Raw genomic sequence first — 72,089 nt, 5'->3', positions numbered from 1 at the left:
ATCTTCTATGTTTGCACAGTGAAGTATAAACAAGCTGCATATCCCATAGGGATATACAGTACTCCAGGTGTGCAACTGGCGGCCCGGGGGCCACATGCGGCCCCCACCTTCACTTAATGTGGCCCTCAGGTTAATATCAGAATACTGATATAATATTGGTTCCAGCTGTTTACAATTCCACAACATGCAAACATGACCTGCTTTAATTAGGCTACTTCAGTCTAAATTAGTAGCTCAATGCTCAACACACTATAATTAAAGGCATTTGAAATGACATAAGTGTACATTTTCAGGATTCCAATTCTAATATAGCAAAAATAGCCGATCAACAAGCTCAAAATGCGTCGCGTCAAAGTTGCCCACCCCTGCTCCAGATACTCTCCAAGAATGAAAGAAAAAACGGAAAACTATAAATTATTTAACATTTAAAATAATCTAGGATTAAGATCAAACAATAAAGAATTAATAGGCAATAGGCTTTTGCTAATATAACCGTGACATTACATATACTGTATATACAGTAGCCTACATGCAGCAGCATATTTCTGACGGAGTTGACGGAGACGTGGGACACACATTTGATATGAGATATTTAATAGAAAATATAAATTAAAATTAACTGTGTATATTGTTTGCTATGTTGTTGACAATCTACTTTAATTTAGTATGTATATTTATGTGATTGTGACAGTATTAGACACTTTTTTGGCAGTTTGAAATTGTGACCACTTGCTGGGGACAGGCTAAATACAGGCCTTTTTGAGTACAGTGCTTTTAACTAATTCAGATGGCATATGAAAATAATTATAATGAAATTAATGGCATAAGAATACACAACTGTATTACATTTAACTTTGCAAGTGCTTTTATTTTTATGAATTAATTTATTTTTTAACATAAATAAGGCTCTTATGGCATGTGGGACATGTTTTTTTACACTTCTGTCCCTCATCTCAAGAATGAGTGATATTGATATAAATAAATAAAAAGACAGGTCAACAGGTTCATACGAACTACTTGTACCGGAACTGACCCTTGCACCTAGCCTCATTGGAGCAGATGTGCATTAACTTTTTTGCCTACAATAGACACGACTACGCCCAGAACATACCCGACTACATCGTACACATGCACATGATCTCAAGAGTGGTGATGTTGTCATCAGTACCAACCCTGTTCCTTTCACATCCATTGGACCTGATCACACTCAAGAAATAAAACACGGTCTGTCACTGATTATTTAAGGTTATGGGGAAAATTAGTCAGGTAGCATTTGCATCTTGTGAATTTGCATATTTAATCTGTTGCATGCGCAGAAGCCCTTGGTGCAAGAACCCAGCAATAGTAGTAGTTTGTGAGTAGTTTGTGAATAGTTATGAATTTGCTTTTATAATTGGTTGCTATAGCGCCACCTATAGGCCGATCACGGCAGTCTTCTAGGGCACATCATACACTCCTGGAACGAATTTGGGGTAAATCAACCTGGCAGATTTGGAGAAATGTAGACAGAAATACAGACGGACACAACATTTTGCTACTGTACATATTGCCATGTATTGCCATGGTGATAAAATATTGTTAGGGCGGAAATAAAAAATGTAAACCGTTTTTTTTTTGTGTCCTCTAGGGTCCATAGAACAGAAACGTGACATGCATTAAGAAAGGTCAATGCTACCACTTCTACTTGAATAAAACGGAATAAAATGCCCAATGATTCAAGGTTTCTCAAAAGCTAGCTTTTCACCTGTATGAGGCTGGAAAATAGCAATTATGGGAGTCACAGGGCCCGGGGTCAAACTGTCTACTTTCCAATATAACATGGTAAAATATGTGACTCTACTGGCTCGCAGACTGATGCTGTTGAATTGGAAACAAGCACAGGTTCCAACTCACACTTCACTTATGAGAGATGTTATGCACTATACTTACAATTGGAAAAGATTAAGTTTGAATTGAGAGGGAGTGAAGATAGATTCTACCAGACATGGCAACCCTTCATTGAATATTTCAATAGGTAAACGCTAACCCCTCCTACACAATAGATAGCACAATAGAAAATATATTATTTTTTCTTATTTAAAAAAAGAATGTCTGTAACTTACTTAATTTACAACATGTTGGAAGTTTGAGCAAGAGTGTCTGTCCTGTAACTGTTGTCTGTTTTGTTTGTCTGTTCACACTTGTCATTGTTTAACTGTTTTTAGTTTTTTCATGTTTATCACACTTATGTCTTTTTTATTATACTGTATGTGGAACATTTACATTGCCTGTTATTTTTTTCATTTTTATTTAACTGAATTACTTATTATCATTGTCTAATATTCTGAAATTGTCATACAAAAAATGCCTAATAAAAACAGTATTAAAAAGAATAATAATAATAATAATCAGTATTAATCTGTTCAAGGAAAACATTACAATTGGAAAACCTCTTTTGTTCAGTAGGCTTTAGGCTACATTTAAATTCTGCTACATGCACTGAGAAAGATAATAATTTTAGAATAGGTGACAGAATGTACACAGATACACTGTCCTTGATGTTGACAATGGTTGAGCTGTGCGCACGATGCTGCTTACGCAAACCACAGTCCTTTTAGCCGTACCCTAATAGTTGGCTAGGATGGTGAAGACATAAACTGAGTGCTTTTCATGGACCTTGGAGCAAAACAGAACCGGCATGAGTCATCACTATGGCAATAGACAAAGGGGAAAAAACCCTACCATGTGCAGGACAATTTATCTATCTGTTGAATAGAAAATATGTTTTAGAGGAAGGCTTCTGTATGAACATTGAATCATGAAAATAAATAGCTAAATAATTGAATAGCTGAGATTATTTATTAATTATTGAAATTACTTGATTTATTACTTTTGAGTGAATTTGGCCGTTTACTTAAATCATTTTTATATTCTCGTTGGAAAACTTGCTTGAAAAGACAACAACAAAAAGAAATATTGATATTAAACACATAACAATTTAGATGAATTATCAAATATAACATGCCGTAATAAACAACAAGTCGGACTTCACAAACTACGTAGGACATTATGTGAATCTTGCGGTCTACATAAATGGTGTGGCACCAATGTAGATCTCAGATTTCATGTGCTGTGAAAAGCATGAGGCCTTTGTCATACACATTCTGTTTTATGTTGTAACTTTAACATAGTAACTAACTCTCACATCTAACTCCATTTCAAAGTACTGTAATAACATGGTTTAAATATGGCAATAGAAGTATAGCCCTTAAGTGGTTCACGTCTGAAACGATACAAGCATGTGTGTACACTATGGGCGGCCTCAGGTTCTGTCAGAAGAGCTCCAAGGATAAAAGGTTAGGAGCCACTGCTAAATGTAAAGTACGTGTCAGCATGTGGACAATAGTGGTGGAAAGTAACTAAGTACACCTACTCACGTACTGTACTTAAGTAACATTGAGGTATTTTTTTACTTTACTTTAGTATTTGAAATTTTCAATAGACTTGCTTCTACTCTACAACATCTCAGATGCAAATATTATACTTTTCTCCATTACATTAATTTGAAAACTTTAGTTACTAGTTACAGTACTTCGTATATTTTCAGCCCTGTACTTTGGATATTTGAAAATAGACGATCTCCAAATTACAACATGCAGATCGTCTATGGAGGGATTTGTATATTTTATAAATTTGAAAAACATGTGAAATGGGACATCCTGCATAATGAGTACTTTTACTTTTGACCGTCCACCCATAGACTGACCAACAGTGGACTGGTGACCGTCCACCCATAGACTGAGTGGACTGGTGACCGTCCACCCATAGACTGACCCACAGTGGACTAGTGACTGTCCACCCATAGACTGACCCACAGTGGACTAGTGACCATCCACCCATAGACTGACCCACAGTGGACTAGTGACCGTCCACCCATAGACTGACCCACAGTGGACTAGTGACCATCCACCCATAGACTGACCCACAGTGGACTGGTGACCATCCACCCATAGACTGACCCACAGTGGACTAGTGACCGTCCACCCATAGACTGACCCACAGTGGACTAGTGACCGTCCACCCATAGACTGACCCACAGTGGACTAGTGACCGTCCACCCATAGACTGACCCACAGTGGACTAGTGACCGTCCACCCATAGACTGACCCACAGTGGACTAGTGACCGTCCACCCATAGACTGACCCACAGTGGACTAGTGACCGTCCACCCATAGACTGACCCACAGTGGACTAGTGACCGTCCACCCATAGACTGACCCACAGTGGACTGGTGACCGTCCACCCATAGACTGACCCACAGTGGACTGGTGACCGTCCACCCATAGACTGACCCACAGTGGACTAGTGACCGTCCACCCATAGACTGACCCACAGTGGACTGGTGACCGTCCACCCATAGACTGACCCACAGTGGACTGGTGACCGTCCACCCATAGACTGACCCACAGTGGACTGGTGACCGTCCACCCATAGACTGACCCACAGTAGACTGGTAACTGTCCACCCTTAAACTGGGAGGTTCAATCCCCGGCTGAGTTATACTAACGACTATAAAGATTACACAGATTACACAGATAACACACAGAATCAAGGGGTGGATTGTGGGTAAGACCCTCTGACACATTGTCATGTCCAGGGGGTGTACTTCTTGTACACCAACAGCAGATAGGCTACTGTACGGCTCCTGACTAGAGGTGTAACAATACATTTTAGGCCCTTTCACCAACCCCGCCTCGGGTATGGCCTGTTAATCGAATTAATTCCCAAATACTACTTACTCAATGTAATTTGCTGAGGTCACAGATCTCACACACACACACACACACACACACACACACACACACACAGTAATCCTTCAAGTCTTTTAAAGTGAAAATCAGTGAAATCAAGTTCTTCAGTTTTAAAACTGATTGTAGACAGTTCCACATGTGAGGTGCGTGCGTATGAAAAGATGTCTTACCCAGTTCCGAGTACCCAGTTGTCAACTTGTCAGGATAAGGGCGTGATGGAGTAGCTATAGGCTCTGACAGGGAGAAAGAAAGAGGGATGAGTTTCACCATGTGCAACCATAAGGAAATGACTGACATTGCGATACTGTAAGCCTGGTTGCGATTAAAAATATATAAACAAAGCCACATTTTTTTGTTACCCTGCTAAATCTTTATTAGCTTTTAGTACAACTAAATAAAACACTGTTTTATTGCAAATTCATTTAAAATCTGAAGTGAGCAATGACATACAACATGCATCATATTCCCAAATGCTGCCCAAAAGAACCCACTTGCTTGTGCTCTGCTTTGTCGGCTGCAGGCTTATAGGGGAATCAAGTTGGTGAAATCACACAGCACCTTACACTTGACCTCAAGGCCAACACGGCAACTCTATAGAGCACTACACACAAAGGCCCAAGTCCAAATAATGTACAAGGCCCCTCACCTCTATAGCAGCCCCACACAGAGGGAGTCCAAGCATAGCTGGGATACTCATTTAGCTACGATGGGGAAGATGGTTTGACAAAAACAAAGAAATATAACTGTGGTCAAACCAGCTAACCAGCTCCGCACTTATCCCTATACTGGAGCCCAAACCATGCTCTTGCGGTAGCCGGCCAGCTGATTTGTGCTATATACTCAAACTATACAAACACTATCAAGAAAAAGGAACAGCGGTCAAAACTAGGCCGCTCACTCCACATGATCCTACAAACGAATGCAGTTAACTTATAACATCCAAATCCAAATACAGTATTAATAAAAGTAAAGATGAAACAAACTACATTACCATGTAAGGTTGCATGCAGTGTCTTGGTTCACAACTGCCACACTTTCTCAAACTGCTTCTGTAGACTGACTGTCAGTACATAAACATGTGGAATGTTACACAGAATTCACATCACATGCTGAAATGTATAAAGCTCTTTTCCTTCACATTTCCATGATGTACATAGAATTATATACTCACATTCCATATCCAGTTTACATACAATTCCCCGAAGAGACAACACCCCTCGCATCTCTCAAACACATGAACGGTACACCTGATGATATAACAAACATTTTCCATTTTCCTTGTATAACAGCAAAAGTAAAACACATTGTAAAAACAATAAAACACCAAACAGACTTACCACTTGTCAAGTTGGCATTCAAACAAACCTCTCACAACACAGTAACCGGTAAGGTGTTGACGTGTTGTGAGGACCCACAGATTGGCAATCTCCTGCCTGCCTGTTCAAAAAGGCCTTAAATACCTGTGTCACTTATGACATAATTTATCGATCTGCTTCCCTCTAGGGGCTACATTTTATTTTGCCCTTGACTTGAATGCCACATGACGTCGGTCTCTCTCACACACACACACACACACACACACACACACACACACACACACACACACACACACACACACACACAGCGCATGCACACAAAAATGGAAGAAATTACATTTTTCTCACCTTTATTATTTGTACTCTATACTAAAGTACAGTCACAAAACAATACATCAAACACAACATTATAAATCAGGGTAAATTACAAAGGAACGTTATACAGAACAACCATCAGTAAAATAAATCAATTGAAGCAGGAGCAATCACGGTGAAAGATATTCTGGAGCATTCCTTTAAAGTTCATTCCATGAAGTTGGGCCATTGACAGAAAAAGCTGTCTTGCCCAACTCTGTCTGGGTCTGAGGAACCTTGAGCCTTAAGAAATCACATCTCACCAAAAACAACACATCAATACTTGACTTTAGAAAGAAATAGTTGCTAAAAAGAGTTTAGACTATAGAGAAACTGAAGCTAAAATAAGTAGAAATCATTATTTGGCAGATTGCCAAAAGCATTTATACATAGTCTTTTATACAGATAATCGGTGCCCTCCTGGCATGAATACTTAATAATGTTCCTGTCTGTCCACTCAGGCATACACAGTCTATAAATCCATAAACTGAAATGAAATGTCTCTCTAACCTATATATCTAAACCTTATTCCGACCCTAAACTTGACCTGACACGCACGCACGCACGCACGCACACACACAGAGAGAGAGAGAGAGAGAGAGAGAGAGAGAGAGAGAGAGAACATTACTAAGTCCTTCCTCCCAGATAGAGCAGTTTTCCTCCCTGGCATGCTGCCTGGAGGAGGTCTACTCTATGCTATATTACAGCTCCATTATTCATTCATTATAAGAGGGACATTAATCACCAGTACTGTAGGTACTTGCGTCCTACAGGGATTCGTTTTTAAAAAATGAAAAGATGGGAGACTTTCTTGTCCTGGCCTATCACACACAGTACAATCCTGTTATTTAAAGCTTTTACATTCTCAGTAAAATGTACACATTTTGCAGTGTAGTCCATGAGTTTCAGCAAATATTTGGTGCCCAAGGTAAAGGTGTGTCAAAGTGGGTACATAAGATCAACAACAATTCTCACAATGCTTAATGTTTTATGTAAAGCACTTTGGGGTTTAATTGTATTTTTTATTTAAAAATATATATTTAAAAAATATATATTGTTTGCATGATGTGAGCACTCTCTTTTGAGAGGCAGATCTATTGCAGTGTATCCAGTGTTAACCTTGTGTCACCAAGCTTTCCACCTCAGGCCAGTGGACCTGTTCCAAAGAATAAGCAGAAAGAGAGAGCAGAATGCATGCAATCTATGCAATCTAAATTAACAGTTAAGCACCGCAATTGGTTAACTTGTAAATGTAATTCATTATACATAGTAACCTTCCCACAATAATGTTCCTACATTTTCAAAAATAGTGGAAATAGCAGATCTATAAGGAATTTCCACCATATGTGTCATACATTATTTGTATTATATGATACTGGTCATTGGCACTAATTTCTTTGTATATTGAAGTTATTTGTCTTATCTGCCCAATGCATTTTTTGTTTAGTTCATTTTAATATCCAATGCCGAAAACACAATTAAATCCTTAATCTCAATTATTTGTATGACCATTAATCATCAAGTAAAATGTTATGATAGTGAAGGAAATTTAATTCAGTAAGGATCTGTACGTGACTCTTGAACCTTCTTGGCTGGCCTCTTGTGTAATCACAAGAGAGCAGATAATATGGACACTGCCCAAATGTGACACTCATATCATGAACAAGGCCAAGTGGTTATTAAAAAGGTGGAATTCTCTCTAGCAGGCAATAGATGCACGCACACGAACGTCGCACAAACACACATACGCACACAACTCCTGAAATGTTCAGGCAGTAAAGTGAAGCAGTGAGGTAATGAGCTGCTTTAACCATAATCATTCAAGGACCCATCGACTGATTTGGCTGTGAGATTTTCAAGGAGCTACACATGCCCCAGAATTATATTAGCTGTAGATGGGCTTTTTTATGTGGATTAAGGTAAATGTCCTCTAATCAAATACACATAAAATGTATCTATAAATTTGCATAATTTAGCTGTGATCAAATCCACATAAAATGTAACCACGGGGTGCACTTAGCCATTACCACAAATGGCGCTCTAGAATCGGTATCATTTGTGTATGAGCAGTCCAAGACCAATTTTAATTCAATGAGAAAGAGTCCCTCCTCTCTCACAGTGAGCAAGAGTCCTTCCTCTCTCACAATCTGGAACAAGACTAAATGGCAGGGCACATGTTTTTTAAAGATCACAATCAGCTTTGTCACATACAGGTTTACAGGTGTGTGCAGAAGCAGATTAAATAGATTTTTTCCGTACAACATCCATCATTCGTAGTTTTCAACAAAAGGAAGATTAGAAATAGAAAGAAAAGCAATTAAGGAAAACAAGGACAGAACAGCTCAAATAATCAAATGTGCTCCTGATATGAGTATACTATAGGGTCAAACAATATACAGTATATAAAAACAAAATATTGTTTTATATACATACCTGTTACTATAATAGTAACAGGTATGTACATTAAGTTAAATAAATAAGAGCAGGTGCTGATACAGTATGGTGCAGCAATCAGTGTTCCTACACATTTGGAATTACAAAATTCCATACTTTTTCCATACTCTAACTTCGGGCCCGTGTGTCCCCCATGGGGCCGATGCTCCCACCCTCCCGTGGCCGCCAGGTGGCGCTCTTCCCGGTGCAGGGGTCTCAGGGCAGGCCCCTGGTCCCTGCCCTGTCTGTGATTCCAGCTTTATAAAACGCGGGAAAAAATACCATTTTCCCTTCATGTGCAAAGGCCTTCATACGGTGACCACCGAAAATTACAACGTGACTTCACGCGAGTGATAAGCGACTCACCACTCACACATCTCTCTGTCACACAATGTTGATGACATCAGGGATCTCCATATAACTTTATAAGGGACTTAATAATATTGATGAATTCAGGGTCACATGATGTCAATCATGTCACGTGCCCGATCAACCAACACACTGACGAGAAATACACAATTCCATAGTTAACTGCGACCTTCGGTCGTTGTTATCCAATGCAGGACATCGGTCCCCCTCTCGACGTGTCCTCTAGACAACATTCTCCCTCCTAACTCCCATGCTGTGGGTGTGGAATGTCATCACGACTGCAGACTCCACCGCAGTATGAAAAGTCACCTCTTCAGACTACCTCATCGCCTAGTACTACTCGTCTCATTCCTTCACTTCTTGTTGCATTTGTTTTTGATAAATGCTAATATACTATGCAGATGCATGTCGATCACATGCAATTAAGTCAAGTATATATTCATATACACTGTTTGCTTGTCCACCAATGCTAAGAATGTAATTTAGATGTAGCATGTAGTTTAGACTGAGCCAGCAATTCCTAGAAAGGCAGCATCAGCAACATTGCACATTTGCTTGCTTAAGCAAGCAAATGTGCAATGCAAACCTCCCTGTTTAAATAGGCACTCTATGAGTGAAGCATTTTATATGATTGGTTGAGGATAGAAGCATGGAATTGAGGCCGACCAAGTGTTGGTCGCAACTCGCAAGACTGGGATCTGTTGTGCATTTTTTGATAATATCTCAAATTTAGAGAATCCTCTCTTGGACCAGGGGGGTCACCTGAACACGGATATTAGTAGGTGGGATACCAGGCTTTTGGCAGTGTTGAAAGCTTGGTGACACAAGGCTAGTTGGCAGCACAGTTTCCTGACTGCATGCACATTTGCACAACACTCTTGTCAACTCTAAAAGGTATGTACAGTATGCAATTTGGCAGGCAGAGGTTTATGGCTAATAGCCCTAGAATGTCTGTGATCATACATACTGTACATTTCATGAATTCCCATATAGCCATAGATCCAGTGTTGGGCAGTAGCTAGCTACAAGTAGCGAAGCTACATAGCTTACTACATTTATCAGTAGCTTGATGGTAGCTTCACTCATTTTGAACCAAGTAGCATTTTTTGTAGTGTAGCTATTTTTAGACCCAAGTAGTGACGTAGCTTTCAACAAAAGCTACAAAGTTACAAATTTACTGTTAAATAAAGTTTTGTGGGGGGAAAAAATCCCTGGAAAGAAATCCATGATTGGTTGGTTTAGATAAGAAGAGTCTGACACAAACAAACAGGCCACCCGCATTCTCTAGTCCAGGTGTTCCCAAACTTTTTTGGACCAGGTACCCCTTTTGGGGTAGATATTTTTCCAGGTACCCCCTCATCCTCGCAACACGGATAACAATATATTTACAACCACAAGCAGTGTTTCCTGCAGGAAAAAGCTTTGGCATGGTGCTGGGCACAGGCCGCAATTTTGATTAATTAATTAATTAATTAGATTAATACATTAAGATTCATTTGTATTATTGCTCTTGTATTGCTATTGGAGACACTGGGGGGACACTGGGGGACACTGGGCAGGCACTGAGGAGGCACTGGGTAGACACTGGGGAGGCACTCAGGGGCACACTGGGGAGGCACTGGAAAGGCACTCGGGGGGCACACTGGGGAGGCATTGGGGAGGCACTCGGGGGGACACTGGGGAGGCACTCGGGGGGACACTGTCTAAATGTATACGTCTAAATGTAGACGTCTAAATGTGTACGTCTAAATGTAGACGTCTAAATGTGTACGTCTTCTCTTATGGGGGTCCCTGGCATATCTTTTCAAATGGGGGTCCACAGGCTATGTAGTGTCAATTTGGGGGTCCTTGACATGAAAAAGTTTGGGAACCACTGCTTTAAACACTTTAGCACTTTATGAACATGAACAAAATAGATGGGTCCCCCCTGGAACTCCCTCAGGTACCCCTGGGGGTCCCCGGACCCCACTTTGGGAAACTCTAGTCTAAATCCCTGTCTCTCAGCTGGTGCTCAAATGGCTAGGCTGTGGCAATAATAATAATTTTAAAAAAGAACAAAAAATAACTAAAATCGTTCATTTTTTGGAACCATGAACTTTAGTTCAAAATGTTGAATTATTAACTGAATTAGTTCCTTTAAAAAAAAAATAACTGTGAACTGAACTATAGTTAATAAAAAAAATAACTTTCCCAACACTGAACACATGAATCAGCCACACCGCAAGGTACATTAATACAAGTAAATGTGAAAAAGTTGACACCAAAAGCCAGACAGAGGGCTTGTTTCCAGTTTGTTTTTTAATAAACAACCAAACTCAGCATTTTTGCCTGCCTATTAGGCTATTTGTTCGGTGGAAACTTGATCATGAAGTTGATAAAAAATATTTAAAAAAAGTGTCCATGTAGCTAGCTACTTTTGCCATGTAGCTTATAGTGTAGCTTGCTATAATTATCTGGGGATAGCTTTGTTGTAGTTGAGCTAAATTTAATAGAGAGTAACTGGTAGTGTAGCTTACTACATTTTCCAAGTAGCTTGCCCATCACTGCATAGATCGGTTAGCAGTGTGATTGCAATGCATAAATCTGCCCCGTGCTGCGTAGCCGCATTTTGCAACACTAGATTTTTTTATAATGAGATGAATCTAAAGTTGCAATACCCTCCATTGACATCCCATTGATCCAAATTGCATTTCCGAACTGTTTGTATTAAACAACGTTAAACTCACCAACATTACAAATTTCTCTTTGGTTCAATGGGTTGTAAATGGAGGGTATTGCAACTCTAGAGCCATCCCATTATGAAAAATGGGCCAGTCGCCTGGAGAGAATGCCGTCCGTGTGAAGCTCATGGAAAAGTGGAGATATTTGACTAAACACACCGGATCAGAGGGGACCGATCTGTTGCTGTGTATTTGGGAATACATTAAATGTATATAGTACAGTACCAACAAACCAGATTTAGGGAAAAGATTATATTCCTCACCCAACCTTCAAGTCAGGTGGCCACAGCAGGGTTCCCCTTTGTCAAAAAGCTCTGAAGGGATTCAGAGCTAAACCCTCAGAAATGTTCCTTAACCAAACTTTTCTTCTTCCGGATCTCAAGTGTCTCTGTGGTTTATCAATTTCTGATTATGGTTTAAAAAAGTCCCTTTCACAAACCACCACCAGACTGTTTTTTATACCTAAAATGGAACCCCATGCCGCCTCACTTACTGTACTTTTAAAGATGTTCCTGGTACCTCACTGGTACCTCACTGGTACCTCACTTCCTGGAACAGCTCCACCTATGATCAAACATTGTCAACAGAAAATGAATGACCATGGTTTAAAGGGATAGTTCAGATTTTTTTAACTTAATTAAGTTGTATGAAATACTTGCCATTAATATAGTGGTTGCAACTGTATTCATTGATTGCCCGAGTCCCGTGGTGGGAGTTCTGCTCTGGTTTTGGTGAATATTAAGTAGTTCCGGTCATTTTGTGGGGGGCACTGGGGGCCACGCAGTAAATGTAAATGAATCCACAAAACTAACGTCATTTGTATTGTTGACCTATTTCTAAAATATTAGTGCAACTTTTGTTCTTTTTTTTACCCCTCTATCACACAGAACTATGTTTTTTGTGTCCATATCACTACGTCCAAAAAATAGTCCCATGTGATAGAGGGCTAATATTTTAGAAATAGGTCAACAATACAAATTACGTTCGTTTTGTGGATTCATTTACTTTTACTGCGTGGCCCCAGTGCCCCACACAAAATGACCGGAACTACTTAATATTGACCAAAACCAGAGCAGAACTCCCACCACGGGACTCGGGCAATCAATTAATACAGTTGCAACCACTATATTAATGGCAAGTATTTCATACAACTTAAGTTAAATCTGAACTATCCCTTTAACTACACAAAACAAAACATATTTTCTGTATACTACATTCTGGGATTAAATATTCAACCATATTTAACCAATATATTCCATTGTTATCACCCAATATGTTGTTTCATTTTCGTTCTGATACTGCCAGGAAAGGAAATACATTTCTTCACACATTTATGTGGCAGTGTTACACATTCACTGTTTAGAAGGTGTAAGAAAGGGCTCACCTAGAGTTCCAGCTGTATGCTGTTATGAATCAGTCTAGGTCGGGGACATCGCTGGCATCAGTCATCTTCCTGACAAAGCAGCAAACTTGAATTTTCTATTTAAGGACTTTTTTCTTTTGACCTTGCTCAAGAGCTCTTCAACAAAGATTGGAACCATTTAGAAATCTTCACTAAAGGGAGATTGAAGCGGGAAACAAGATGTATGTAGACTATAAACATACATCTTGTTGTGTGTGTGTGCGTGCGTGTGTGTGTGTGTGTGTGTGTGAGAAAGAGCTTTCATGCCTGACTCGGCAGAACCATTCTCTGTGGCATATCTCATATCAATGGCTCTCATGGTGAAGACAGATGGCATGGACTATACCCCACCCAGTAAGAGCCCTTCCAACACACTCTAAATCTCTTCCAGTTTGTGCATCGTGACACACACATGCACGCACCCGTGCGCGCGTGCACACACACACACACACACACACACACACACACACAGGAACTTCCTTGGTACCATGCACTGATTAATCTCTGTCCAGTGATGACTCATAGATCACTTCCTCTCCAAGTGTGTGTGTGTGTGTGTGTGTGTGGACAGCAGTATACATGATGTAGGTGTAGTCTTAAAAGCCACAGCAGCTGTTGCCGACTTCTAATCACGCCTCATGCAGCGCCTATGATGTCCCGTACATTTAAAACAGAGGCGCTATTTTACATTTTTAATTAACACTATCCCATAACAGTCATCAACATCCATGGACCCAAATTGGAACTTTGCAACAGTTGAATGGGTTCTGGGTCCTCCAATTTAACTAAATGCCTTTGTCTTCTTCTTCATTATTATTATCTGTTTTTTTTTACTCTATATTATAGTCTATAATATAGAGTATATCTTTACAGGGATTTACAAGGAGGAATAGCCTTGATTTAATTAAAAGTCAACTGCCAACATGTTTTGACCATGCCTATTCCTCCTTTTACCTTTAAATGCCCGGATTGTCTGGTTTTTTTATTGTCTTGATCCTGTTTGAACCGTGTGAGCACCTTTTATATCCTATATATTGTTCTACTATAGTCACCTTTTTATCTCCTGTGAGCACCTTGCTGTTTCTGATATTAAGCTATCTAAAATTGACTCGAAACTGGATAAGAATGTCACACTTTTTCACAAAGGCCTTCTTCAGGCATGCCTGAAGAAGGCAGAAAGTCAGAAACTTTGCTGACTCTTATTTAAATAAACTTCTTGAACCAGCAAGTGGCTGTGTGCATGTCTCTCCTCCTCCATACGTTTGCTGCTCTGCTAGGACCTACATGCACCTGCTGAAAATTAAACCGGGTGTGTGGAAGTAATCTCTCTAATACACAATGGCTTTGGAAATCGGCTTTGTATTTGTGAATTTGTGAGAAATAAATCTGAGAATACTACAAAAACAATTAAATCAATGCCCATCGTTCAAGTCACATCCTCTTAAATTGTTATAAGTGTTTACAAAAAGTGGCAATGATCTGCAACTAGGTCTTATGAGAATAGTAAGAAAGACAAATAAGGTACTCAAGATGAAACAATTAAAAACATGATGCTCAATGTGATAGTTAAGTCCATGTCATGTGCACTGCAGAGGCCAATTCCTGACAACTTAGTAGTTGCCTAATGTGATATTCCGAAAACATTCTTAAACCAAAGACCTGGGGCCGATTCTACAAATGCCTTCTAAATCAGTTCTCTCACAAAAATAGCAGATGTACAAGCTCGCAGCACGGCACGAAGTGATGCGCTGTGAGCTTGTAGATCTCCATTTTTGAATAGCCAACACTATCTAATATGACACGGATGCTTTCCTGTTTCTAATGGATTAAATTGAAAATACCGGGAAATGAATATCAATTAGACTGGAGCAGGTTTTTTTTTTATTGGCAATAAGGCTATCAAGTTAGAATTATAAAAAGATAAATCAAAACAATTAGCCTTGCAAGACAAATCGAGCCCAGCCTAAGTCTTCTTCCATGGTAGCCTTCATGTCCTTATTCTTCCTGCTGATGTCTGTCAAGGCTTGCTTTTGACTGGTAAGAAAAACTATTTCCTTTCTACACCGCCACCATTTCTTTGTTTGTTTTGCCATGTTTGTGGCGCATGAGCCAGAGGAAATGAACAGGAAATGCCATCGAGGTACAAAACAGTTAAATGACCCAATGTGCGTCGTGTCCTTAAACCTTTCAGGAAAAAAACAACCCCGTAAAAAATACTTGACTTGAAGAAAGAAAAACACGCACAAGTAACCCAAGCCTAGGCATCGTCCGGTTTGTCTGACGGCGGCCCACACGGCTGCAGCATCTTCTCCATCAGGTTAAAGCGGACACGTGCCTTGCTCTCGTTCTCAGAGATGGAGAAGTAGTTGAGCAGGTCAAAATGTCCCATGTAGGAGCAGTAGGAGTCTCTGTGTTGGTTCACCAGCCATTCCCACTTGCTGGTGTCGGCATGGCCTGTTCCAATGTACTTGGACTGCAGATGCTCCAGTTGACTGTGGATGTTGTATCGGTCAGTCATTCTCACTTCGGGCAGGGATTCCTAGATTTCTGATCATAGAATAAGAAATAGGTCAGTGTCCGGTTATAATTCTATATTTAGGTTAATAGACATGCTATTAGCTATGCACATTTTAATGTTTTCTTATTGCTATGTTTTTTTTTATATGAATTGATATATTCTTGTTGTGAAATGCACAGAGACCCCTTGGGGTGATTTTAATCATTTTACTATAAATAAACTGACCATGGGCAATGCTCTGAATGAATTAATGAGTACCTAGTCCTGGTGACTTTATTTCCATTGGTCCTATGTTTCCATTGACTTGTGAATCAATCATTACTTTTAAACGTTTTAAACGTTTAAACGCTGGCTGGTGAATTGTTTTCATGTTTGTATTAAAGACATCGGAGATGTGATAGATGTAGTAATACAATCTAGGAGGGAGAAGGTGTCTCGCAATAAACTGTTTCTCAAGCAGTTGCCATGCTAATTAGCCTAGCCTAGGTAGCCTGCTGTTAGCCCAGGCTAACAGTAAGTACCCTCTTAACGTTAGTTAACATAATTGCCCGATATATTCCTCCTCTGGTTGTAGGTTTCAAAAGCTATGCACATCAATTTCCACGAAGGCTTCAAATATAATAGTAAATAACCTACGATTAGAAGTCACGATATGCCTTCTCCTTCACCAGAGACTGCAGATTGTAGAAGACAGTCCTTCAAGCACAACGATGATAAAATATTAGCCTCAACTTCCGGTAAGCGTCACCGACATCATGCGCCGGAGGAAACAATCGAAACGGATAAGAGTTCCCTCCCCTCTCTCTCTCTCTCTCTCTCTCTCTCTCTCTCTCTCTCTCTCTCTCTCTCTCTCTCTCTATTATTATTAAACAGCATTATAGTGAGTATTAGTGACTGACTGGGTCTGGCATTTTGATGATGAAGAACAAAAGGGAGACATTGAAAAAAAAATAGATAGAAAGAACATATATTAGCAGAGATGTTAATTTGTATTATAATCTCCTTTCTGTGATAACTGGTTCACCATTTTGAGTTGTCTTTTTGTTTTATCTTGCTTTGTTGTTTGTATTTGTTTGGTTTCAGTTATTATATTGTTGAATCAGATTGTGATACTGCAACTGTATTGAAATTTAAAAAAAAAAGAAACCTTGAAGTAATATAATTCACACAGCACCTTAATAAGATTATTCTACAGTCTTTTTTCAATGACAGATGTAGCCACTACGACCACTGCTGCTCTCTGATAAAAAAGCACGGCTGAATTATTTGTTTTGATTATCATGGTTATAGCATGACTAGAAAGCTGTTTCAACCAATCGGATTGCTTCCTCGAAACTAGCTGTATAATCTGCATTCTGCATCACCTCACAGGCCTTGACCTCAGTAAATGTTAAATGGTAAATGGTAAATGGTACATTTATATAGCGCCTTTATCCAAGGCGCTTTACATAGATTGTGCATTACACAGTGGAAACCCTCCTTCTGGGACTAATAAGTAATTTGTTCTCAAACTATTTCTTTGTCAAGGACCCCACATTAATATGCATTTAGCCGCAAACCTCCATCTGAAAATATTTGGTGCCAATACAAGATTTGTATTGTTAAAATGATAAAAAAAATATTCACATTTTGTACACGATTGTTTTGAAAATAACAGATCACAATCATGATGTGGCACGTTGGGAGCTCGTAGATCTATATCCAAATAGCTGATGTACGAGTACGATATGGTTAAAGTGGTTAAAGAGATTTTGATGCTATATTCACAAATGTAGCTGGGGACTCCTTGGAACCCCGTCAAGTAAAACGGACTCCCGGGACCCCACTTTGAGAACCACTGACATCCAATATTCCGTAGGGATCGTGCTATGGGTTCCTTTTGACAGCTCTGTGTGCTGGATGGAATTTGAGATGCTGCACAAAGGAGAAGATGCACCTCATATACCCACAGCACTTGATCTCAACTCAGCCTCATCTCATGGTTGCAAATATATCACAGAATGTTGGAAGGAGATATCCGTATTAATTAAAAAACACCTGGTTCAAGTGCTAGATGCATATTTCTTCAGTGGCTCGAGTGTGAGGGATTACAGAGGTGTACCTCAAAAGATAAACTATATTGCGTTACGCCCACCTTGAATGTCTTTCAACTTTCTTCGGATAGTCAGAACTCAAGAACATCTCAGAGGTGAAAGAACAAGGAATGAATGTACTACTAGACTTTAGTGCGTTGGGATATGTGTATCCATTCCGACCGTGTAGTAAAACACCAGCTGAGGCAGGTGGGTAATGAAGGTGAATACTGCCTGGCTGTATTTCTGCTGTGCCAAACAGCCCTGCTGAGCGATAGACCCGATAGTCTTATTAGAAATAAACAGATAGTCAGAATCGCTTGCTGTGATTTAAACTTATGGCTATTTGATATGGAGTGTTCCTTGATCCCCAGGCAGATAGAAACCAGCTGGTGTAGCTGCTACAACCTTTGGAGCTGCAGTAACGCCAGCTGAAGGGTTGGCCTCACTTGGCTGACAATCTGGCTGACTGGCTCATTGATTAGCTGAGGAAATGATTAACCGGCTGGCTGGTTGGTTGACAAACTGATTTACCAACTAACTTCCTCAAGGGATTTCATGTTAAAGGTACCGAATGTCCTGCAAGACAGCCTGTCGGTTTTTCTGTCTGTGTGAACACTGTGCAAGACCTATCAGCATTCAGCTGTCATGTGCTGCCTGCCTGGCTTTGCCATCACGGTTCAAGTGTTTTTCTCTGAATAAGGCAGCATTATGTCCTTCGCAGCACTTTGTCCCACACCGGCAAATAATATCCTGAGTTTAGACGAGGGGAAAGAGGCCAGCTACTCATCAGGTGTGAAATAGCCATGGCAACTCTGCCATGACATAGATAGATTAGAGACACTGGGGCATGACAGCTCAAAGGCCCTTCCCGGAATTTGGAATGGTTCAGAATTCTAGTTGTGTTTCATGAATGACTAGTGATTATGCAAGACAGACACCACTTCAGGGTGATTAAATCACCCTGAAGTGGTTTATTTTTGCAACAATGACCTGCTCCCCATTGATTTGTCCCGCTTATTGTATGCCTAAATAAACAAACAAATGCATAACAAAACAGATTTCATAATTTCATTGCTTACGGTAATGAAAGTATAGTCCTATTTATGCCAGGTGTGTGTGTCCAGTGCAATCCGTTGCTTCGGGAAAAAACTATATATAGGTATTGACCAATCATAATCGAGCATTCAACCAAGCTGGTTATTAAATGTCAAGATCATTAACCACATTTTCATTACTGTATGCTATATTATCCTATTACACCTAAGATCAGCCAAGATCTCTTGAGGCTTTGGTATAGATACTTAAATCCATTTGATTTCAGCTCAGCTACATTAAATGGAGTTGGTACAACATATGTTCAGGAGAAAGACCACGCTTTCAAGATAAGATTGTTGGTTTCCTCTGCCACCCATTCCATGCTATAATTCCATTCCTTCGCCTGCCTCAGGTATGTTGAGCTCAATCAACTTCTCCACAGCTACAGTTAACTCCTCCATTTACCTGCCACGGTTACTGATCACAGCTCCACCCTCGCCGCTCACCGAGGCCTCGCTGCCATGGCAACTGTCAACCGTCAAGCTCTCCGCCCCGTCAGCCTACCCCCCCCCAGGGCTTCGCCCTTCATCCTCCCCCGGGCCCTCACTCCCTCCAGCTCTCCTCCATAGCGCCACTTCATCCCACCTCTCATCCTCACTCCCCCCACCCCACCTACCCCTCCTCACTCATTCATCCTCACTCCCCCCACCCCACCTACCCCTCCTCACTCATTCATCCTCACTCCCCCCACCCCACCTACCCCTCCTCACTCATTCATCCAGGCCCCTCGGATCCTCCCACTCATCCTCACTCCCCCCCCCTCCTTCATCCTCATCCCCTTCCCCTCATATACCATACATGTAGTGTAATGCCATATTATGAGATATGCATGTCAATGTTCCACTTAACATGCTAACCATGTTAAACGATGTTCGATTGAATGCGTGGTCTGTACTAGTGAACGACAGAAAATGTATGAGGGGAAGGCATGCAACGAAAAAAAACATCAGCTAACAGACATTCACATCAATATAAAATGATAGGCTATATAATTGCGAACGTAGGCCGTCAGTCAGTTCACGTCTCCATATATGGTTGTCAGTCCATTACGCCTCGTGACATCACGCGCCTCCATATATGGTTGTCAGTCCATTACGCCTCGTGACATCACGTCTCGTAGCACGTCACACCACCATATATAGCCGTTAGTCCATCAAGCCTCGTGGCACACTCCATATATGGCCGTCTCCATGAAGATCACAACACTGACCTCATCAAACCCTGGATAGCAATACATGGACAACACTGGATCATATCTGCATGGAGCAACTCTACATCTGACCTCAAACCTCAAACCTTTAGATCTCCATATATGGAGCCGGCGGAAACTAGAGTTCTCAACAGGCCGAAAATAAAGGCTCATCCCTACCTGGGCCCTCATCTGTTTCAGCAAAAAACACTTCTGTGATGGAATGAGTGAATGAATTAAATCAGCACATTAGGCAAGGGCAGACCAGAAAGCAGATAATTGGAGGAAGACATTCAGTGCCATATCAGATTGAAATTGTCATTTTATTCCATTAACGTTGGATTGATAACATTGCTAAACTTTATGAAAGATATGCCATGCATACAGTAACAATGATCTGAAATGGACAATCTTCTGTACGGTGCAAATTATAAGACATAAGCCCATACACACTACAGTAATGTCCTCAATGTTCATTTATCCATTTGAAACTCATGTAACACTGAGGATTTTTACTGTGATTCAAACTCTCCATCCATTGACAATCTTCAACTTAAGAGCCCTCAGGTGTCTTGCAGTGACCGGCCATTCATTACATTCATGGTAACTGCTATACTCTCACAAGAACGATATTGTGCAGTGTTCACAGCAAAGTCCTTGCTCCATTATTACACTCTTAACAGTGTAATAATTACAGTAACACTGGTAATGGAGTTACATTAACCAATATGGTTCAATTGTTACATTTGGGGTTAAAGCTGCAATGTACTTATTTTAATGAAAAAAAATACCTATATGTATTTTTTAGTTTTAATACAATATACAGTAACCACTGTAGCACATCTGTAGTGGTTGACGATGGTCTCCCTGCTCAGCCATTGAGAAATATAGACGTGTGGTACTTTATATCGGATAGCAGACCTACTAGTTGGCAGGTAGTAATCTCTAAAGCTCAGATGTACAATATCATCCTAACTGACAAATATACAAAGCAGGATGAAGATTTATAGGTACAGATTGCTGCATTACAATTACACTGAGGACATTACTGTGTGCGTTAATAACTAAAAAGCTATATATACAAAAAGCTATTAAGTATTGTATCGCATACTGACGTTTGAGTAAGTTAGTTCATACTTAACAAGTGTAACCCATGCATTCCGAGTTTTTACGTGCTGCCAGGTGATCAAACAGCTGTGGAAATATGGCCATCACACATAACATAGTGGCTTAACCTAACCCATTAAAACAGGGAAAGCATCTGTGTAATTTTAGATTTTAGCATTGGCTATTCAAAAATATGCAGATATGCAAACTCGTATGAGATCTACAAACTTGTACACCTGCTACTTAATGGGACAAAGTAATCTCTATTGTTTCAGAAAGCAGCTGGATGGATTGGTATTAAAAACAGACAGTATAATCTCCACGCACGCGCGCACACACACACACACACACACACACACACACACACACACACACACACACACACACACACACACACACACACACACACACACACACACACACACACACACACACACACACACACACACACACACACACACACACACACACACACACACACACACACACACACACACACCATGTTGAAACAGATGATGCAAATCTTGCTGATTCATATTTTCTTTTTACAAGAATTAGGCTCAAGTTGTTACACATAGATCCTTCGACTTGACAAGGCATAATCAGTATAACAAATGGCACAATTAGGAGCTGGGTAATATATCTTTTCCACCGAGCAAGACACTGTGAATAATAATAGTTTAAAAAAACAGCAAAATACGTCTTCACAATACTATACACAAAATATGAATACAATCATTTCAATAATTTCACATCTTGTTAATGTAAAGAAAATACTAATACACAGAATATCGAGCAAAGCTACAATCAAGGCCAACTGGTAATTACAGCATACGGCACAATACTTAAGCAAGAGTGATATAAAGACAGATATAAAATACATATACAATCCCGAGTTACTTGTTAAATGTTTTGCGAGGATATGGGAATGCACTTGCAGTATACCTTGCTGTGTGGTTAGTTTAGCTGTATTTAAAAAGTCTCACATTCTTTTTTTTTACCTGTCCTGAATCTTGAACATGTGAAACTCAGATATAACCAACCCAATGTATTGTATGTAAAAACGAGGGCAAGAGATGCGTTTTCCCAATAGAATGATATGGATTCAGGTTAAAGATCAGTAGAGTTGCGCATTAACCCAGTTAGATCTGGAACACCTAAACCTATACCTCTGTGAATTAGCTGTTATATATAAAGTAGCAACATAGGTTCATAGGTTCGGTAGTTGTAATGCGCCCCCAGTTATTACACTAGCCCGAAGCGCAGCCTAAAGAAGGAGAAAAGATAAAGGGGGGAAAAAACAAGACAAAGAAGATTATAGACTTTTGAAATGCATGAATAAAAAAAAAGTTTTCCAGAAAAGGATTTATAAGGCATATTTAGAATGGGCAGTCTCTGTGTGTGCGCCATATAAACAGGCTGATGTCTTCCTTGCTTGTCTTGTTGTTTTGTGGTTTAACGCAAGGATGCAGTGCAGAAAGCTGGATTTCCTTCAGTACATTCACAGGTTTGTCAGCCTCAAGCGAAAGAGAAGATATTGTACTGTAATGCATGATTAGTTGAATACATGCCAAGCAACAGTCAGGCAGCCATAAAGGAGACAGGAATTGAGAGCAGGAGACAGTGGATGAGCGATGTAAAGACAGAGATAGAGCAAAGCATAGACCAACAATTAACCTTTCTAAATTGGCCAAAGAAAAAATGATGTCCAGTAGCCTATAGCTTGATCAGCGAAACAAAGCATTATCACCCCTGAGGGCGCCAAGGGTTTGATTCCTCAAATGCTGGAAATGGATGAGCACTACATGAATTATGCTGACATAATTCATGGTTTTGGATTAAACTGTCTACCAGGTGTGCAAGGGCCACACAATGTCAGGGCATTCATTGTGTGTATATATATATAGGTGGATCTGATTGAATCCTCTTCATACAATGGTCTGGTGTCTGACAAAGCACTCGCCATAAATTCAATGGTTCTTCTTCTTCTTGCGTGCGTACGTGTGTGCGCAGGTGCATGCGTGTGTGTGCGTGCGTGTGTCCGTCCGTCCGTGCGTGTGTGTGAGTGTATGCGCGCGCGTGCGCAACTGCGCATGTGTGTTTGGAAACTATGCAGATGCAGTTATGTGTGGATCTATAAAGCAGAGCAGACAGACAGATAGACAGAAAGATATACATATTCTGAAGCTTCTGTAGACTTCTGTTATGCATGTCACCCCATACCTCAGCATAAGCTTGAATCCTGGCTCATTCTGTGCAATTACATCTCCCTTCATTCACTTTCCTCTCTCTTGATCCTGAAGCGTGTACAAAAGAAATGTACGTAGGTGGTGGAATTGTAGAAACAGTTAGTTTGAACCATAGCTTCCCCAAGAGCCCCAGTCAGCCCAGGGCCGTTGGGATCCTGGTAACGTTTCACTGCTATTTGCGTGGCAGCTCTGACATCTTGAAAACGAGTTCTGCAATAGAAGGTCACAGTTGTCCAGCTGTCCATTGATAGGTTAGCCGTGGCCTAAAGTAATGCAAGCTATGTTTAATGTGTAGAATGCTGCGTTTGCAACAATGCAAATACCTTTTGCAGTGACAGTAAAGGCACAGCATTGAGAATGTTGCCTTATAGCCACCCATAGGGCATTACATCACATTTTAGCAATGATTTACTAGTCTATTCTGACATTATGCTGCAGTTTGCTGATCGTGATCTTAGGGCTATCACGGTAACTTGGTGTTTGTGTGTGTGTGTGTGTGTGTGTGTGTGTGTGTGTGTGTGTGTGTGTGTGTGTGCATGCGCGCACGTATCCACGCACAAATGTCAGAGTCCTGTGGTGACCTGCGTGACCTCCGAGTTGAGGTCATCGTTGGCAACACTGGCACTGCAGCCAGAGTCCACTGAAGACCCCTCCACGGCTAGTCATACCTACAGAGAGAGAGAGAGACAGAGAAAGAGAGACTTACAGTGCTGCATTGAAAATACGCATGAGCTCATTCTAATAAAGCTTCTTGGGGTTTTTGTGATTGTTGGTGTGTCTCTGCAGTGCACAGTCGCTAGAGCGAGACAGTAACTTGTATTGCATTGCACTGTGACTCGGGATTTTCAAACTGTAATCGAAATGAATGAAGTGAAATGAAGTAAAGATTTTCTTCAGTGCATTGGTTATAAAGTGACTGAAGCACCAACAGGGTGGGTGCAATAGTAGGGCAATTGGTATGCACTACCATTGTGTCAGCCTGTAGCACGCTGAGTGCCACTGTGGGTTGTTGCCGTCACAATTGATGAGACGGTTTTGTATTAAAGCTACGCACGCACGCGCGTTGGACTAATGCGTGCCCCCGCTCTCTTTCTTCAGTTTTCAGAGAAAGAAAGAAGACGGGCTGCTTTCTTCACCATCCTCTCTGTCAGGTGAGGTCCTCAGTGATGTGCACCCCCAGGAATTTGAACTCTCGGTCCCTCTCTACTGCAGCGCCCCCCGATCCGGATGGGAGAGTGATCTCTAAGGCCTCCTGTATAGTCGAAGATCAGCTCTTTACTTTTGTCAACGTTGAGAGCCAGATTGTTCTGGCACCATTGTGCCAAGTTCTCCACTTCTCTCCTGTAGTTTTGTCATTGTTCGTGACTTGGTTTGAGTTGAACAAAGCCACACAGTGGTGGGTGTACAGGGAATAGAGAAGGGGGCTCAGATATCATTCTTTAGGATTGTGAGGGAGGGCATGCAGGCAGAACTTGGGATGCAAAGCGATAGAGGGCTATCTGTCGCATTGATAAAGATGCGCCCAGACATAGGCCTTCACAATGCATGTGAAGCAGAAATAGAGAGTGAGAGAGCAAAGAGCAAGAGGAGGAATGTAGATGACTGTAGCGACTGAGAGAAGGGATATGAGGTCATGAATACCTGTTGGTTCGTCCTGTCCCCCGTGTGGGTGCTATTATGTTCCAGCTGCGGCAAGTTGCGCCCTTGCCCTCCGCGAGATGAGTTCTGCAGCTCCACCACCGAGGGGGTGGGCGTGCAGAACTCACGGAAACAACGCTTGAAGTTCTCGTCCAAGAAGGCGTAGAGGACAGGGTTCAGACTACTGTGGATGACAAAAAAAATGACATTTTAACCACTGAAAACCTAAATACTTAGTTGCCTGAGGTCCCCCAGGGGTCTCTATTTGGTCCCCAATTTTCCCCCTAAACACCAAATCCCTCTGCGGCAAATAGCAGAGACATGCTCACAATGTGTAACAACACGATGCATTAGATAATGGTCATTATGACATGCCCAGTATAGGGATGCTATAGGGTTCATATATGGTTAACAGGATTCTATTCACCTCAGATATTGCCAATGGACAATTTCACATTTTTATCTCTAAAAGGCTGAAAGCCAATTAAGGCCAGATATTATTATTATCAACCCTGCGTGTTTGGCTGTGTGCGTGTGTCCGTCAGCAGCAACATTTGCAAACTACTACACCTTACATTAGATCATATTTCATGTTGTACCCGCTGCCTGCAGGCCAAGGAATTCCCAAATATTATTTTCACACCAGTCTCCGACAACTATGTTATTTAAATTAATCTCAGACTCACCGGCTATGACTGTGAGATACGTGTCTGTCAGGCTGGGGTGCAAATATTATATCGAGTGCAAGCTCGACATTCTAGTGAAACAGCATGCATATTGCATAACGCAACACCACTGTTTTACAATTAATCAGAGAGAGAGAGAGAGAGAGAGAGAGAGAGACATGCAAAGAACTATACCTATCTCGGCCTAAACATCAGCAGCACAGGTAACTTCAAACAAGCTGTAAATGACCTGAGGGACAAGGCAAGAAGAGCATTCTATGCCATCAAAAGAACATCCCAATACAAATCTGGCTAAAGATACTAGACTCTGTTATAGAACCCATTTCCCTCTATGGTTGCAAAGGGGCCCACTTGCCGATCAAGAACCGGAAAAACACAAAATTGAAACTCTGCATGCATAATTCTGCAAATCCATTCTCCGCATCCAACGGAAAACACCAAATAACGCATGCAGAGCAGAATTAGGACGATACCCACTAATTATCAAAACCCAAAAGAGAGCATTGAAATTCTATAAACACCTAAAGGAAAGTGAACCACAAAAAGCAAAAAAGGCCCTCACACACAGTGAATCCCTGGAAAGATGTCCCCTCAGCCAGCTAGTTCTGGGACTAACACAAGCACAACCACCAGACAGAAAACAAACGGGACTACACCAAATCATAAGAAAACAAAAAGAAAGCTATCTCACACACTGGAAAATATCTACTCAAAACCAGGGCAATGCTATTTAGCTCTAAACAGAGAATACACAGTAGCAGAATACTTGACCACAGTAACTGACCCAAAACTAAGAAAAACATTAACTTGATATAGATTCAGTGAACACAGTCTTGCGATTGAGAAAGGCCGCCCGCCATAGGCAGACTGGCTCCCAAAAGAAGACAGACTGTGCACCCACTGCACACAAAACGAGGTTGAGACTGAGCTACACTTCCTACCAAGACATCAGAGACATATACTTTCCACGGATTACAATCACCCAAGGAGAGTTTGAAAACATGACTAATGACAAAAAACTCCCATATCTGAGAGAGTGAGGGTGAAACAGAGAGAGGGGGAGGGAGAGAGAGAGAGAGAAAGAGAGAGAGAGAGAGAGAGAGAGAGAGAGAGTTCTACTGTCTGCAGACTGCAGCAGTCAGCACATGTAAAATATAATATTAAATCTGTCACATTAGCTCGGGTCACAGATGCTTAATATCGGCACTGCTCTCTAATGGAGGTTTTTCTATAAATCACCCTATCAATTACCCTGCACCATCATGGTATACATATATTGCAGAAATGTGCAGGAGTAGGCAAACATGCATATTGAATTGCACAACTTATTTATCAAAGAACAGAATAAAAACAGAAACATAATAGTGTTAAGATTAGATCCAGTTCTATTTGCTGTGGCAAAGAGACAGGGGAGAGGTCAGGGAGAAGGCAGAGATGATGTTTATCAGTGAGGGGGAAAATAATATTTATGAGATGAAGTTCCGTGCTCATGTCATCTCTCTATCTTTTATTCATAAACACAATTTGGGGTTTATGACACTGAGTGAGATATAAAATTCACTCGTTTGGAATTAATTTCCACACGGTCTTGTTCCAGACCTCTGCTGTCAGCCACTTCCATCCTGGAATCATCGTGCTCATTAACGCTATTAACATTATTTACCAAGAAGCATAGTGAAGACCGCAGTGCTGGTCACAGCAGGCAGTGGTGGACAGTAACGGAGTATATTTACTTGAGTACTGTACTTAAAGCTGCTATAAGCAGACAGTCATCAATGAGTAAAAGACTACCAACATTTATTTTGTCTCTGTAACACATCTAGGGGCCACAATCTGCATTCAAAGATGTTCCTAGAAACTTTGTCATGAGGTGGTGGGGGTGGTGGTGGTGGGGGTGCTGATATGCAGATTATTTAATATTTGAGTCATTATAATGTGCTGATGTTAGATAAAACCAGGCTTGTTTCCATTCCATGCCAGCGTGGAAAATCAACAATGGTGGATATTGTAAACAAAGTGGAAATGCAAATTTGGAACTGAAGACTGATAAAGAGGAGGAATTATACAAAGTAGGGTGACATTGATGCCATCACGATGAGGACAAAATCAGTTGAGCTGTTCCTGAGAGCAAGGAATCAGCATCTAGTGTAATTATATATAATAAAAGGTTGCAATCGGCACAGATAAACTTCCTCTGATTACATTGTGTGAGTGTAACATCCAGGAAATTGTCTCAATCGGCTTTGTGGATTGATTGAAACACTCAACTCATCAGATCAGATCAGTCTTTCAGTCATAGATGACTGATGTCATTGATTGGCCTCCGAGACTCGTCCGAGTACTCTGACAACAGGGACTATTCTAGAATCAGTCTGCCTGTTTGTGGCCCAATTTTAGACAAAAACTAAAACAACATCCACATTTTTAGTATGGTGATAACAATAATTAATCTATGTCCGGAGGAAACCACCTAACCATTTTTGAGGTTTTGGATTTTTTTTTCTTCATAAATCAGTGCTATAGACCAATTATTTGTTTACAAACATTGAGACTGGTCGCACGGGTGACTGTTTCATGTAATCAATTCCCAACAGATCTCCAAACCTGTTGTTTTGGGGAGCGCTGGTTTCAGTTCATTCAACCTCCTCTTGTGTGTTGGCTAGTGAGGTGCACCCTAGGAGACATTTATACTTCATTGCGCAACAGTATTGCGCACAGAGCACAGCTGATATACAAGCTCACATCGCATCGCGGATGCGACTGTTGTGAGTGTAGAGGTCTGTGTGCGCAACATCATCGCGGGACAAAGCATAAATTATACTTAATGGGCTGCAGGTGCGTGTGCAGCCATGCACAAACAGGCTCTGCTGACGTGATCATGAGCGCACCTCCCGTTCTTATGACAGTGAATGTACCGGTAGGTGTGGTTTTGTGGACAACTGTTTTGAATTGCTATTATTGTTCACACACAACAGAAACCAATGGATTATATATTTCAAGACTGAGAGATCACAATAAAAATCTGAAAAACAGCATCTGAAAGTTTGATGGGGCATTTTTAGACGTGAGTGCAGTTAGAACTTTTCCATTGCATCTTATGAGAGGGGTTATTAAAACATTTTGAACCAATGAAAAGTATTAAAAAGCTCTTCGACAAAAACCTCCTAACTCCACTTGAGCTGGATGTTTTTCATATCCTGAAAAATGAACGTTTTGGAGTTAGGTGGTTTTCTTCTAGACAGCAGAGATATATTACATTACAACTGTAAGAGCTCAAATCATTGTATGAACTGTGGATTATCTCTGACCACAAATCCTTTTACGACGTGGCTCTGCAAGAGCCTAGCTGTCATATGTGTGTAAGTAGAAAGTAAAATATATTTGTAGAGCACATTTCACAGACATTGATAGATAGTCAAAATGCTTCACATCACAAGCATATCAATAAAATAATCAAAAACTGAATAAAACAAGAGTCAAAGAACAGACTCAGAATAAAGGACATGTCTCAGCTGTCTCAGCAAATGCCCGCAGGGCTCAGGCTGTTAGAAGAGCTGCTATGATAGACTGGCTGACCAGGGATCAGATTATGGATTATGATCAGGTAAAGTAAGAGCAGAGAGAGCACGCACAAAGCGCATCAAACCTCAATGGAATCACAGTGCACCATGAAGTGGCATGTGTGATCATGGATTACTTATTAATCGAGGTGAAAACATGCCATTTTTATAGGCTGCTACAGATGATGACAAACCTACAATTCTGTTCTACAACAGTATAGGCATACTGTGGTAGAACAGAAAAGAAAAGGGGAGGTAAGTGTAAATTCCCATTGAAAGGAGGTGTCATTCCCTGCCGTTGTTTTTCCTTTTTCTCCGCTGTACATAATGTATTATTGTGTAAATTATTTATGCTACGTTGATGAATTGAATACATAGGATCACACTGGAAACAAGTATTCAATCAACAGATCTTTATGTTCAGCCTCGTTTCACCTCATTAACAACACCCAATCAGAATCAACATAGTTTGGAACTGAAGGTTCATAAAACATGATTAACAGTCTGTCTGCATGCAGGAGAAGCAGTCAATTCTATTGATTGAGTCAATGTTGTGTGGATGCAGTTGAAAGCTTTATTACATATACTTCAAGGTAATGTCCTCAACACTGTATGTGCATGATTATTAAAAAAAATGACAAACTGCAAAAGATGACAATGACAATGAATAAAAGCAAAACATCATGACGGGCCAATTATATTGTCAATATCACAGCTAAGGGGCTTTGCTTGAATACATGCCGTTCTGTGCTTGGATGTGTGCATATGGAGTCACGCACGCATGCACGCACGTGTGCGCACGCACGAACACACACACGCACACACAAACATGTTACGATTTGACTGTGTGTACAGATTTCATTATCATTATCATTTGGTTTCCGCATACTGAACGAACCTGTTGGTGTATCCCAGGGCAATGCAGAAGTGCCAGGTGATGGTCTGCAGCTGCGAGTTGGGAATGGTGACCAGGGCCTTGATGATGACGAAGATGTGAATTGGTGTCCAGCAGACGATGAAGACCGCCACCACCACCAGCACCATGCGGGTGATGCGACGCAGGTTCCTGTCCTTCTCCTGTAATGGCAGAGGTGTGATGAAAATGTACGTGTGTGTGTGTGTGTGTGTGTGTGTGTGTGTGTGTGTGTGTGTGTGTGTGTGTGTGTGTGTGTGTGTGTGTGTGTGTGCATGCGTGAGTGCGTGAGTGCGTGCGTGAGTGCGTGAGTGCGTGTGTGCGGTTAATAGTTATTGAATTGAATTGAAATAGATTAATTGTAGATGTCTTGTTTTGTTAGTTTTTTCCATTGTGATTCAACAACATTAAAGTCCACCAAATCTCAAAGTCTCCCATTAAAAGCAGCATGCTCATTACAGTTACTCAACAGTCTTGAGGGTAAGAATAATTGGTGCATCGACAATCCACCTTCTTTCACTGAATACAAATTGTGTACATCCTCTCGCTCAATGAAATGTTCCCTAATAGCGTTCATTACAGTGCCTGTGTGTGCTCGCCTGCTCAGGGAAACCATATGTGCTCGTAGGTTTTCCCCCCTTCCATTATGAGATGAGAATTCAATAATTTAATCAATCCTGCAGCTTGTGCTAGATAAGGTGTTCTGTACGAACCTGAAAAGGCATCATAAAGAATCAGAACCCCCCCCCCCTAGATTTAATATGAATTACATGAATGAATTACAGAAAAATGAATTACAAAAAAAGAATTAATGTAAAAAGAAAAATGGCATGCTATATTTTTTTTTTAATCCTTGAAAAATGAGTTTTCATTGTGATACCGATAAATATGAATTTAAAATAGCCTATAATTCCTTAGTTCCATTAATAAATTGATCACAATCAATTGATTGATCATTAAAATAAACAGCCTCTGAAAATTCTACACACAGCCCACCCATCTGACCACTCAACATGGCAGCCTATCAGTGATCAGATGTTCACGTGGGCCTGGATCCAACCACGCGCTTCAATGTTTTGGTTTACTGGAAATGTTGAGCCATCCTGGGTCCAAATTGAACTCCTATCCTCAAGAGATCTATCTCTGGATTCCTTGCTATATACTCAGCTCCAGTTGTCTAACCCTTTTGTCATCAATAGATAGATAGATAGATAGATTTCTTTATTTTTGTATCATGCACCAAAGGCGCCCAGCCCACATGCTATAAATATTTGGTTTGAAATCCATAAATTCATGGGAAACACCCCTGAGCTGTCCTGCTTTGCACCAATTTGGGGAAATATTTTATTCCAGATAGAAGGGATCTGGGATTTAAATTATGGTTCAATAAAGGCTTAAAGAAAGTGGTGGATCTATACGAGAATGGCAATCTAATCTAGGGCTGAGGAGGAGATATGAGGTACCGCAAAACCACTTTAAATACTTGCACCTGACTCACTGATAACAAACTATCTTTACACCTGGGAAAAACTGAATCCATTCTCTTTGGATCTAATAGTAATCTCAGCAAGGCAAATTACTTCTTGGTTAGAGTTCTTGGTTCTTGGTTGGGTGACAATGTTATCACACGTAAAGATGAAATTACCTACCTAGGTTCCATCCTGGAGGCTAATCTTTCCGGTGATAAAATGGCCACCAACGTAATCAAAAAAGTCAACCAAAGAAGATTCCTTTAGTTTACAGGATCTCCTCACAGGTCAACAAAAACACCTTGAAGACCTTAACAGGAGCCCTCGTACAAGGTTTCTTTGCATGCACCTCCTGGTACCACAGCACCTCAAAGGCCCTTAAAACTAGGCTCCAGACTTCCCGAAACAAACTGGTCAGGCTCCTACTTGGCCTCACCCCCCGAACCCACCTCACAACTGCCCACTTTGACAGGCTGGAATGGCTTAGGGTCGACGACAGAGTACAGCATCTTGCAATGGGTCTGGTCCACAAGATTCGATACACCACCAAGATACCCATGTACCTGTCTAGATACTTCCTTAATGTTAACGAAGTCCACACCCACAACACCAGAGGGAGTGCAACGAACCATGTACAACCCAGATTCGGCACAAACAAGGGACTAAATTATTTTCGCTCCTATGCCACCAAAATGTGGAACACCCTACCAATAGTCATTAAGACATGCAAATCCCTTGACTCCTTCAAAACCGCTCTCAAAGGGCACCTACGGACGGCTGCAATTCGAAACTGGAAATCTCAGAAATTGATTGGGGTTTAATATGTTCCAAGGCACAAGCACAAACTATCAATACTAGATTAAGACTAATTCAGTATAATTGGATAATGAGAATTTATATAACCCCGGAGAAGGTACACTATTCCATTGCTTATGGGAATGTGAGGAGATTAAAACATTCTGGAGGTCTGTGGTCCATTATGTCTCTCAGATCAGGTCCAGTTCCTCTTTGTCCTAAATTATGTATACTCAGTATTTATCAATTAAATTGTACACTAAATTGAAAAGAAAAAATAATGACTGACCTTTGCCTGTTACAGACCAGACGCTCAATTGCGCTATGTTGGAAGAATGTCAATGCCCCTACGATCGGCTTTTGGCTGAGGAATTTAACGACCAGTTTGGCACATGAGAAACTAACGTATGCAATTAGGAAGAAACCTGCTGTATTCTATAAGATATGAGACTTCATTAAAGGACCACTTCACCACTTTTCAACTTTGGTCCTAACTAATGTTCATGATAAAATACCACATTTTTTTCCTACTCAGTCTGTGTCTCATAGGAAGGCTGTGGGCAGTTCAGAAACCCATCCACCAGTGACATCATCGATGGTGAATCCAATCTAATAGAAACGGCAGGCTTTCTTTTCCTCAAAAGTTGCAATTCAAAAGTTGAAGCCATCGTTCTCACGATAATACAAATCTAAATAAAATTTAAAACAAATCTTGTTTAAAAAAAGATATACCTAATGATGATGTCACTGGTGGACGGGTGTCCGAACTGCCCAAAGCCCTCCTATGAGACACAGACTGAGTAGGAAAAAATGGTGGTGTTTTATCATGAACATTAGTGAGGACCAATTATATGAAGAGCTGTTGAAAAGTGGTGAAGTGGTCCTTTAAGCGAGGTGATATTGAAGAGGCTTTGGATGTATAGTGGTTAATTGGAGTAGTCAGCTGTAGTGTGGGGGTAGGGAACTGTGATGGGACATTGTGCATTTGTTTGTTTAACTGTATGTAATGTGGTTTTTTGTTGTTTTATTTATTTTTTATGGACATTTCCTGATGTTTCTTCGAAGATTTTGTTTAGTATTTGTGCTGCCATGGGGTTGTGGGGGGGGAAATACTGTATATGTGAATAATTGCTTTGAAAATACTATGTTGTAAAGAAAAATCAATAAACATATGTTATATATGTTATATAAAAAAAGAGTGGGCCCGGATCTGGAAATGAGAATTACTCCATTAACCCATTCTGGGCGGGAACCCATTTTGGTGCACTATGTTATGCTTTAGCTATTGAAAATAGCGCACTACGAGCTTGTAGGTCTGCTATTTTAGAAAAATCGAAGAGCGACTGACATAGACAAGACATTTTTAGAATCTGATCTCAGGTCAGAATGAAAACTGTCAGGATGTAGAAGACATTTTTAGAATCTGATCTCAGGTCAGAATGGGTCAGCGTCCTACCTTAGAGCCAGACAGCATGCGTACACTCTTCAGGCGCAGGATCATGAGTCCATAGCACACAGTGATGATCAGGACGGGCACAATGAAGGCAAAGATAAACACACAGATCTTCAGGAGGGTCTCCCAGTACCAGGAAGGATGGGGGAATATCAGTGTGCAGTCAATACCAGAGGCTGGGTAAGAGAGAACACACGCACATGCAGGCACGCACACGCACACGCACGCACACACACACACACACACACACACACACACACACACACACACACACACACACACACACACACACACACACACACACACACACACACACACACACACACACACACACACACACACACACACACACACACACACACACACACACACACACACACACACACACACACACCCGCACAAAGTCAACTGAAAAGTCAAACAGTTTTAAACCCCATTCAAATTTCTACAAGCTCACAACACATCCCATTTTGAAGCATAGTAACAAAAGGTCAAACTATAAACAAAAATGTTACAGTTATAAAACAGCCTATATTGTCATTAATAATAATACAAATACAATACAAAAAAAACATGAGTTCCCCACTGTGTACAGAAATCATCCTGTCGGCGGGGCAGTTTGTTTAATGCCGCGATGGCTGAGGGGACAAAACTCCTACTGAAACGAACCTTTTTCCAGGGTAAGGTTCTGTATCTTTGTCCTGATGGCATTATATAAACAACATCACAAAACAAGTCACATCATTTCCCATTTCAACAGAGTAGGTGACAGACTACAATATGGTGGCTCCTTGGCATAAACAATGTTTCCTAACCACTGCTCTTCAGGCATCAAATCTGTCGAAAAAGCTTGAGAAAATAGCTCGCTGTTTTTTTCACCTTCCATTTTCAAGCTTCATCCTTCATTCCAACTGTCAGCACCTCCTTGGTAAATGGTGCATTTATATAGTGCCTTTATCCAAGGCGCTTTACATAGATTGTGCATTACATTCTCCCATTCATACACCGATTGCGGCGGAAGCCATGCAAGGTACCAACCAGCACATCGGGAGCAATTTGGGGTTCAGTGTCTTGCCCAAGGACACTTCGACATGCAGACAGGAGGAGCCGGGATTCGAACCGCCGACCCATGGATCATTGGACGACCTGCTCTACCTCTTGAGCCACAGTCGCCCTATGCTTCTCTGCTTCCCTGCCTGAAACCTCTACCTGGTCTTAGATAAAACAATGTTCTGGACACAGCCTATGTATGATTTATTGTATTCCCTGTGTGTGTCCATATCGAATATGGAAATAATAACCTTTTTCCCCCTGTTGCTACAACTTGATACATTGATAGTTGATCATTTTAACTAGAAAAAAAGCATCCACCCCAAACTCCATAGTGATTTCCTGAAAAATAAAGATTTTGGACAAACAAACAAGGTTACTGCCCAACGACGACGATCAAATTGACTGAACCCAACTCATCTGAAGACGGTACCCCAAATAACCCCAGCCCATAGAAGGCATCAACGCAACAGTAGCCATGAGCCACTTATATATTATCTCACGATTGTGTACTCAGAGTGCAGGACTCATACCTCAGTAATTTCACTGCCCCAATTAGAACTGCAATTATAGAGATTGGCCTGTCAGATAGGGCTATATTTCCGTGAATTTATGTTCTTGGCCTGCAGATTAGTCATCCAGGCGTAGGGCTTGGTAAAGAAAATGCTCTCACAGGCAATTACACAGGCAAAACCCTATACCCTAAGCCTAAAAAACTCTGTCAAATGTTCTTATGCAAGTTGCCAGAGCGCTTAATGACGATGGAAATTGCTAACCTCTGACCTCTGAAAAGGTACACAGTAAAATGATCAGCGTTAACTTAACTCAGAGTGTAGTAGTGCATAGGTCCATACCACTGACTTGAGTTATCCCTCAAGTAAGGCACACGTTTACTGTTATTGTGATTGGGTGAATAGATTAATTCATGTCCAGACAATAATTATATCCAGACAAAATACATCTCTCATAAATAAACGCAATTACACTTACAGCAAATATGTATGGTAGCGTGGTATGGCAAACAGTGTAAAGCTAAATTAATGTAGTATATATTTATTTTTTAATTGAGGAATGACCTAAAAATATAATGAAAATAACACCTTTGTAAGATTTATAGTGTCGATGCTTTTCCATTTAATGACAAAGAGAGACTGTTTATAGCTGAGTTTTGGTCCAATGTGCAAGTGTCTGTCTGCCTGATAGGTTCTAATGTAGATGCAAAGATTATTATTGGTTATATTGTACTCGACAAGGGGTTATTTTTGTGCTGATACAGGTATAGTATGTATTATGCTGGCATAATAAGCTTCGGCTTCAGCCCAAACCTTTTCAGTCAAACTGTAACTTTGTAACCCTCATTCTGTATGTTCAACTGCATTGTTTAAACATGACTGAGATAAATAAACTAACTAACAAAAACAAATGCTGGGGAAAGTGTAGCCTACTCCTAATGCAATGCATAGCTCTGCAGATATTCATCTCTTTGAAAGCAGGATTGAACAGATGTTCACTCCTGATAGTGTACCTTCATTATCAGGACTGTTACATAATCGGGTGATTATGGTAATTCGGTTAATTATCAGTCGCGAGTCGAGAATGGTGTTCATAGAAAACGGCAAAATAAAGTATCGTTTGCTGGTGTCCCTTTAGACGAGAACGGTGTTTTCAGGAGGTGAAAACGCAACAAAGTGAAACCACCTTCCAGAGTGGAAATCTGGTACACCATCTTTATGTGAATGTATTGCTCTGTATTTTGTGAGCAAAGTGGAAGTCACACTTCTCTTCCTTGGAATCAATAGATAGTTTCTTGTTTTAGAGCAGGTGTGTTTCTTATTTCTTACTACCTACATTACTTTTCCACTTCCACAACAGACAGAAAGAGCAGAGCCTGATTTAGAGTTAGTTGCGTGTCAGTGTAAGCTCACACCAATGTGCGGGGAGCTTGTAGATCTACTATTTTTGGCGTGCAAAACTGGCACGCAACTAAGAATAAATAAAGCATACACGCAGACTGTGCAATTTTGTCCACAAGGTTCTTGATCACCCATCTTGTCAGACAGTGCAAGTTGAATTCGATCTAATGTCGCTTTGCCAAGAGATTATGACCTACTGAACCTGATTTATGCCAGGGCAATGTTTTAGGAAGAAGATTTGTATCTGGAATTGGCTTGAGGACAACATCTCTCCAGCCAGTGTTTAATGACTGATTACCTGTGCTTTACCCCAGAAAACCTGTAAAAGTGATACAGTAATGTTTCTGGTAAAAGGTTGCAGTTTCTGTTAAACAAAACATTGACCTTACCATTATTTTGAACACGTATGTGTCAGTGACAGCTTGGCTGACACTGCCAGAATTTATAATCCTGTGCATTGGTTCAGACAGCTAGGGTGACCCTGTCACATTCAATGTCCCAAGACACTATTAGAAACGTTTCCCCACTATCTGGAAATGCGATCTGGGACGCCTCTATTGTACAGGTCCACATAAGAAGCAGCAAATTGTGTCCCCTGAGCTCTCCCCCGTCTATAATTTGTGGGAATGGTCTCTATGCACACAGAATAACTGAGTGTACAAATAGAACCAAATGGACCTGTATGGATCCATTTGGTTCCATTTGTACACTCTCAGAGTTACACACCTGTACGGGGCCATTTGGAACGCACTCAAGGACACTTTGAGACCCACTGGTGTGGCAGAGTGTTTCCAGTGACCCAACATGCACAATATCAGCACCCTGACTCTGTTTAACCAGAATGAAACAGAGCCTTCATTAGTATCATCGGTAACACGTGAAGGAAGTAGGGAAGGGGCCCAAGTTCTTTCCAAAATGGCGTGTGTGCATAGAGAGCAGAGACCATTTTATAGAATTTGGAAATATTATAAAGTAATTCACAGTGTGTACAGTATGTTATGATGATTTATTAATTCATGTCAATGCTGAAACATTCCCGTCTGTTGCTCTTTGCAGTATACTTCTGGTGCTAGTAGTGCAATGTGTGCAATAGTACAATTCTCACCCGGGTGGTAGTTTTGAGAGGTGGCGGCCATGAACATGACGGGCAGGCCGATGGCAGAGGAGAGGATCCAGTTGCAGACGTTGACGATCTTGGCGTTCCGCGGAGTCCGGAAGTCCAGCGCCTTGACGGGGTGGCAGACGGCCACGTAGCGGTCCACGCTCATGGTGGTGAGCGTGAAGATAGAGGTGAACATGTTGTAGTAGTCGATGGACAGCACCATCTTGCACAGGGCGTCGCCGAACGGCCACGTGCCCATCAGGTAGTTGACGCTCTGGAAGGGCAACGTACTGGTGGCCAGCGCGTCGGCCAGCGCCAGGTTGAAGATGTAAATGTTGGTCGCCGTCTTCATCTTGGTGTACCTGGAAGGGATATAGGATTATAGGATAGAAGGAGAGGGAAATATGTGGTGGGGAAACAAAGGGAGAAAGAGAGAGAACGATGGAGGGACAGAAAGGGAGAGAGAGAGAGAGGGCGCGGGACAAAAAGAGGGAGAGAGGGAAAGGTTTATTCACTATTCTCAAAATGAATCAAAAACACCAACCACTACCATATAAAATGAAAGGGATGAAGATACAAGATCTTTTTTAGTATTTGTTATTTTTACCACACAACCTGTTATTTTGCTACTCGGAAAAAGAGATGAAATGGTAAGCAAGTCTCAGCCTCGCTAATCGCTATACAGTATCCATGCTCAAGTGTGTCTAGGATTTAGCTGGAAAACACTGCTTGACTTACTTGGCCCCTGTCAAAAGGAATAGATCGTAAAAGAGTCTTCCTCTAGTAGTGTCTCCCTCTCAGCTTCACTAATATAAAAATATATTATACAGTAAGGGACTGTCCATTTCTATTTAACCACTTAAACCCTGGCACCACTCTGTCCGTTTTTGAGCGGTGCACACCGTCTCCAATGACAGCGTGTGTTGTGTGTATGTCTGAGTAGCACCTTTGACCCCTGTCTGAGTAGGACCCCTGCAGCTGCTTAAGTCAACAACTGTGTTTGGCTCCAAGGCACTCCAAGTCACCAGTAACTATGTAACTATAACACTCAGTAACTACTGTATAACAATAAAAGTATAGTTCCACCGCACAGTTCGTTTCTTTTGTTTCGATTTTTCTGTAACCTCTGGCTTTTCATGACATTGAATGTGAGGAGGGTTTGCACAGTTAAAGAGCCCAGAATTAGAGACATTAGACACTAAAAAAACAATTGTGAATGAGTGAGTTTGTGGCTATGAACTAATAGTATACTACCAAGGAAGCTTTACGTTAGTTTTGTGAGTTCAAATTCAAGTCTATCTATCTAGCGTATCTATCTAGGACTGCTAGATAGATGGTCTGTACTGCTACAGACCATGGCAGCGATGACGTAATGCTTTTCAAATGTCCCCTTATATTAGTAAGTCAAGTCATGTAATAGCGTGCATACCCAAGGTCAGGTGGCGGAAATCCATTTCAACCCCTATGACATCCTGACAACTCTCCTAAATCCATTACAACCCCTATGACATCCTGACAACTCTCCTAAATCCATTACAACCCCTATGACATCCTGACAACTCTCCTAAATCCATTACAACCCCTATGACATCCTGACAACTCTCCTAAATCCATTACAACCCCTATGACATCCTGACAACTCTCCTAAATCCATTACAACCCCTATGACATCCTGACAACTCTCCTAAATCCATTACAACCCCTATGACATCCTGACAACTCTCCTAAATCCATTACAACCCCTATGACATCCTGACAACTCTCCTAAATCCATTACAACCCCTATGACATCCTGACAACTCTCCTAAATCCATTACAACCCCTATGACATCCTGACAACTCTCCTAAATCCATTTCAACCCCTATGACATCCTGACAACTCTCCTAAATCCATTACAACCCCTATGACATCCTGACAACTCTCCTAAATCCATTACAACCCCTATGACATCCTGACAACTCTCCTAAATCCATTACAACCCCTATGACATCCTGACAACTCTCCTAAATCCATTACAACCCCTATGACATCCTGACAGACAACTCTCCTAAGCGCCTTTGTATGATTAAAGCCCAACTGCCATTGTAATGCTAATGCAGTTCACTGTTGTTTGTTTGAATGTTTATTTTTGCTCTCTCCTCCATAAGCCCACATCCGTAGTTAATTAAATTCCAATTAACTTCAACATTGAAAGCTTAATATGTTTGCTGTCTCCGGGTCTATTTGCTCAGGGACTGACAGGACGCCATCGCCAAAACGCAATGCGCTTAAGAAAGATAACAGAGCAGTACCGTACCTTGTGGTGGTTTACAACACCCCCCCGCCCAAGGGATAATGAATGACACTGTCATTACTGTAACATGGGCTTGCGAAGGTGATAGTTTCTCATTTGAGAAATTGATGATCGACCATTGATGATGACCGACCATTTTTGTAATTGAAGATGTGGCACTACTAGCCTTTCTGAGTGGAGTGTCACTTTGGGTGATGGTTGTGCGTTTCAGCTAATATGGCAGAAGATTGCTGCTATATCAGATGGACAATGACAACACACCTGTCATTAGAAAATATGTATTTTGAGAAATCTTGGTGGCCGGACAGCCCAGACTTAACAAATACATCATGTTACAAGTGGATCTTGTATGGATCTCCTCATTACATAATTCCCAGAAGGAAGGAACATTGCCCCATTAAATATCACTAAGCAAACATCAAATAAAAATCTCTCATGGCGTTTGGACCATAAACTACTCAACCAGAGTAAGAGCGGTAAAAACCAGACAGCAAGGTAATGGGCCATCTGTGAAAATAAAACTTTACCCCTCTCCTCCTGTGAATAATCAGTTCTCAAGAATAGAGATAGCTCCATCTGCCTCCAAAGCATCTTGCCTTTATCTTTCCTAGATCAGTGAAGCTTGGTGAAGGCAAATGAATGCCCACTAATGGACCTTTGTGCGGTTTCAATATGCATTGTTTTCACTGATATAATACATGGCTTGCTGCCAATGCATTAGCGGTTACTCGCACCTGGGGCTTTGGATGCCTTCTAATTTCTCTGCATACTCATCTGTCTGTAATGAGGAGACCAGATTTAATAATAACAGGAAATTATGCCAGAGAGTTTTGTGACAAGACATTTATTTTTCCAAACTCATCATCATGTCCACTCCCGAAGGAGGAGACAATTAAATAGAGAGACAGAGAGAGAGAGAGAGAGAGAGAGAGAGAGAGAGAGAGAGAGAGAGAGAGAGAGAGAGAGAGAGAGAAAGAGAGAGAGAGAGATGGAGGGAGACAGATAGAGAGAGAGACAGAGAGAGAGAGAGAGAGAGAGATGGAGGGAGACAGAGAGACAGAGAGACAGAGAGAGAGAGAGAGAGAGAGAGAGAGAGAGAGAGAGAGAGAGAGAGAGAGAGAGAGAGAGAGAGAGAGAGAGAGAGAGAGACATTCTAATCCAATACTACAGAATCAAATCGCATTATTCGGGCACCCAAATCATTTATATAAAATTTTGATTTCATCAGCAATAAAATGATTTGTTAATTTCCACAATCTGAATTGAGCCCGTTTCTCTTTATGGAGATTTATTCAAATGAAGATAGGAAATGGCCACTGAGGATTGGTCGTTTTTATATGTGAAAACTTCAATATTAATTAACAGAACCTCTTTGGAAATTCAGTAATCGTGGCAAAAGGCCTTAAAACCATAATCAGCATGAGTTTAACCCCACAAGAAATTATATTTCTATGCAAATGTGTGACATTTCTAAAGTGCAGAAACTTCGCCCAGGGCTCTTCAATAAGCTCATGCATCAGTGACTGTGTGGGTGGGAGTCTGGGCGATACCTAAGAGAGGAATGAATATTGGCCAGCATACTAAGCAGAAATATGGAAAGGTGTCACAAGCAACACAAATGCAAAATGGTACAATATGCATGCACTGGACAGTGTTCCTCTAAGCACAATGACACACAGCATAATATTCAGCAGCAAGTGAAACACAGTTCTAGCTGCCTGTCACATTAATATGCTCTCCATCTTTACTAGCGGTGTACAGTAATGAAATGCACAGTCACAGAGAGTTACAGGGATGATGTAACTACGGGGCCAGGGGTGTGTGTAAGTATCATGTCACTGCCTCACATCCCTGTCTCTGAGTGCATTGGAAAATGAGACACCACATAAATGCCTTCAAACACAATTGACTGTTAATTTTGACTGATTGCAAAAGATCATTGGCTGGGGGAATACAGGTGGAACAGGGCAGACAACTTCCTGCCTCCGGGGGCCTGTTCTGCAGGGTGCGGAGGGTCCAGGTGAAACACCTAACTATTGTAAATAATTTAAATGTTAGGAATTTGCAATAGGCATTAAATATGCCATGTAGTTGCCCAATCTCCATAAATTTAGCGAGTAAAAAGTAAAGTAAAAAAAGTAGCGACTTCTAGACAGCAGTGCAACCTTTTCAGCCTTTTCAGGATGAGAACCACTAATAATCGAATCGAATCGAATTTGAACAATTATGATTATTTGAGTCTCCTACTGACATGAGACTCCTATATGACAGATAGGTCATCAAATGATTGGCTTAGGAATGCGACAATAACAATCTCTCTGAATTCAAGGCTTCATGGGCTGTGTAATTGATAGAAAATAAGTCATTTTTGGGTGAACTACTCCTTTAAATTGTCACTTTACTGTCAACTGGGGACCACCCAAAAATCATGTGGGGACAACCCTGGGAGACACACAGGTTGAGGAGAACCACTGCAGATCGTACAGTCACTGTGGTCCCAGGGATCTATAGTAGCTAAAACATGTGCATTGCCTGCTCCGTTAAATGTTGGTCAACGTTTTTTTGTTTTTAGTTTTTATGATGTTGTCCCATCATAGTATTTTTCTCGTTGGGTTAAATATTTTGGCTGCTGCACCAGAACCGCAATAAAACTAAGCCGATGGGTTTGTAGACAGGACTTCCCAGACAGGACTTGTCAAGTGCATCAATAAATAGTCGGAGCCTGTTGGATCGATATGCCTGTCAGTTGTCACTATCATTTCAACACAAGCGGGGTCAACGAGGCTGTTGAGAGCTTTTACTCAACACTTTTCTACGGTTCGGTCTGTGATTGATTTCCCAGCATGTAATGAAGCAAACATATAAGCAAAGTCAGCTATCCAATGAATCCTCGATCAGCGATGGGCTTGACTGTGTATGTGTATTGCAGCATGATTCATGACAGGTATCTCTTTGTGCGAATAGGCGGAGCAGTTGAGCTATGGAGCTGCAGCTGCCGAAACGCAGGCCTTTCAAGGGTACTATTAATACCCAAAATAATACTATTTTGGGATACGTATGCCTTTGACTCGACTCAATTTCAAAGACAGATACTGTTGAATAATAATTGAGTATAAATAAATACAGTTGTGCCGTTGAGTTGAGATTGGCACTTGCTTTTTGGTGTGCTTTGGCCACAACATGTTTGAAAACAGCTGACACTGGCTAGAAGAAAATTAAGAATTCACATGAACATTGTGAATCAATTTTATTCATAGAGGTTTAGTATGATAAAAATCCATTTAGATTTCACTGTGCGGCAATGCTGTGATCTTTTAATGTTCCAGCATCATTCATTGAATAATGAGTCTTCTAGCCCATAAAGCAAATTGAATGTGTGGCGACGCATTCAATTTGAAGCATGACAAAACATTTTACTTGTGCACCATCACGTGGGTAATGCGTAATATTGTTCCTCTGAAATGTCAAGTCACTGAAACTCATATTATTTTTAACACGATGGACGCCAGATCGCCTCGCAACCCGTCAGATGACGGGTTAAGATTTAACCCTGGAGGTCGCCAAACCCGTCAGATGGCGTGTAGTAAGGGTTATATTAGTACCATGCAGCCGAAGCTTCCGTGCTGCCCAGGCTGCTAGACAACGCCCATGTTCTTCCCATCGTGAGGAGTTGTTGTTTTAGTCCAAACCGCCCGGCGTTCAGATATAAACAGTGATTTCTGATCACATCGCGCCAGCCATGTTACTGCTTGTGGTGGAACCTGAGACATGTAGGTTGCTGCTTTTTTTGCACCTCTACTCGTTGTATTGGGCTGTATTGACGGTAATAGAATGGTGCCTAAATAGGGGAAATAGCTGGCTCCCTGTGGTAATTTCAAATGGCCAGCAGGAGGCGCTGAACATTTATATTGACCAATATAAAAGAAGCCAACAAGCCAAGCCAAGAGGTGTGTCAATAGCACAACAAAAATGCATTTAGTCTTTGTTTTCCTTCAGTCCTTCTATCAAGCAAGGTGGAAAGTATAATACTCAGTGTGATTATTTCATCGTATCTTAAACTCTAGGACCAATTTTCTCAGAACCAACTTTCAATATTGAGAATATATGTGTAATGTTAAGATAAGGTATTCCTGGAGAGCTCATGTTCGTGGCCTATGCCCAAGGTTGGGCGATAGGCGTAAGTAAGTAAGTAAGATAAGGGAACAATCCTTTCCCTGCACAATGGACATAACTCAAAATATGTTTGCGATCACATCTGACGGGATTTGCTACAAGAACCCACACAAAAGGCCAGCACTGGCGGGTATTTTCTCTGTACCGATAAATTGCCATATCTGCCCACCTCTGGGTGCACATGTATCACGGTCGACACACAAAGTAGGTAAAATATTGCATCTGTTTGCAAGCCTGCGTGGGTGTATTTATGCCTGTTGACCAAACAGTTCCCCTGCCTCTCAGTCCACATGACCATGAGGACATTAGCAGCAGGAGTCAGTGTTTGTCTCATCCTGGCTGGCACCAGATGCCAGTGTCAGCCCAGACAAAAACACCATAACATATGTCTCTCTATCTAATTGTCAAAGATTAGTAGAAACAAGGGGCTGTAAATATCTCATGGAATGATTTGCAGCAATTATAGGCCTTTTATAGGCCAATTTAAATAAGCTTACTTTTCTTTGGTTTAAATGTTACTCTTATTTCTCTACTTTCTATTATAACATATTGTTTAATATATATATTTTTTTGTACTGTGCCTGCCTACAGGAATACGTGGCAGCACAATAACTAGAGAATGGATTGTCAGATTGTCTTGTAACCTGCTGCGAATGATGATGTTCAAAATCAAGGTCAAAATCAAGAATGCATAGCCAGATTTTCCTGAAACGTTGTGGGAATTAGAAGTTGTCTGTCGTTTTCACTGAATGTTTTTGCAGAACGTTAGGCTGTTTTTGCCGAATGTTTGCCTATTATGACAAATACAGACATTTTGCAACATGTTGTGAGTTTGTAGACCTGGTATTTTTTGGCAGAATGTTTGCCTATAATGACATGCTCAGCTTTGCTGAGATTTGCTTTCCCAGATTAGCTTTCCCACTTTATCACCTTGAAGCTTGCAAGTGCAAACCTTACCACTGACAAGCAGTGGTGGGCAGTAACAGAGTACATTTACTTGAGTATCTGTACTTTTACTCAAGTAGACCTACATACTTTTTACTACACTACATTTCTAGGAAGGCTGTGAGTATACATTTAGGCTGGCTGTTTAAAAAAAAAAACCCTTCTTCTCTAAAATGCATTTGGCCACACGCTGAGTTCTTTAAAGATGGAAGCGTTTCATTGACTGCTGCAGTATTATAGGAATAGGAACGTTGGACTCGATCTGATGAGCCATCCACCATGCTGATGCAACTAGTGAGAAATCACATTACAGTTGAATTAAGTGTACTCGGGTGCGAACAGTGGTGTCATGCTCGTAGCATGCAGTACCACAGCGTGGTACCAAAACAAATTTGACGTGCACGCGCAGGTACGGAATGGAACGGTACACGCATGTGCATGCTAGAACACGTCCCCCATTCAAGAGAAGACGCACCTGACCTATCCTCGCGTCACCAGACTTTCCAAGACGCACCAAGTACCCATGGTTACTTGCAGAACAGGTTTACTGGTGGTGAGCGCGCCACCCCCTAGATTAACATGTCAACTGTCAAGTAGCCAAATCAAATGTCAGTACTTTGCATTATATTCTCATACATGGTAAGCAGCACAGCAGTATGGCTCCAGGCAGTAGCATACTGCTTCTGATGCATAGATGATATTTGTCTAAAGCAATCTTTTTAGTTTCGCTACTGCAGTGAAGAAATTGTCTGATTATTTTAAGTCTACTTTAAACTATAAACACTACTAGGTTAGGCTATCAGCTGTTCTGAGCACACATGCAGGCAGGTGCACGCGCATGTGCGTGACATTATTAAAATGATGTGGTACCGGGGGAAAAAAATCACCATTACACCAGTGGGTGCAAAATGATCAAGGCCATTGTGAATGATGGCTAGCGGGGACCAGGCAAAAGGGCCTTTCCGATGGAACAGAACAATCTGCTTTGCAGATTACAAGGATGAAGAACACGACATCAGTAGACATTTAATTGGTACAGGGAGGTCTGCTCGTTCACTTACATGAGCTGTTTTTAACAACAAACAAGTTTGAAAGTCAGAACAACAAAGTGTGGATAAAGGTTGGGTTACAGTTAGGGTGAGGTTTGACGCGTGCGCAGTCGCGCGCACACACACAGGGTAGAAGACCCTTGGCTGCGCCTCGAGTCTGCCTACACCCCCCAGACATTGTAAAATACCCGGTAAGCTGAGACCTCTCGTGGCTTATTGCTTAATTAATGGCTGCCTTTTTTGATGATCCTTTTTGAGGACCACAATCATGGAAAGGTCCCCAGGACATTGTTGTGCTACAGTACCCTTTTAGCCTTAATGTCTCTGTACCATGTGCTGTTTACATTTGTGACGAATGAAGTATTCAATCTATATGAGTTTCTACAGGCTTTGTATAGCGTAGTCCTACAAGCACGCACACCAGTGCATTCATGGCAGGTGGTTTCAGAGACTTACAATGTTCTATATATTAATTGTGAAAACATTACAGTATAATGCATTGAAAATACAGAATAAAAGAAAACTTGTACTTGCACTTAAGTATTTTCAAAAGCATGTATTTAGAATAATCAAGTATATTTAAAAGCAATTGCTTTTGTACTTTTACTCGAGTAACATTTTGACTGAGCTACCTTTACTTGTAGTGGAGTGAATTTGACCATTAGCATCTGTACTTTTACTCAAGTAATGGGGTTGAGTACTTCGTCCAGCATCGCTAACGAGTTCCCACATCAAAAGGTAAGCAGAGAGAGGCTTTACAATTCACTCCATCTTGATGTGATAAAAAAGGTGGAACACAAAAACTCCAGACAGACAGACAGACAGACAGACAGACAGACAGACAGACAGACAGACAGACAGACAGGACCTTTTCCAAAACACACATTCACAATTTCCATCTGCTAAATGGATGTGATCTCCTCTCTCTGCAGACAGAAAGGGAAACTGAACAAAAGGACATCGGCTGCCAAATAGATGCGAGGGCTTCCCAAAGAGCGTTGAGCTCGCCATAATGCATTACCATCAAAGGCAGGGCCTTTGTAAGAAACATTGGATGGAGAGACACTGCATGCACATTGCACACGCAGACTGATGGAGATAAATGACCAATATTGTCCCTCATCAAAAAGCACTCTGATGCATGAACAGGCCACTTCATTAAGTATAGCTTTGTCCCCTTTGGGTCATTAGCGTTTTCAGAGAAACTCTGGATGGATCATAAAATTGTTATTTGCTCCTGAACATTTTTGTGAAGTGTGTTTTTTGTTGTTGTAGAGAAGTGAGTCATGTGTGTGTGTGTGTGTGTGTGTGTGTGTGTGTGTGTGTGTGTGTGTGTATGTGTGCGTGCGTGCTTTGATCAAGCGATCGATAAACTCCTTAGGGGACGCATCTGGGTGAGCTGTACAGCTCTACACCTACAGCTCGTTTATCTGTCTTCATCGGTATCTCTCCTTACAACCTTGCTACCAGTTGGCAAACTCTTAATGTGTGTACAGGGCTTGACATTAAGGCTTGTGCTGTTGCAAAATGTTTTTACTTCTGTGTGTCTTGGTTTAACTTTTTCTGTGGTGCTTCTAGCACGCACGCATGCACGCACGCACGCATGCACGCACGCACACACACACTCTCACACTTTCACTCATGTCTCTCTCACACACACACGCACACGCACACACACACACACACACACACACACACACACACACACACACACACACACATACAGTCTCTGTGAGATGAGGCAGTCAGGAATCGCTCCACTAAAGCCACATGTCTTCAGCTTGACAACCCGTTCTCTGCCTGTCACTGACATACAGAGATACAAAAACACACAGGAAAAGTCAGGAAGTCAGGAAGACAGCTCACAATCAGACAGGCAGTTAGGCACACAGACAGACAGCTTCGCAGGCAGACAAAGGAGTCACACAGAGGCACATACAGAAACAGACATCTGACAGCCGTTAAAGCAGCAGGTAACCTTCACCTGAATTTCAGGCTACATACTGAAATTCTCCTGACGCACGCACGCACACACGCACGCACGCACGCACACGCACACACACACACACACACACACACACACACACACACACACACACACACACACACACACACACACACACGGTCTCAGACCGACCGACACCCATGTGACAACAGACACATTTTGTCCAAGAATTATCGGTTCCCATATACTCACACATTCCCCAATACCAAATCAAACCTCAAAGTTGACCTATCCCCTATAATGGATTTGGAACCTACATATCCCATTGTTTTGATGTTAAGAGATTATAATATACTATACTGTACTAGTCCTTACCCGTTCTGAATATATGAACAGCAAATGATGTTGGCCAGATGGGGCAGTAGAGAGTACTCTCTACTGCCCCATCTGGCGGAGTCAAATTAATATAAGTGTAGGCTACAGACAGACCGAGTGACAGAACATTTTCGGTGCTTTTAGAGATAGATAGATAGATAGATAGTGTGTGTGGAAACTATTATGCAAAACTATGAGTTGATTGTCATGGGCGTATACCCTTCTGCATTACATGAGAGAAATATACAAAAGACATTTGCATTTTGTCCTTGATCACCTCAATGGGAACAATGGGATTTATGTTCACAATCATGCATGTACAGTATACCAATCACAATCCACTTTGTTCTGTCCATCTCCTCTGCTCTCAGCGGCTCTCAAGCAGCCGGGAATAAAGACTAATTCGCTACGTTCGGCAGATTTTCTCTTTTCTCATTACACAAAGTGAAAAAACAAACAAACGCTGAACAAGCGCCTCTTTCTGGATTCCAGGCTAAAGCTCTCAAGTACCTCCAGAAATAAGCACACAGATATAAAGAGAGAAACCCAAGGATACGTGCAGGCTAAAGCGTTTCAGAGGCTTGTTGCTTAGTAACACTGTTCGCAGTGCTTCTCCTGGTGCCTTCGGCCCTACAGCTCTGTCAATATAGAAGTGTGGTAACCTACCGGTAAGCCTTAGATACTTTATCAACAAGAAATAGGGTTAACAATTTAACAATGGGGGTGCTTGTTGGCTAAGTGGTCCAGGCGCATGTATGTCACATATAGGCCCTGGCCTGACGCGTGTTCGAGTTCCATTCATGACGACCTTTGCTGCAACCCCTTCTCTCCCTTTGTCTGTCTTCACTATAGTACCGGTAATAACTATCAATAGAAAGAGAAAGAAAAACAAGCTCACAATGCATTGCATTTTATGTACCCAGTGTACCATTTCTTGCTATTTTTTATGTTTTACCCCAAAAAAGGAAAAAGAAAATATGATTAATGGGTTATCAACAATATATTCTTGTGGGAAAGGAAAGCTAAAATGCCAAATTCAGCTTTACAAACCAAATGTGAACCCTTGGTTGTGCTACTGAAGAAGGATAATAGCAAGGTTTATTAACTAGCTTGCAGTATGCACTGTATTAGGAATGGAAGAATCGTGTTTGTGTATGATTTATGTGTGTGTGTGTGTGTGTGTGTGTGTGTGTGTGTGCACGTGCATGTGGGTGTGTGTGCGCGTGCAGTGTGCTGCAGGGGCCCACCTCTCATGTGTGGACGTCATCTGCCCCACATGTGGCAAACCCAGGGGGGCAGTCAGACAGATATTTTGTGAAGCCACTAAGGAAATCGGGACTTCCTGAAAGTTCATATCATGGCCTGTTGTGGCGCTGTCATTGGGCCCAAAAAACCCCATAGCTCCATAGAGGACCATGCATTTGGGCCCAACTTCACCTAGACTGTATTACCTTAATAAACATGGTCATGAATACTTTCTGCTTCCAGTCACTAGTTTAGTCTCATGTCATAATATTCTTTTTGGAAAATGATGGTCCCATTTATAAAAAGAATTACCGTAAAGTCGCGTATGTTCTGAGGGGCGTGGCTACCGTTACAGTCTATGATCGGGAGCCACCCCCTGTTCGAGTCAAAATAAAAACCAACGAAGAAGGGGGGGAAGTCCTGCCTCGTTGTCTGGGCCAGCCAATGGCCAGCTGGGCCCAAACGGATCTAGAAAGATGGCGATTTACAATTCAAGGACTGACAGGCTTCATCTTACGTCCATATCAGACCCGGAGAACGCTTTGTCCATATTTTTTTTACAGTCTATGGGCAAACCATGCGGCTCGCGCATTGGCCTGCATATGCAGATGCAATGGCCCGTCGTAAACCCCCCTCAATAACCCATGCTTGGAGCAACGTCATCATCGAAATCGATGGGCAGCCATATGTAAGTGTGTCGCTGACTGCTGCTCTATCACAAATAAACGCACCTTACCACCTTCTAGAAGAGGCATAGCCTACCTGACATAAGAAGTTCCAAGAATTTATTCTATGAAAATGTTTCATGCATTAATTCCATAAAAACCCTTCAGTTAAAGGGTTGGGGTTACTTAAAAAAAGAAAACTGGTCATTTCATCATCTACTTAAGACTTTTGTGAGCACCCCGGACTGTTTTTAAGATTAATATGTTTTATTATTACAGATTTTTGTGTATTTTCTATATCAAAAGTAAAAATGCAATTGTTGTAATCACTTCCTTTGAACGAAAACGTGCTGCGTGATGACGTGTCGAGGCACGAAAGAATCTTGATTTCATTCACCTCTTTTATTCCCATTGCTGCGCGTTCCTCCCAAACACAGCTGGTTTTGATTACAAAACTACTCCATTTTTAATCTCATTGACGTGATGACATCCAGAGAGTGTAGGACCTATTACTCATTTGAAATGTAATCAGCACGCTAAATATGTATCTGAAAACATTAAAGGTTAGAACTAGAAAAAGTGCCCCTCGGGGCACAGGTCTCCACCAGGTCAGGTTGTGGCCTCCTGGTGGCGCTATATAATAGGCCAATGTGAAAAGGGCGACATTCAGGCATTTTGTTACAAAAATGTGTTTTGCAAAAATCCACCTGTTGGTGGCACTATAACAGGCCAATGTGAAAAGGGTGGGATATATTCCTCAGCCTAGTAGGAAAGTGTGTGAAAGATTTCACGTAACTTGCATGCTGTGTTCATGATTTGAGGCTTTTTGTTCAAAACAAGCCAATCCTGAAACTTTGAAAGCCAATGTTAGCCAATTAGGATGGAATATGAAATATCAGACAGATCCGTCTTGAACACATGCCTATAGAGATAGTGTGTAACGGGATTTCTGGACAGAATCTGGAGGAGAAATGTAAAAAGAATTTGTTTTACAAAACACATTCAACATACTCTCTCCCCATGCCTTCGGCCTGGTAGAGTGGAGTTTCAATGAAATAAATTTAAAAAGTAATCAAAAAAACTAAACGGGTCCTCCTCATGTATAGTATAGTAGTATATAGTATAGGGCGGTATGAGTCACCAGAATTTATTAACAGCATGCCCATCTCAAGATCAAGCCTCTACAAGTCGCACCTGTTGACAACAATAGTTGACAGCCAAATTAATACAACAAAGGAGGGGGAAAACTGCAACCCGATTACAGCTTACTTTGTCACTCAAAATGTACTTTTAAAATGACAATAACAGAATATGAGGCAGCATTTGAGCAGGCTTCACATTGTCATTGTCATTGTCATTGTACAATGACAATGACAATGTGAAGTCACATAAGTGCGAGCAATTTGTCAGTTTCAACAAAGAAGCATTCAGCAGTTAAATGCCAAGGCCTGCAAAGAGTGAAAGGAGGCTAAATCAACATATTGAAAAAATGTCTGCACTCATGTATTCAAGTTTATGAGGAAAACAACATTTATAAATCTTTGTTATTTTACTCCCCCATCTTCTCTTCTGTATTGTTCCATTATCTAGGCAAGAGCAGACATTGGTTTTTACTCCTTGTTTTTTGTTTAAAAACACTTTCACACACGTATAATAATAAGCAAGAGATAGATAACGTCCTTGTAAAAGTCCCCATGCACTCTCTTTCATCATCAGTGGTACAAACATTGCAAAGTTGAAAGCTTTAGCAGCAAGAAAAAACAGAAAGAAAACCCTAAATAAATCATATTTGTCAAAGCAAAGTGAGTAACCAAAAACCCAATTTCAGACCAAATTAAATTAATTTTCGGTTACTAATGTGCAGCCTTTAGTCACTAAAGGCTTAATTTAATTAGTTTAGTGTGACAACCATACTGTACGTGTATCACCTTGAATGCAGAAACTGCACACTGCTCAGCAGCATTCGTTTTTATTCAAATTGACAGACGTTTTGGTCCCTTTGTCTGGACCCTCATCAAGAGTGTCTTAGGGACAGGTTGATTTTTAAAAAGTGTACCCCTGGAGGAAATGTATGTAACCTGGTAAGAAATGCCATTACCCTCTATATGGAAAAAAATAAATGTGATAAAATAAAAAAGATGAACCCTCCCTAGGGGTGTCAAATCACAGTATCTCTCTCTCTCTCTGAGGGAGATTTGACCGGGTTGTTCACACTCGTGTGTTGATTGCTTGTTAACGACCGTTTATGAATTCTAATTTGTATGACCCTCCATTGGACTCAAAGTAAAATTGGCTGACCTTCTCTTGAACTGAGCTTAGAAAAATCGACCTGTCCCATACAGCATGGTTCTCAATGTTTTTGGCAGGGTAGTCGGGACTCCCGAAAATGCTTTGGCCATGTCTCGCGACCCCCGCCCTGCCCTCCTCCCCACCTCCAATACAAATCGACCACTACAATAACCTTAATAATAGAGAAAGTACATAAATAAACATAAATAAATACTGAAACCAGATATAATCATTAAGGGAAGTTTATGCATGTGTACTATGTAAAACAATATTAATAATAATTCGGCGACCCCCCCTAAGGGGTCACGACCCCCAGGTTGAGAACCCCTGCTTTACTATACAGCAATGATAACAACATCTTCTTTGTTTTATTGCTTGTTACTTGCGCAAGCAGAGTGCGCAAGTACTAGTTTCGCCCGGGACTCGTATGCACCGTCCCAGCCGTCCCGCCACTTTTGATGCGTATGCACCATCCCAGCAAATTGTGCCTGATACAGCAGTGGTGCCAGATTACATGGTGTGTATATGTATAACTAGCTCTCAATGATGACGTAAAAAATATGTGGATTAAAGGACCCAATGCCAGAGTGTAATTGGTTTTCGATGGTGACGTAATGACGATATGTTTTAGTGTTGGGAGGATTAAAGGTAATGCTCCTATGTATACATGTATGTAATCTGGCACCACTGCCGTATCAGGCACAAGTAGTCATTGCTGAGATTTGACAGTTTGTATAGCGGTCGAAAGTACTTGCGCGCTCTGCTTGCGCACTAGTAGGCCATTTATGGCCTACTAGTATGCAACAAGCAAGTATGCACTCGATAGAGTGCAGTTCTAGTTGTACTCTATTTTTCCTTGCATTATTACATTATTGCATTATTACAAGGTGCTTCTATGCAACAACAATGTGGAACGCCTAATTATAGCTTACAAAACATATGCTTTTGGCAATAGAGGGTATGCGCGTGACATCATCATCCAACCCGGAAGTTATGCAGGAAAGCCTACGGAGTGTAAAAATAATACTTTCTGGCTTTGACAGCCCATACATCCAAACAGAAAAGTCTTATCTGATTGCATTAAACAACTTTAAACAATGTTAAACTCACTTTTCCTCTCACTTTGCCACTCGATTTGCCATTCACTCTATGCATGTGCACCCTCTATACTAGCAAAATACATGAGCAATTACCATTTAAAGTTTTCTTGGTCTCTGTGTGCTACACAGGTCTTGACACTGCTGAATTCTTTGTGTCTTTTTAACATTTAACATTTTGTGTTTTGTCCAAATAATAAAATGGATGAGGAGTTTATCAATCCAAGACAGGAGTTTGGATGCTGCTGCTGCCATGAGTAATGGGAACTTGGTGTGCTATTCCAGAAAGATGTATACACAGCTGACTCACTGTTATTGCAGTTCACTGGACTCTCACACTCATGGCGTCTCATCTTCTTATTCGATGTATATAACTTCCAAAATTGTTGTTGTTGAATTGGTGGATAACTGAGGGGATTGAAAACAAGATAAAAGTATAATTTTTGACGTTCTCTGTAGCACAGTATCAGAAGGCCAAATTCAGCACCTAAGCTTCCTTTCTTTCTTTCTGCTTTCCTACATATTGTCTGTTCTAACTTTTTATTTGTATTGTGTCCTCAAATAGCTTCAGGTTAGTCCTTGAAACACTAATGTCAGACCCTGGTGTCAAACTGTGATGTAATTGCTGGGGTAACCAGTGTTTAACAGTGTTAAGGAGCTCAGGCCAGCTCATTACCCACACATGCACGCATGCAAACACACACAGACACGCACGTACGCAGGCGCGCGCACACACGCACGCATGCACTCACGCACGCACACAGAGACATTCTAGGACTGTCAAGTTCATTCACAGAGGGTATCGGTTATCACTAATAGCCTGTTAATTAGAGTGCAAGGTCACATGATTAATCTTCATTAACCAGTCGACTGCTGACTTTATTTTGCCAGGGGGTGGATCATGGTCAAGTTGGTCTAAAATAAAAAATAAAAATCTACCTCATTTTGCACCATTATCGCCCCCAAAAGTCACAGGTCATCACTGAATAAGACCAACTGTAGTGTAGCAATTATCGACTACTCCAGAGGACATGAAGGACAGGTCGATTCAGTACTCTTAGTTCTGTGCAGGCAGAACGTGTTTATGACCAGACCAGCAAAGAGGTGGAAGGAGGATGAGAAACGACAAGAGCCATGTTTATTTGAACGGGAAGAAAGCAAAAGCACTTGTTTCGATTTTTACAGCATGGCCTTGGCCACATGCTGTCGTTAAACGAACTATTCGCTAAGCAAAGTGTCTCTCGACATAATTGACGAGTCAGACTTTGCAAGCTACTGTATGAGATGTTTGTGATGGACTTTGTGATATGGGGTGTAATCTCCCTCACCAATTAAAATATGCAGTGAGATGGTTGGATGGAGTGTGAGAGAAACAAGCTCTGGGATGTAAGGGGGTTGGGCGAAAACAGAGACAGAGAGAGAGGGCGAGAGAGAGAGAGAGAGAGAGAGAGAGCATGCGACAGATTCCTCTGTTTTACAAGATGCTTACCGGTAACTACAATAAATGCTACCTGAGATAACTGACATTGGAATAGTCATGGACGTAGTTCAGTGCATGTGTGTATACGTGTGTGTGTGTGTGTGTGCATGTTTTTTAATAAACAAGTCTGTATAGTGTTGTGAAGGGCAGTTATTTTTTCATCAGTTTAGAACCATAGTCACATTAAAGTTGAATGATAAGGACCTTGAAACAGTTTTGCTTTTATCACCTCTCGATCGTCCAGACAACTGTAATTGCCTGTATTTAGGATTGATTTGTTGTTTACAGATGGTTTTGGCAACATAGACATTCCGTGCATAGATGTGCCACGCAATGGTAGGCCTCAGGTCTACCATTCTGAAAATGTATTTAACAATATTTGGACTGCTGGACAGCTGACAGTAGGCTATCTTTACTCTTTTTTAAGAGTAAAGAGAGTCTATTGCGTGGCACATCTATGCACGGAATGACTATGTTCACAGGCTTCTGTGTGCGGTCTAGAGGGCATCTGAGCATACCTCTTACACCATGTGTGATTTGGGAAACCGGGCCATTGACTCTGGAGAATTAGCCATTTCTCCTTTTGGAAAATGACTCCGTGTAGGCCTGTACTTTTTCATAGTCAAACATAAAACAGCACACAAATATGCAGCCAAAGATGTTTTCTTTTCTTTTTTTACTGTAAACCAGAGGGGTCCCTTTGTCTGGTTGTCGATCTCTTCAAGGTTCTCCATTGTTCACCAAACAAAACAGACAGGCTCTCAAGTCCCATTTATGCTACAGTCCTGATTGCAAATTTCTCACCAGACCTGAATGTTTAGAGATTTGACTATTTGTGTGTTGTAGGTTGATGCTTTGAGATTTTATGTGAGAAGTGTGTGCAACAACTGAACTTTTTGAGAGCGAGAGAGAGAGAGAGAGAGAGAGAGAGAGAGAGAGAGAGAGAGAGAGAGAGAGAGTTTATGGCTTTACAGTAATGCTATCATTATCCAGACAATGGGGGGGAATTAAGCATTTCTCACCCTCCTCTGTCTCCATTTATAATGAACCCAAATGCATTCATGGTTAAGACTGCAAAGCAGGCGACAGAGTGCAAGACCATTCCCTTTACAAGGAAATATCCACTGTGGTCAGCAGCTAGATTGGTACACTCAGCCCTATAAGCTCTGAGCTGACAGAGTGATGCAGGCAGAATATTCTGGTGAATAAACGCTGTGATCTTGATACTATGAAAACCTGCATCTCCCGTCAGTAAGTTAGTTAGTCACCGACGTCTCCATATATGGTATCGCACCTTGTGACATATCGTGACATCACGTGACATCATGGAGACCCTTAGATCTCCGGTTGTCAGTCCATCTAACCATACATGGATAAGACTCGATCATCACCTAGATCTCAGCCGGCCAGAAACTCTACATCTGACCTCAAACCTCAAACCCTTAGATCTCCATATATGGAGCTGACCTATTCTGACATTCCATATGTTGATCCTCCCCACCCGTCCTTCCTGTTCTGATATTCCATATGTTGCTGACCTCATCAAACCCTGTACACTCAAGACACGCTCCATATATGGCCAGTACAGAATTCACTCTATATGTTGATCTGACCCTGCATGCCAATTGCCAAAGCCCATCGGACAACTTGGCTGTGTTGGTCGTGGAGTGGATGGCAGTTAGTCATACTGGACACACAAAACAACCCTCTGTATCTAATATAAATGTATTCCAAGGAAGCACGCGTTGCTCTTTCATAAGGCAAGATCCAGGGCATAATGGATTATGGATAGTGTAAAGGCAATGGCACCTGGCATACTGATTGGTTTAAGTTGCGTAACGCCCAAACCACACCTATGCATAATGTAATTGGTTAGCGGAGGTGTTTTAAGGATTTAGGTGGTGGTACAAGATAGCATTTTTTACAGGGGAACGCCTCTTACACAATACTAAATCCCCAAATGAAGGAAATAGGGCTCCATGGTGCGAGATGGAATCCGTAGTGTCAGACAGCCTTGTAATCAATGACCATGTGGTGGTTCACTGATTGCTACAGCTAGCCAGGCTCATTCACTTGGCTGCTATCACTCACCCTTAATAGGTTTAGAAGAATTATCTTTAGCACTGCATCATCACTTTTAGTTAAAAAACTAAAACTAATTCAAAATACAGAAGAACCAAGCAACAACCATGATACAAGCTCACCCATCACAAGCAACCTTGGGAGCAGAAACATATTAACTTTGTAATATAGAAATGGTCCATGAGCTTTAAATGAATACTCTTACCCCAACAATTCTGTCAATGCTGTCAACAATGGTGACCAGACCAGAGTCCAAAAGTTCCAAAGAGTTCCAAAACGGTAAAAATGAAATGATGCCATAAAGCTGGTGCAGCATGACATTGCCTAAAGAGTTCATTTGTCAATTGTCAGGTCAATGAGAAAATGAGTGGTCTACTGGCCCTGAGGGTACCTAAACAGCTGACTGTCAGTTTGAGGCAATGTCTTCTCTTATGGGCCGACTGGGAGATAAAACTTACCTTACCAAGCAGAAAAGTGGGTGAAATGGGGAGTATTTAGCTGATGATGGGGTTTTAGTTTTGGGTAGGGGTACCAGCTGATTTCCATTAAGTGGGGACAATGCCTTCCTGAAGGGATTGGTAGAGGATATCAGCCATGGGCTCACACTGCATTCATATGCAATTGCAAACTCCTTACACCAGCTTCCTTACGGATGTTACTTAATTTCCTATAGTGGCACTGGTGCTGGGCCTGTAATTAGAAGAGGGTATACACACAAATAAATCATCAGTGTTAATTTAACTCTGAGAAATGGGCACAAATGGCCACACAATTTTGAGACTAAAGATTTTATAATGTAGGGTTGGGTATTATGATATACCGGTAGTCATACATAATGTATTCATTTATTTTGGCTATTAAGTTGAGATCATGTTTAAAGTACTATTGATTCCGGTGCCTTAATCTTGACGGTCAATTATTGTGGTCATACAAGGCTTATTGTGACTAAAGATAGGTATTAGGGATGCCATACCTATAAAGTACAATAATATTATAAGATAAACCTTTATTGATCGCTAGAGGGAAAGTCGGGTGTCACAGCAGCAACGGCAGTAAAAATGAAATAGAGTCAAGAATCAAACAAAAAACTTAAAAACAATAAGCTGCACTGGGAATTAATGCATTTATGATCAATCTATCAACAATGAGTGCACGGAGGGATACAAGCAGGGTCTGTCAATGGTCTAACAACTAGTGTCCGACGGACATATCGACCACCGATATATCGGCCTCAATATGACCATATAAGGACTGTGGAGCCTGATAGCTACTGGCTGTCTGGAAAAATGACAGGCAAAGTTGTTTTGTGGGGTGCCAAGGAGGGATGAGTGTGTTGTTAATAGATATTCTCTCTCTCTCTCACTTTATCTCTCTCTCTTTCTTTCAACCCAACTGGTTGTGGTGTGCCAAGGAGGGATGAGTGTGTTATTAATAGCTATTCTCTCTCTCACTTTATCTCTGTCTCTTTCTTCCAACCCAACTGCTCGAGGCAGATGGTCGCCTACTCAGACTGACTTGAGCCAGGTTCTGCCTCAGTGTTTCTTCCCGTTAAAGGGAAGCTCAAAAGATTTTCCTTGACACCATCCTCAAGTAGTTCCTCATGGGGGAATTGTTGGGTCTCTTGAGACAATTTGTTATCACTTGAAACTAAAATGTATTGCCTGATTGTCTTGTACTTCATCATAATAGAACCAGCTTCTTCATGCAGGGTGTGTGTGTGTGTGTGTGCGCGCGCGCGCGCGCGCGTGCGTGTGTGTGTGTGTGTGTGTGTGTGTGTGTGTGCGGGCGTGCGTGTTCTCTTTCTGCCTCTAAATAAAACATCGTTTTATTTAGATAAATAAAACATCGTTTTATTTAGAGGCATGTCCTCTTTTTAAAGCAACAGATGCGTTAAATCAAGTGCAATCTTCACTCTTTCATTACTTAAATCTATGGTCTTGGGCCAAAACATGAATCCTATTAATTCTCCCTCTCCTCCTCCTTTTACATGTATTCTCATTCTTGTTCGTTCTCTCACTCTCTATCACCCCTTATCAATCTTGGCTTTTCAACTCTTTCTTCGCTTATATCCTACTCTCCTACTGTACTCATGTCAATCTCTTTTTCACACTGCTTTAATTTAAAGAGGGTACTCTCTCTCTCTCTCTCTCTCTCTCTCTCTCTCTCTGTCATCAATATAGTATGACTAAGCTTCCGCCAGAGACATTTGGAACAAGATGCTGGACCCTTTTCGTCAAACATGTGGCTTTTTTCTGGAAAGCTTTCTTGCTGTCTGGCATTGTGCATAAGAGAAAGAGGCAAACCTTCCACCAGGGATACCAGTAGTGTTCAGTATTTTGTCTTTCCACGTTCTGATTCTGTTCGATACTTTCAAGCTGTGCACTGTGCAGCATTTTCCTCAATCAATATACCAGTCATGCCTGGTTGTAATTATCACAGACACACGGTACATTGTAGCAAACAGGGTCAAGAATGGCCAATACAGCTTGCCTGAGCATGCAATACATGAGTACCTGCACTGCATCCCCATCTGCAAGATTCACCATTTACCATTCACCATTTATCATTGTTTTCCTACAGTACCTAGTCTTTACTCGAGAACGGAACCGAAGAGAGGTTCATTATATCCTCTGGAGATGGTTGGCAGAGTGCTGAGGTGGAATAACCGAACATTGATTAAATTAATGTAATTGTGACCAAAGGTCGCAGTTAACTATGGAATTGTGCGTTTTTTGTCACTGAAAATCCCCATACATGGGGAAGACCCCATATATTGTGCCCATGTCTTGTGACATCACTATGACATCATCAGGGATATTAAGCCCATATACAGGAATGTCCCCCATATATAGTCACGTCTTATTAGGCCAGAAAAGTATGGCCCGGCCCTAACAGAGCCCTCATCAAACCCTGTACACTCAACACACTGCCACCCTTAGATCTCCAAATGTATGTTTATATGGAGCAGACCTGTTCCATATGTTCCACATCAAACCCTGTACACTAAAGACACACTCCATATGGCCAGTACAGAATTCATTCCATATGTTGATCTGACCACCCCATGCCAAAGCGCCAGCGCTCACCCAGCAGTCTGCTGTCACTCAGGCGGATGTGTGCACGCGACCTCGAGGTCGCTTCTCGTCCTCAGGTGTCTTACTGGTTCTATTGAAGGGTATTTAGCACAAACTGCAAGTGTTGGTACTGTAGCTTTACACGAGCACGTTCTACCTGCTAACAAAAAGTGGCCGTATTGTTGTCGATTTGCAAGTCCACAAGCACAGCTGCAGCATGCATCCACGACGCGTTGAGCAGAACAGATCGGCTCGCATTCGGTAAACAACACCGTCATATGCAAAACATGTTACGGGCGCGGACCGAAAACAGCATGTTTTGTCCTCCTGGCTTGTTTCGGATCAAACTACCGGTATGTAATGTGTGTGAAAGTGCCTTCTGAACAATGGGAATTATCAAGTCAAAACAGCGCAACGCTCTCAGTGACAAGCACCATGCATGCACGCAACTGTCTGGGTAACAGGTCATCTCGCCCCTTTGCCAACTCGCCCCGGAATTTCCGCACCAAGCCGTGGATAGCTCGCCCCCAAAGCGTGGATATCTCGTGTCTGCACACAGCAGAACTTCCATATACGAGCCAGACCACCTGAGTGGGGAAACTGCAGACTCAAGTGTCACATTAAGTAAGAAATCTCTCCCGCTGTCTCTCTCCCCATCCCGCCCTCTCTCTCCTTCTTTCTCTCTCCCTCCCTCTCTCGCTCTTTCTTTCTCTCCCCCTCCCTCTCTCACTCTCTCCCTTCCCATCTCTATCAATTCAATTCAAAGGAGATGTATTGGCATGAGAAAACGTATGTTTACATTGCTCTCTCTCTTTCTCTTTCTATCGACATTTGTGGCGTTTATCGTCCCTGATGTATGTTGTCTTTTTATTGAGTTGTGCTTGAAATGTACTGTAATAGTAAATATTTATAAAGAAATCGCCATAACATTTTGTATTTGTATGGCGTAGCCCCATGTTCGAATGCCCCCGCCCCCTGTCAAAAATAGCTAAAATCGCTAAAACGTATAAACTGATATTTCACTTTAAAAAAAACTTTTGGTCATTTTATCGATCTACTCAGGCTTATGTGAACACACCAGACAGTTTTTAAGTTGCTTCAGTCAGTATTTAGATATTTGATATTCATTTTAGCTGCCCCGCCCCCTTCCTATACAAACCCATTATAACTTAAAACTCCATTTAACTTGATAGATTCATTCATAATAGTTAAAATTGAGTTTTAAGGGTTTGTATAGGAAGGTGGTGGGGCATATAAATGCATATCAAATATCTTATTTTTATAATTACTGAGTCAAGCAACTTAAGAACTGCCCGGGGTGTTTTTTAAAGTGAAATATCCCTTTAATACAAATATTTTACCTAAAACTTGAACATTGGTTGAAAAAAACGAACTATATCCAATCATTAAAAGACATCGCTATAAGAACAGGATACGATACAAAAAGGCTGTAAGCACATACAATCATTCATTCATTAATTCATTCATTCAAAGTTAAGTACTGTCTGAACAGGTGGGTTTTTAACAGTCTTTTAAAATTGTCAACAGAGGGCACAAACTTTAAGGCCAGGGGGAGGTTATTCCACAGTTAGGGGGCAGTGCATGCAAAGGTTCGGTCTTTAGCTTTATGACTGAGGGGAACAACCAGCAGGCCCTGGGCTTGTGGAGAGCTCTGTATGTGATTACAAGAATCTTAAACTGGATCCTAAAATTGATGGTGAGCCAGTGCAGGGAGACAAGAACGCCTGCATTGTTTCACGTTTTCAGCTTTTTCTAGTAGCTGAGTTTCATCTGCCTCAACACACTCAAGTCATAACTCATAACAGCGATATACACACTCAGAGTCTGTCAGTGCAAGCACATCTTTTTCTCATCATATCAGTCATATTTCACCTATTTCTAAACAATTTTCTGATTTGGTAAGTGGCCACTATAAATGACCACTACTATATTAATATTATTTATAATAATTATTCTCTAAACATTTTGTAAGCACCTGGAGGCGACGGGAAATGCTGCATGGTGGGGCTCCATAGGTACTTGTGGTACTTCTTAGGTAGGCTACTTCTTTCTTGACTCATGCAGTGGCAAAACACTCATCTACGTAAGCATATTGTATCATGGATATCAATATGCTTAGGTAGATGAGTGTTCAATCACAACAGTGACAACACACAATAATTCATAACAGTATTGAAAATAGGCACAAACAGGAGAACATATAACAACATTATTGTTGCAGGACAATCTGACATGTATGCTGCTGGAGCTAAACATCCTTGGACTAGCTATGTGTGTGTGTGTGTGTGTGTGTGTGTGTGTGTGTGTGTGTGTGTGTGTGTGCGCGCGCGCGCGCTTGCGTGAGTGCGCGTGGTCGCGTGCGTGCGAGAGAGAGAGAGAGAAGAGGAAAGCGAAGAGTGTAAGTGCATATTATTCTTTTATGATGTGTGTGTCACACATAAGGTCTAAATTGGTCCCTCGGTGGTGAATAGGTCAGGTGAATATTGCATATTGCTTAGCCTATAGTGCTTTAGCCTTAGGCTATACACGCAGTGGGACTGTGGGACACCTGCCTGCAGTATAGACCACATAATATTGCCCTAGCACATCGTCTGATCGCCAACAAAGATGCAAATCAATCAATAATCGTGCATTCGTGCGCAAGCTACTTGCGCGAGGCTAAATGTTCGCATTACGCGCCACAGCCCAGTGGGTCCAATAATGTCAAGTCGAGTTGTGGTCACTAGCTGGTCACATTGTAAAGCCCAGTTAGTATAAAGGGGAATAGGCGGTGCAATTATCACATTATGTGGTGCACGGCCACGGACGTGCACGAGGGATGATGGAACCAGAACCACCGCAACAGGTGCGAGTCATTAGTAAGATGACAGTTAGCTCATTAGTACAATAGCTTACAGCCACGCCAGGCCGAATCCTCGACACATGTGATGACGATGATGATATAACACAGCCACAGGCTAGAGGCTACACATTCTTACCTGACAATGACATACATGACCAGCACGTTGCCCACCAGCCCCACCACGCACACCATGGAGTAGAGAGCGGTGATGACAATCGCAATGACAACGGGGGTAGTGTCACTGTCCAGCATGCCGGAATGAGCGTGGTCCGGGTCGCATCGCCCATCACCGAGGCTGTTGTTGTTGCTGTCGGTAAAGTTCTGACAGTAAGTGTGGTTGTAAAGTGTGGCCACGTTCGGGAATGTGCCACCGCGGTAGTGACGGTGTATATTAATACCCGAGCTGTTTCCTGTGGTCTCCATGATGGCTATATTTCTTCGGCAAGAGGGAACGAGCTGTTAATGAATAAACTGAGTTCTTCTCGTCCTACTCTCCGCAGGTCCGTCCGTATATGTACAAGAGAGATGGAAGCAGCCAGCGGCAATGGGCTGCGTTCACCAACCAGCCAGTTGGCGCTCCACTGTGTGATAGGCTGTGACAGTTCACTGACGAGCCATGCGCGCTGAGACGCGATCCTACGGAGCTGCGGGGCAGACAGGTGGGAGGACGTAAAGTAGATTCGTTTTTGCTTCCTTGGTTCCTAGGCTTCTTCTGATTCGCATCATGTACTGTACTTTATCCTCTCTCTCTCCCCCATTATTCGTGCATTCCTTCCTTGCTTAATTCGCTCATTTTTAAACATTCTTTACTAATTTCTGTGGCATGCCATCATGTCAATGTCATGGCATGCCATGAATCATGCCATGAATCATATGATCATGTCAGTGATGTCACTCACTATATGGGACACTGGGTTGGGATTTGGGAAAGACTGGGACGGGGAACAGAGAAACATTTGACACTTTGTATATGTAGGTCTATAGTTGTAGTAGTATAGGATAATGTTGTAAAAGTTTCTATAGCATTCATAATGCATTATGTCTGCTACCTATCAACATTCATAACTTAAGGCAATATAAGTTTGATTATAATAGACTACTACAATTGCATTCAAGGTAGGCCTATATATTTTGAATAGCTTGCTGTTTTCTGTATAACCATGATGGGTGGAGAGTAGGCTATAGTAAGGTTATGCTATGCCATGACACCTTCTAACATAATTAAGGGTATGTCTGTATGAATGAATGAATGTCTGTATATGAAACATTGTCGGTTGTCGCTGCTCCTCACTGGCTCCCGATTCCTCACTGGCACCAATAGCTCTGAATTTTCACACAGGCATTAACCATTATATTATGGCGGTCTTAATGATCGAGGCCCTTTTTCAATTAACAAATTTAACGCTGTTAATTACATTTATTTGTGAATTAATTTTCTCCATTGACTCATAATGGGAAGATCGAAGACTCCCATTCAAGTATTTTTACTTAAAGTAAAAGGTTCATAATGATTACGGAAATGAATTTTTTTTTTTTTGTTCATCAGTCAGCCTCAAGGTGGTTCAGCCCACTTTACCTTTTGTGCTATAGCTCTCGAACTGCAAGTCGTAAAATAATACAAAAACTGACGCCGCCCATTTGCCTCCATTTGCCTAGAAAGACTTTCTACCATTCCCGATATTTCTTCAAAACACTTTTTGCTCTCCCACCAACAGATTTTGAAAAATCGGTAGGCCTACACATTATTTCTGGACCTAACCGATTAAAAAAACACAGGCAGAATTTTCATAGTCTGTATCGTTCGGCCGTAATCGGCTTCTGAAGTTAGTGATTAGTTATAAAAAATAGCACAAATCAAATCACCAATTAACGGAATGTCCTATCCACCCCCAATTTTAATCACATGGAGGTTTAATAAACAGAGCCAAATTCAATTCCATTTTCACCCAGTGCAGGGAGACAAGAACGCCTGCATTGTTTCACCTTTTTCTAGTAGCTGAGTTTCATCTGCCTCAACACACTCAATATAACGGTTCTTTCATAACTCATAACAGCGATATACACACTCAGTGTCTGTCAGTGCAAGCACATCTTTTTCTCATCATATCAGTCATATTTCACCTATTTCTAAAAAAATCTGATTTGGTAAGTGGCCACTATAAATGACCACTACTATATTAATATTATTTATAATAATTATTCTCTAAACATTTTGTAAGCACCTGGAGGCGACGGGAAATGCTGCATGGTGGGGCCCCATAGGTACTTGTGGTACTTCTTAGGTACTTCTTTCTTGACTCATGCAGTGGCAAAACACTCATCTACGTAAGCATATTGTATCATGGATATCAATATGCTTAGGTAGATGAGTGTTCAATCACAACAGTGACACACAATAATTCATAACAGTATTGAAAATAGGCACAAACAGGAGAACATATAACAACATTATTGTTGCAGGATAATCTGACATGTATGCTGCTGGAGCTAAACATCCTTGGACTAGCTGTGTGTGTGTGTGTGTGTGTGTGTGTGTGTGTGTGTGTGTGTGTGTGCGCGTGTGTGTGCGCGCTTGCGTGAGTGCGCATGGTCGCGTGCGTGCGAGAGAGAGAGAGAGAAGAGGAAAGCGAAGAGTGTAAGTGCATATTATTCTTTTATGATGTGTGTGTCACACAAGGTCTAAATTGGTCCCTCGGTGGTGAATAGGTGAATATTGCATATTGCTTATAGCCTATAGTGCTTTAGCCTTAGGCTATACACGCAGTTGTATAGCCATATACATGGCAGTTGCAAGGAGTTGCATTGGTGTGACATGTCCTTAAAACTGTTTTGTTGCAAGGAGGTGTATTGGTGTCTTAGACGTTACATGCAGCTCAATATGTGTGCATTCATGTATGCCTCATTTAGGCTATATAATGTTTAAATAAACTACACACACACACACACACACACACACACACACACACACACACACACACACACACACACACACACACACACACACACACACACACACACACACACACACACACCATCACCACACTAAGGAGCAGCTCAATGGAACTGAGTACATTGTTGCTTTAACCTTGTGCACCAGTTATCCCTCTCAGAGCTCCAAGTCTTGGCAGCTAGCTAGCTCTATTGGCTTTTTGTCATGGGGCTTTTGGCTTTCCCCACACACACATGAACAACATGACAGTGTTGTTCATTACATTTCATAATCATCTTACTTAAAAGCTTAAATTAAGTACTGTGACTTTGCAAGATGTGATTAGGGGGGGAAAAACCCTAAACCAGTTCAGCAACGGCATCAGTAGTAAATACCATAACAGCATCAATGGGTGGGCTTTGTTCAACTCTATACTTTAGTGTCAGAAGTCAGTTCAATCAGAGGGGTTGTCTCTCTTTTTTTTTTTTTACTCATACCCACCTACTGACAGCTCTAATATTGTGCATATCGTGCACAAGGACATTGTAAGATGCATAGCCTAGCTTACTTCCTACTGTATTCTGTGGACGGAAAACTATACATCTTGTAATACTGTAAGCCTTATTATGATGCAAGATGTAGTCCATCCTCAGCCATGCCATCCTCAGCCATGCTTCTTTGATGGATGTGCACTGCAGTGTGTCCAAAACTCTAGTTTATCGCTAGAAAGTCTACTGAAATAAGATTAGTTCCATGAAATACCTCTGTCCGGTTCGCTTAATTCCTGTCTGAGGTCATTTTGACCGGGGTTCTTTTTAGATTTTGAAGTTGATTATCTTTGCCCATGAAGCTTTCAGAAGGTTCCCCTTCCATGACCAAACTAACAAACGAATCACAGTATCGAGGGACGAGGTACCGTCATGACAGTAGTGGTCAGGGTCGGGTTGCTGCCAGCGGTGGGAAGCACTGGCCAGGGCGGGGACTCGATTGTCACGGATCATGGCGTCAACCAGACCCGTCATCATCGGCGAATCCGGCGATCACTCGGAACGTGTGATTGTAACACTTTTTTATTCATTATAATTGCAGTGATCTTCTTCTTTTTTTCCCCTTGCCGACCAACACCACCGCCGGGCTAGCTACATGCGCAGACACGTACAGATGGATAAATAATGACAACGCTTCCCCTCCTAGCTTGCCAACCAACACCATCGCCGACTCAGCTACATGCTCAGACACGTACGGATGGATGACAACGCGTCTCACCGTTAGTACTAGTTTTGAACCGAACGGTGGATGATGGGACTTTTTGTAGCCTATGGATCAAGACTTTTGCTGCCACCCTGTTACTGTTATCGAGGGAATGAAAGCAGATCTATGAGATAGATTCGACGAGGCGCTCATCCTCCTCCTCCTCATCGGGTAAGAACAATTTTGTGGATTGACGGGCAGATGAACATGAAACGATCCAAAGACGCTTTGTGTCATTATTTATGTATCTACGCGTCTTTGCATCGCATCATCGTTGTAAACGTCATGTTATAGTCTGCCCTACACAGTTGCCATACTTACTATCATACTGCTATATTGATTATTTTCTTTTTATAGTGCTATATATTGATAAAGTGCATTATTATTACTCTTATAGTGCTTATTGGGTGTGATCAATTGGCTAACATGGTGACAGGTTGCACAGCATATGTCAGAACATGCCAGCTCCATATACAGAGATCTACAGTATAGGGGTCAACAGTGCCCATTGGGGCTGATCAATAAAGATTCTGAGAATCATGGTTGTTGTAAACTCTAAATGGACCCTCGTCTGGTTCTGGCAGACCGGTAGTGTGTGCAGGTTGGATTATCATTACAAAACGTCATACACTAACCACTACAGCCCTATATGCATTTCGGCCATTTGAAAATAGCTAATCTACAAGGACCACATTTGCTTTGCCTCTACCATGTGTTCTTGCTTACTGTAAGTTTCTCTGGACTAAGAGCATCTGCTAAATGTGTAAATTGTTGTCCCTCAGAGCTGGCACACAAGAGTGTGGAGTTGGACGTCCTCGCCCTGTATTCCCTGAGGTCATCGTCAAGCCCAAGTTGGAGCTGTATTGGGACACTAGTGATGTTCTTGCTAACCCATTTTTCAACAAGACCATGGCGGGTGATCGTTTTTCAGCTCCTGCTCCGGTTCCTTCACTTCTCAGACAATGGGCCTACCTGGGCCTACCTGTTGGGACTACCTGTTGCCAAGCTCCAGGAGATGTTGACACCCATAGAACATTTGTATAGACAAGGGAATGATGCTTTGGTGTGGGAGGCTGGGCTTCAGAGTGTATATATATACTGTAGTGTGCGGCTCACTGTATGCTTACTACAGTAAAAACTCTGATATATCACTGTAACAGTATGATTACTGCAGTAAAAGTAATGGGCACCACAGACCAAACTGTAATAAAAAAAGTATACATGATTTTCTGCCTCAGTTGTTTATATCAAGATGTACTGAACTTACTTACTTGTACTTCAACAGTTCGCCAATTAACTGGCGAACGGTAGATGGGATAAAAGTAATTATTTTTTGCATAGCAGAGAGTCTGTTCTTTCATTCGGTATATAGTATGTACAGTATATGTCGCTATAGGCCTTATTTAGTGAATATTTAGTTGTTCAGGTCCATGTCTTCTCTAAAGTTCTCTCTGCTTTCTAATAGCCAATTACTGACGAACTGTAGATGGGATCAATGTAAACCTTCCATAACTCCGCTTTCTGTTCAAGATAATCACTTTCAGGCAAAAGCAGATGTTACAAAAAGGTCAATAAGATGGTAAAATATATATATATTTTAATTGGAGTGTAGTTCTTTTGATGTATGCGGTGTGATTCTCGCTATAAGAGAACATTTTGCTGTGGGCCCCGGAAAAGGTCCTTCCTTCAATGTTAAACGATACGTAGCACCGGACAAATAGGCAGAGTGAGTGAGTGAGCGAGTGAGCGAGTAGGTAGTAGCATTTACAAGAAATCTGACGCTGATTGATCCAGCGGTGTGCATGATTAACACACACAACACAACACTCTCACACTCCTGCAGAGAGACACCATAATACATTATCTTCGTTCACTTAGTGTCTCTCCGAAACTGTAATGAAGCAAGCAAGGGCATTATCTTGATTAAAATCAATCCCTATTGGATTATGCAGAGCTACATGCCCTCATTTCACCTGAAAATGACAAGATTGTGGAAAGCCTTACAGAATACTTAAGAGATCAATCCTTACCACTTTACTTTAAGAAGAGCTGTCTGTAATCGTTACAAATGTCATTATAATTATCATGCTCCTCTTTATTACCTCTGTAGTTTTCACACAATCTTGCACTATTGTCTAATGTCTATAGTATAGTTGCAACACATTCTCACCCCAAGGCGTCAGTAAATGAAGATCTGTCATGACTCCACTGCGTCCATTTTGGACGCCATGGCATTCCTATAGTTGTTGACTCTATACAACCCAATATCGCTCTTCCCGCCCGGCTGTCCTCCCATGAACAAGATCCAATTGTGTTCGCATAATCGCATAGATGCCTGTTAAAGCCAGATGCACCACGTTGGATTTGAGAGCTGTATGTAGTTTTTTGCTTTAGGTGTGTTAAAACACAATTTAGTCAAGGCACAAATAACTAAAAGCATATATGATTTTGGTGTCTTTAAAACTCAAAATCAATCTGATCCTTGATCAAATAAGAAGGTTTTTAGCAACAGGCCATAAAGGAGGTGATTGAATTTGAGAACGATCTCGGTCAATGCAGATTTACTTCAGTGTAATGCACCAATGCACCAAAGAGTCATTATTATTTTTATTGCACATACTGTGCATTAATGACTGCAGAATGACTCATTCTGATATGACTTAAATCCTGTCCATCTGGTTATACAACCCAAAGTTTTACAAAAGTTCAACATAACTTGTCTTAAGGACAAAGTTGTACTTTATTGTGAACTGCTCATGACCCTATTGCATTTTTTCATCCGTCTATCCAGTAATTAGTTTTCCGAATAAAGCTGAATAACAGGCCACAAAACACTGACCCTCCATTTTCATGGAGATGAAAAGTAGACAAAAGCAGTTTTCCAAAACATTTTATAGTCATCGGTTTGCTGTAGCGCAGTGGTTCTCAAACTTTCTTTTTATTTTTTATTATTCAGTACCCACTTTTCCTGATTATTAAATCCAACTACAACTGTAAGCGCCCCTCGATTGTGAATGAAGACGAAAATGGATGGTTTCAACGGGTGTTTATTTCTCAGAAGAAGCACCATTCGAACACCGTGAAAACTATAAAATGGAATAAATAAATACTTTTAGAATCATACATTTCATAGTTTCACTCGCTCAACAATAAATCAGTGCATTACATTCATCACTTCAGTAGTACAAACAATAAAATGGTCACAGTCAATTATAATTAATAACGCAGTGATACAATAACTCAATTATTTTCAATGTAAGACAAATACCAAAGCAAAATGCACAATAGCTAAATTGACCAGAAACCAAAACAAATTAAGCCCCAAATCATAAAGAACTCAAATGAAAAACAAACAAGCGCTCCTGAACCTCGCTCCGCTTATCGAGGGTGCTATGGGCTGGAAAGGCCACCTTGAGCAGTTGAGCTTCATACAAATGGTCACAGCAAGCAGGCAATAGGGACTTTAAGCAACGACTGTTTTCAGGACGGCTCCGCTAGGCGGAAGTACGGGAGCTGTGACGACGGCCACATTGGTTCCCATGCCAACCCATGGTGACGTGTCTATGCAGTATGTGTCAAACTTTTTTTTTTTTAAACACCACGTCGCGTGGCAGCTAACTTGCCGATATTGCTTAATTCTTACATGCGCTGGACATGATCAGCAGTGGAAAGAGGAAGGTGCTGCATGGAGCAATCTGTGTTATTCTAAAACCGTTTTAATAAACATGGTTAATATGACATATGGTAGTGTTATTTCTTCATTCAGAGCATGCCAACACATTACACAGCATAAGAGAGGTGATGGACTGCATTCAGTTCAGAGCTGGTCTACAGCATAATCACTTTCTGCCTTTATGTGTAAGATGGCAATGCACCAACAATTGCCTGACCACACTCTTTTAATACCAACGTCTGTGCTGGACGTAAAAATGACAACTGCATCAGATGTGCCAGCAACGAGTTGGGTTGCATTTTGCAACATAGGGCCCTTAAAAGCCACACTAGCAGCCCCTAGAGTCGTAAACATGACAACTGCATCAGATGTGCCAGCAACGAGTTGGGTTGCATTTGGCACCATAGGGCCCTTAAAAGCCACACTAGCAGCCCCTAAAGTCTGTGCTTCTCCTTACATCCAAC

General features: G+C 41.4%; 2 protein-coding genes across 2 annotated transcripts; both read right to left on the bottom strand.

Moving 5' to 3' along the window:
- Nucleotides 1-15,242: 15,242 nt before the first annotated feature.
- Nucleotides 15,243-16,663, bottom strand: sf3b5 (splicing factor 3b, subunit 5). The gene is made up of 2 exons (XM_080781540.1): nucleotides 16,539-16,663; nucleotides 15,243-15,931 (listed from the first exon to the last, which is right to left on the bottom strand). The coding sequence occupies exon 2, from the start codon at nucleotides 15,900-15,902 to the stop codon at nucleotides 15,642-15,644; it is 261 nt and encodes an 86-aa protein (XP_080637666.1). The 5' UTR covers nucleotides 15,903-15,931; nucleotides 16,539-16,663; the 3' UTR covers nucleotides 15,243-15,641.
- Nucleotides 16,664-24,764: 8,101 nt separating this feature from the next.
- On the bottom strand, nucleotides 24,765-64,006 carry oprm1 (opioid receptor, mu 1; the record flags this gene model as incomplete). Its single annotated transcript, XM_080782959.1, has 6 exons — nucleotides 63,909-64,006; nucleotides 38,200-38,558; nucleotides 34,135-34,307; nucleotides 30,400-30,578; nucleotides 25,259-25,439; nucleotides 24,765-24,869 (listed from the first exon to the last, which is right to left on the bottom strand). Exons 1-6 carry the CDS (start codon nucleotides 63,962-63,964, stop codon nucleotides 24,765-24,767), a joined length of 1,053 nt encoding a protein of 350 aa, XP_080639085.1. The 5' UTR covers nucleotides 63,965-64,006.
- Nucleotides 64,007-72,089: the final 8,083 nt, after the last annotated feature.

The sequence above is a fragment of the Protomyctophum bolini genome, assembly GCF_963924005.1.
Source record: "Protomyctophum bolini genome assembly, chromosome: 14".
Classification (NCBI taxonomy): domain Eukaryota; kingdom Metazoa; phylum Chordata; class Actinopteri; order Myctophiformes; family Myctophidae; genus Protomyctophum; species Protomyctophum bolini.
Note: the sequence above shows the minus strand (reverse complement) of the source record. Positions and strands in the feature narration are given on the sequence as shown.

Bases quoted from the DNA above. Each gene is read 5' to 3' on its own strand.
- sf3b5 (XM_080781540.1), bottom strand. From the start codon at position 15,902: ATGACTGACCGATACAACATCCACAGTCAACTGGAGCATCTGCAGTCC.